The sequence below is a fragment of the Pseudophryne corroboree genome, chromosome 1 (assembly GCF_028390025.1).
Source record: "Pseudophryne corroboree isolate aPseCor3 chromosome 1, aPseCor3.hap2, whole genome shotgun sequence".
NCBI lineage: Eukaryota > Metazoa > Chordata > Amphibia > Anura > Myobatrachidae > Pseudophryne > Pseudophryne corroboree.
Window position 1 is genome coordinate 264573434 of NC_086444.1, and position 72089 is coordinate 264645522.

The 72089-nt window shown below is 44.9% G+C and overlaps 1 protein-coding gene across 1 annotated transcript; it reads left to right on the forward strand.

The window, feature by feature from the left end:
* Positions 1–10202: 10202 nt before the first annotated feature.
* CTXN3 (cortexin 3) lies at positions 10203–56509 on the forward strand. Its single transcript, XM_063964249.1, has 2 exons — positions 10203–10700; positions 54290–56509. Exons 1-2 carry the CDS (start codon positions 10670–10672, stop codon positions 54628–54630), a joined length of 372 nt encoding a protein of 123 aa, XP_063820319.1. The 5' UTR covers positions 10203–10669; the 3' UTR covers positions 54631–56509.
* The last annotated feature ends 15580 nt before the right edge of the window (positions 56510–72089 follow it).

The window sequence follows — 72089 nt, forward strand, 5'->3', positions numbered from 1 at the left end:
TAGTAACTTGTGCCGAGCGCAGTGGTAGCGGAGCAGGGTACCTTGCCCGAAGCATGGCGAGTGAAGCGAGCCATGCGAGGGGACACGGTGCACTAATTGGGGTTCCCGGTCACTATACGGAGAAAACGACACCAAAAAAACATTAAAAACTCATGTCGACCTTTTAACCTGTCGACCTAAAGACCCTGTCGACCTAGCATCCCTGTCAACCTACTTACTGTTGACCTGCTTACCATCGACCTTACATACCACACCCATTCTGAACAAGAAGCACTAGTATCCCCCAGCACACTGGATGACATCAGCAACAGGATTTGATAACTACATGGTGGTACAAATTTCAGAGATCTCAGTTGCATACATTTGCAAAGGAATGGGAAGCCCCCAGGCCAACTTTAAGGTGTCTCTGAATACTGGGGGTTCCTAACATTAACTAAGTCTGGGGCGCGACACCCTACAAACCGGCAAGGGCCAGGAACCCAAGACAGCATACCATTGTGAAGTTAAAGTGTAAGTGAATATTAGGAAGTAGAGACTAAACATAAAGAAGATACACATGAAAAGTATAATTAAAAAAATGATATTAGTAGAGAATTATATGAAAGTGATATACCAAGTGATAAATTAGATGTTACAGTGTGCTACCCCATAGCAGGCCAGCACCACCAGTCCAGGGAGCACCGCATGCCTAACGCAATCTCCAGTGGCACCCCAGCTCCGTGCCTGAATCGCATCACCATACTTTAGTATGGTGAGTGTGATTCATGAAGAAACAGAAAGTTCTGCTTTCCACTTCTCCATGGAGTTCAGGTTGCACCAGCCTAAAATTCACTTTCTTCCCCCTTTGGTAAGTGACCAGATGTGTCCCTGGTGCTTCTGCTCTGAGTGCTGCTGGGCCGTCTGGTGGTTCCTGCATCTGTTTCCTGGTTACTGCTACTACTTGTTGCTGAGTCCCGGGATGTCAAGTAACCTGGGATTTCAGCATAGTATATGCAAGGCCGGATTAACTATTAGGCTGATAAGGCTGCATCCTGGAGCACTGGGACCTTGTGGGGCCCAGCGCCAGCACAATAGACTGAGCTGGGATGGAAGCACTTCCTGGTGCCACTGGATTTAGGGCCAAACAAGGTCTCGTGAGAACTTCCCCGGGAACTGTCGGAGCAGCGGTGCTTGCTGGGATTGCCGAGGCCATGATTGATGCTACTGCTGCCATTGCCAGCACTGCTAGGGCAGTAAGTAGCAATATGAATGGAGCTGAGACCCAAGCCTGTTACAGATTTTTAGCTGAATGTGAGCAAAAAAAATTGGTTGTGGGGAAGGAGGAACTGGCCACTTCTGAATTAGCCTAGGGCGGCTGGAACCCTTAATCAGGCCCTGAGTATATGGAGGAGGGGGTGCAGAGTATGCAGTAAATGGTGTGAACAGTATATGGAGGAGGGCGATGCCCTGTTTAGTAAGAGGTGAATCACAGAAATGAATGAGCCACCCATCGTGCTACGGAGGACGCAGGTCCAAATAAGCCCCAGCCAATATCTGCAATTTCGTTATGTACACCGGGAATATGCTTGGCTCGCAACGTAATGTTGTTCACCAAGCATTTAAGCACAATTTGTGCCAAAACCCGAAGAACTGGGAGGGAAGTGGATTTCTGCCGATTATGGCGAAAACCACGGCAAGATTATCACACCAAAAGATAACCTCACGGTTCCACAGCTCAATGCACCACAATTCCAGCGCCACCATGAAGAAAAAGAAAGTGGAAGGCTGCGCTAAATGAATATATTATGACAGTAATGGTATTGGTATATTACTGGTACAATTTATTGTTAAAAGATAATATCACTAAATTCTTGTGATCAATATATCATAAAATGCATGCAACATAAGTAAAACTTAATAAAAACATACAATACGGGTATAATAAAAGGGGTTACCCAATTGGCCAGCAATGAAAAAAATCGATGAATGGAAGAGTCCGTTCCAAATTGATCCCCCAGATCGATCTGAGTCCGGTGTATGTAAATATTTAGGAGGTAAGCAGTGTCCCATATGATAGCAGTTACCGCTAGAGGAATTGGTGCTCCTGGATTTTAGATGGTGAGCTCCTCATGCAATGCGGAATGTAGAGGTTGTTGGTCCAGTCTGCTATTTGAGTCCTCCAATTGTATATGGCGATCCGGAATTTGTATGGGATGGTTCGGTCTTCCAATTAGTAGTATCTGGCTTTGGGTCCCTTGTGCACCTGACGCGTTTCGCTGCGTTCAGCTAGCAGCTTTTTCAAAGGTATCAATAGCTTGAGTGTTAGGGGTTTATATACCCCTTCCAATATGGTGACTAATTAGCACCTAGTCCCAGTGTTGCATAATGATTGAACAATAAACAGATAAATATCAAAATAGCATAAAGAAGACAAACTTACTTCACCTATGATGTGGACCTAGGTACTATAATTCAGTTTTTATTCATAATTTTAGTCATAAGTAAAATTTATTTTATTTTATTTTATTATTGAGGGAAGGAACAGGAAATACACATGTAATTGTTAGCCAATCATTACATTTGTTTATATGTAATGTTGCTGTGGAGACTCGATTTGGATGATATTATTGGGTAGGGACAGGACTAGGAGTGACACATTATCCACCCCTTGAGAGGCCGATCATGTGACAATTCTATGTCACATGATCGGAGTGCTCGTGACAGGAATGAAAGTGACGTGTTATCCAAACCTTGTAAGTCCGATCATGTGACTGTTTTATGTCACGTGATCGGAGCGCTGATGATGACCGCTAGTAGGGGAAAGTATTGCGGGGAGGCCGCCGGATGTCGTCATGTATTATAATCACATGACCGCCTAGTATCGTCATGTGACCGCTAATGTGTCACATGGCCGGGACTGTTACTGCACCTCGTAGCCGGGCGGAAGTGGTCCTGAAGGCTTCCGCCAACCAGCGAGTTTACTGTGTGCAGGACAACCAAGGGCGGTGCCAAACATGGCACTTCCGCCCTTCCTTATACGAGGCATTCGTAGATCATCTCAGATATCCAGTTTCTGCCCCCAATAACCAAATCATATATTGTATATTATAAATAAATTAGATTTGAGAGGAAAAAACCTAATATAGGTATCTTATATAGAATTTCTCCGGGAGAGTTGTTAATAATTATAACCATAAGTGGACAGTTGATTTCAAATATATATATATATATATATATATATACACATGAGGATTAAAGCAGTGGTGATAGCAATAATGAATAATGAATACAAATTATGACCTAGATATTAAAAAATAAGAATAATAAAAAATACGTGTATACATATATAAATGCTGAATATGAAAATAAGCAGCATGAAATCAATGGATTTGTCATTGATATAGCCAATGATTTTGATAACAGTGAGAATAATACATGTCCTATAGTAGCATATGCATAGAATCAAATTAGGAACTTAGGAAATCACGATTGTTTTTTAATGTTTGGCTAATTGATGATTGATTATCAGATCTAGTAAGGAATACGGTAAAAATTATCTCTATACAGTATTTCATTAAATTATAGTGTTGAGTTCTACGGCTTCATTTAAACCACTCGGATAAATTGTGCCCATTCGGAACATCCAGTAGGCTTCTTGTTGGCATAATCTCTTGTACCTATCACCACCTCTGTTGGTCAATGGAATGTGTTCTACCCCAATTAATCTAAGATTTTTTGGATTTCCATTATGGACATTATGAAAGTGTTGAGAAACACTATGGGACTCAAGTCTTTTAATAATGTTTCTACGATGTTCAAGAAATCTGACTTTTAATTTCCTGGTTGTACGTCCTACATATTTGAGGCCACACTCGCATATTAAGACATATATAACATGGGTTCACTACGGCTGGCCGGCGGTCGGGCTCCCGGCGACCAGCATCCCGGCGCCGGGAGCCCGACCGCCGGCTTACCGACAGCGTGGCGAGCGCAAATGAGCCCCTTGCGGGCTCGCTGTGCTCGCCACGCTACGGGCATGGTGGCGCGCTACGCGCGCCACACTATTTTATTCTCCCTCTATGGGGGTCGTGCACCCCCACGAGGGAAAACAAGTGTCGGTATGCCGGTTGTCGGGCTCCCGGCGCCGGTATACTGAGCGCCGGGAGCCCGACCGCCGGCATACAGAAGACCACCCATATAACATACGTGGAGTTACAATTAATGAAGTGTTTAATTTCATATAATTCATCATTATTTTCTGTTTTGATATGTTTAGTTTTATTATCTATATGGTTGCACGTAATGCATCTATTCGCTCCACATTTAAAAAACCCTTTGGTTTCCATTTTAAGCCATGAATTAGTTTGGTATACTTCCTTTGGTTCTAGTTTCAAAAAGCTTGGTGCAAGTGTATTTTTAAGAGATTTATTTTTTCGGAAAACAAAAATAGGATCAGATGGTAATAATGGTGCTAATAAATAGTCCTGTTTCAATATATTATGATTTTTCTTTATGATTTGTTTGATTTGGGGGCAATGATTATTATATGTGGAAATGAAAGCTAACTGTTTTTTATTATTAATACCTGGCTCTTCATTGTTTACCTTCTTATGGGACAATAATGTTTTTCTTTCCATTTTTTTGGTGTCCTCAAATGCTTTTTTCAGAAGGGCTTCTGGGTAGCCCCTCTGTTTGAAGGACTCAAGCATCCCTCGTGCTTATGTCTCAAAGGACTCTAAATCAGAGCAATTCCGTCTTAGACGTATAAGCTGTCCCCGGGGAATGCTTCTCTTCCAGGGGGGGTAGTGTGCACTGGAGTAGTGTAAATATGTACTAGTATCAACTTCTTTAGTGTAGTTCATAGTATATATTCTGTTGTCTCTAACCTGTAAGGTTACATCTAAGAAGTTGATACAGTGAGGGTGATATTGGTGAGTGAAAATCAAATCATAAGTGTTGGAATTAAGAGTGTCAACAAATTTTTGTGCAGAAAGTGCATCCCCATCCCAAATGATGAATAAATCATCAATGTACCTGCCATACAGGACCAGGTTCGCGCCCCAGTCTCCCCCCCAAATAAGATACCATTACTGTCATAATATATTCATTTAGCGCAGCCTTCCACTTTCTTTTGCTTACCTACCTTGTGGGGGTGACTCCCCCTAATTTAAGGCAGCAGCTCGGTGAAACACCTTATACCTAAAGCGCCCGAGTACCCTCTGGCCACCATGAAGAAGCATATTCCCTATCATCCGACTCCGCACCCATTCCTCAGGCCACTGCTCCGCACACCATCCACCGGCAAAGTAGGCCCCAAACCCTGAGGCCCCCGCTGCATCGGTAAACAACTGCAAAACGGTGTTAGAAATGGCTACCTCCTGCCGGGTGTAGTATGGCTGACCGGCGGTCTCCTGACCGCCGGTCAGCTTACCGACGCCGGGATCCCGGGAGCATACCGTCGCCGGGATTCCGGCGGGGAGGGGCGAGTGCAGCAAGCCCCTTGCAGGCTCGGTGGCGACCTGCGGTCGCCACGGGTTCTATTCCCACTCTATGGGTGTCGTGGACACCCACGAGTGGAAATAGTCCCTGTTGGTCGGCATGCCGACCATCGGGATACTGAGCCGGCGGGATGGTGGAGGAGGTCATGTGACTTTCGGTCAGCAGACCGCCGGTCACATGAATACCACCGCTCCTGCCACAGGCACCCCCCCCGTTAAACTGAAATAAAATTTTGTCCCAGATGGACAGGTCCCTACGGATTTCCAGCGACAAACAAAAAATGGTGTAGCCTCCTAACACCCACTGTCGCCCTCTCCAACTTCCGGCAAAATACTCCATGGGTATCACCCTCCAGGCAAAATTAAACAAACCCAAAAGAAATTGGGACTGTTTAAGAGAAAGCTTACCCGCCGCCAAGACAAATAAAATTAGCAATTGGCACCCCAAAAAGAAGCAAAGAGCTCTAGCACACTCTCCAACAACCCCTTGCAGCGATCTGAACCTGGCGGACCTACTAACAAGAAATTATCTAAATAGTGGGTTATTCCGACCTCTCCAGTAACCTCCAGCAAACACCATTGCAGGAAGATACTGAAACGCTTGAAATACGCGCAGGAAATAGAGCAACCCATGTGCAGGCACCTATCCACGTAAAACCCATCGTCCAACTTAAACCCATGTACTTAAAAGCAGACGGATGCAGAGGAAGTAATCGAAAAGCAGATTCAATATCCATCGTGTACATGAGAGCCCCATGACCGAAAGCCCGAACTATATCCAAAGCAGTGTCAAAAGATAAATAAGACACCGGCAATGTTCGTCTGCAATGGCATTGTTCACTGAAGCTCCCCTAGGGCAAGACAGATGCTGAATGAGCCTAAATTTCCCTTTTACTTTTTTAGGGACCATACCCACCAGTGACAGGACCAAATCGGGAATAGGGTAACCCTGAAAGAGCCAACCATTCTGCCCAAGGACACTTCTGACTGAACTTTTTTCTTAAGGATACCTGGAAATTCCAACGCTGATTGCAGATTCTTAACAGGACCTTGCCTATCCAACCCGGAAATCAGCAATGTAAACCCCACGGAAAAATCTGAATGCAAAAACTCTGCATCCACCTGAGATGGGCATGCCTGTAACCAAGGAAGCAGGGAGGTTAATCTAATCGGGGTGGGAGTCCTACCCAACAACGGGGGCCGTGGGACCGCAACCTTGCCTCACCATGGATGTGGCTCCACTTCCCCCACCAACGGGCTTGGGACAGTCCTTAATGGCGTGGCCACTCCCACATCTAATGCAGGAGTGCCTAAAATGACACTTCACCCCCAAAGTGCACTGCCCATTATTATAGGCAAAGCACTCACCGTGACCAGCCTTTGAGGCTCCCGATCGGTTCCCATACTGTCGATTCATAGACTGTTTGGACCAGATCTTAGCACCCCCTTCACTAGACGCACCCGCAGCCTGAGTGATTTCAACATATAACTTGCACGTCCTTCTTACCGAAATCATAAATCTCCTGACCGTGCTGCTTGCGTCTGAAATGCTCATCATATTTTCACCAAGCGAAACCTTTGTATGAGGAAAACAGGTGATGAATCAAGTACTGGTAACGTACCAAATTCATAGCCTTGTCCGGCCACGTCTCCAAATAACAGGCCGATAAAATGCACATGCCCCGCAACTAATTATGATAGGACCTAAAGGAATCGTCTCTACCTGTGCCTTTCTTTCTAGCCACCAGCAATGCTTTTCTATCGTCGCTCGTGAGGGCAAAGATGTTGATATAATACCCCTTCCTTATCCTATCTTTAGCCCGAGGCCGCAGACCAAGCTGCACAGCCGTGTTTGCGTAGGTAACAGTGTCCGATTCGACGGACACCTGACAAAAGTCAGAGACAGGAGACCTGCGAGACCGCCGCCTCCTCTTCTTAACCTTGTGTACCCCACCGTCGGAAGAAGACCTATCCTCCAATGACGTGGAAGCCAAGGAAGAATCTGACCCCCTATGCCTTTGTCTTTTCTTGCGACGCCTACCAGAACCTTTGCCCTGTGAACCACTATCTACTGAGGAAGAGGCCTGGCTCCCAGAGGACACCCCACTACCACTACTAGCAAAAATCAACCCAATTGGGATCAGAGAAAGACTCACCAGGTCAATCATCCACAACACCGCAACCGACCTAGCTACCGTGACTCTGACCAGCCGATGCTCTTTCCATCTCTCCGGTAGCCGTGACAGCTGAGGAAACAAAAGACATATCTTCCCCATCTGCTATGTTTTCCCAGAAGCAAACCTGGCCGACTGTTTTTGCGTGGGCACCCCGGCAATACCAGCTAACGAAGGCGCGATGGTCTGCGAAATATATGCGGCCAAGGATGCTACGTCACCTGACGTTGAGCCAGCGTGACCCCAGTGGTTATCAGGGGTTCAACCGCAGACACTACAGCAGTGCAGATTGACAAAATAGCTGACGCATCAAGCCCATCTACCGCAGAGGGACCCGCAACCCCCCAAACCACATCTGCATGGGTTCTGCCCCACACTGTGTAACCACGACTCCCACCAGTAGGAAGCAAGCCAATGGACCCTAACCTGTCGCTAGAGCCAGAGGTACTATCTATGCCAGCATCGGCATGGGCATGACTGAAACGCTGCTGCCTCCTATCTTTCCTCTGACTCCTCGCATTGCCTCACCATACTTGAGGCAGCTGAGCTACCCTAACCTGACTCCTATGTACACTGAACCCCCTAGTAGAAACCCTGCACCTCACTCCAGCAGGAGGGGCAACACGTTCCCTACTAGTGCCCGCAGAGGACCGCTGGAAACGCTGTGATCAGGGCCAGTCGGCTCAGCCCCATCAGCCCTTCCAGCCATCCTGCTAGGGCACTCACTAACTTCCAATGATGAGGAGACCTGGCTCCTATCCAGGCCTGCGTCCCTCTGGCTAGCAAGGCCTGGGCTGTTACCTGAGTCCTCATCAATTATGCCCTCTGACACGGCGGCTAATGCGGACCTCATTGAGACCCCAGATCGCCGGTGTGACCCAGTGGCGCACTTGGACCGTGCAGGTGATTCTGCCGGCGGACGCTGAGACCTCACCGCTGGCTGCGCCCCTGCCCGTTGGGGAGACGCTGTGCCACTCACAGACAGCGGCGCCACAGCCGTGAGAGAATGTCTAGCTCCCCCCGAGCGGGAACGTCACGCCCCCGGCTCAGACACCAGTTTGCCAGGTACAGCCGCCGCACCGCTATCCGGCCCAGGACCTGCACGCCGTGGTGGTGACGCTGAGGCACTCCTAGCCGAGGGGGCCTAGTGCGACCACGGACTCCGGTGGCCGCACTCTCACCCGGCCCCACTGGAACCCTGCCTCTCGGGTTGGTACTACCCGGGGCAATGTCACTCCTACGCTGGCATCCCCATAGCGCGCAGGCGCCCCTGCAGCATGTCGAGGCCTACTTGCCATGAAACAAGTAAAAAAGAAGAAAGGAAAATAGAGAAATGAATGAGAGGAGAGCAAAGAGAAGGTTTTATGAAGTCAAAGAGAAAGTTATAATGAAACAGGGAAAGAAGGCAGTGTACAGTGCAAAAAATATACAGTCAACAAGACCGTACTTATCTCTCCAATGAATCAAACTAGAAAGAGAAAGAACTTTCCAGATTGTCAGCTAGATGCAGGTTGCCAACACCCCTCAATCTGCAACAACCAATCAAAATTAAAATAACAAACCCAGCGTTTCGCCCCTCAAAATGCCCTACACAGTCTTTACTTTGGTTTTAAATCTTGGCACACCAGCTCAAAAAGAGAATGACTGCACCACCAAAGAGATGTTGAAGCCAGCGTAGGTTCCATGTTGGCTCCTTTTCGGACACTGCAATCCCTAACCAAGATGTATACGTGTTCAAGTGCCACAGTGGTACATGGACATCTTCTACTTAGCCCTGCGATATTCTGCATCCACAGTGTTGTTCACCGCTTGCATCCTGCAACTCTACCACAGTCACCGTCTGGTGGTCTGTATGCTCTGCTCATGCTGAGAGTCTGTTACATTCATAACTGTGAGTATGGCTGCACATTCAAGTTAATGCTAAATAAAGCACTCCACATGTTAAGTACTGACTGGGCTGTTCAGTGACTTCAGGGCATCTGCTGGTGTGTACGTTGACTCAGCTATACCACCTGCGATAGGTCACACATAATCCAACAGTATGATTCTGTGAAGTGCCTATGTCTTGTGCTTTGTAAACAAACTCCTATGTGCTTTACACAGTACAAAATTTGCTACAGAGCATCCATAATTTTGTATGCAATGCATGATAACACAGAGCAGTAAAGCTGAGTACTACGTAAAGGACATTTGGTACCTTGAACAAGAACAGTATTTAATAGCATAGACATCCTATTATAAATATGTGAGGACACTGCATATATTCTGTATCCACTAGGGGTATTGGGCCCAGTACCTTTCACGTGCTGTATCCCTATTAGTCACATCCCTGCACATGAGTACTATCCACTAAGTAATTGTAATCTCAGCGTGTCTTACCATACAATTGCACTGACAGAGGCGACAGGATTGTGAGTGGTATCAGTTTCCTGGTACAATCAATCCTTAAGTTCTTTCAATCTAATTTTATAGTGGGTCAAGCAATCAAAAGAAAGTGACGTGCCGTATATGTATTTCAATTATATGTTCGTGGACAAGTCTGAAGGGCACAAATAGGGATCAACATGAAGTCTGGCTGCTATAAGTGTGCTAATTGGAATGAAAAAAAGCTGATTGCTGACAGTAATCAATAAAGTGGGAGAGGTACGCTTTATAAACGCATGGCTGTGGATGGTGTGGGAATACCCTGCGAAGTCTGTACTGCCTGTGAATTTCAATGTCCTTCTGAAGAGGATTTCAGACAGGCTGCACGACTGCTTCTCATCTGTGGAATACATTGAACCAGGGCTGCTGAGATAGAATTGAAATCAGACTCTGCCTTTCAGAACATGCAGCGACATCAGCTCATGACATCTAACATGAAGGAGCTAGCCTACCTAAAAGTTACTCCCATTTTATTGCTTTTCCCACACGCTGGTTAAAATGTCGGGCTTTAAGCTGACCTCTCTTTGCTTTGTGGGCAGTGAATTTGTAAGAATGAAACTTGAAGATATACGTAAATAACTGACATTGCCGGTAATGGATCAAGTTTTCTACCGACTAGAACAAGGTACTTGAGAGCTTATATATGTTTATTCCTTATTGGTGTATATGTAACGTTTGGCTGTTCTGCATGTCTCATTTGAGCTTTCATTTATACAACTTATATTCTTTATTATACATCTTATTGACCTAGCTATGGGACTGCTAAACAAAAAATCTCAAGGGGGATATATATTCATGTATATGTCATGAAAAGAATAACATACGTAAACAGTAAACCCAAATATTACATGTAGAGAAGCTGATTATTAATTTGTGTCATTGTATGTCTTTCCAACATACAAACTAGGATAAACATCATTTAAATCTTATTATCATTAATATTTTGTACTGAAATGTTGTTTTTCAGTATACAGTCACATACCTCCCAATATGTCCCTCTCCAGGAGGGACACAATGCTCTGCTTCTGGACTTTTCTCTTAATTTAAGATTGCTGGCACCTGTGTTGAACAGGTTAATGGATAAGAAAGGTGTTTCAGCACAGGTGATGGCAATCATAAATTAAGAGAAAAGTCCAGGAACAGAGCATTGTGTCCCTCCTGGAGAGGGTCATGTTGGGAGGTATGCAGTCACTGCTGTTCACCTTTCAATGAATTTAAATACTGTATATTATTTACAGTATCATATAATACTGGAATAAGACTCTTTTTAAAACTTGGAGTAAACAAGTTTCTCTCTTTCTACATGGAAAGTTTATCATTCCGTTAATTGCTGCATATTCAAGTTTGAAATTGATTATATAAATCAGGTATATTAGGAGACAATACCACAGCAAGATACTTGTAGCAAAATACAATACTGACATGGATAACAAGGAGAAAATACAATTACCATTTACCACATCTGATGAAAGTTCAGTTCCTGTGAAATAGCCCATATTACAGAAAATTCCATTATACAATGGTATTTGAGTCGCAGTTTTCATATTTAATATGCCCTGAATGAGCAACATTTGCCGGCCAGCAACACTGACACTTGGAAAGGATGATTTGTGTAAGAAAAAATAAAATGATAAAGAATTAAAATTTGTGTGAAGGAGAATATGCATTTTGGGAGCATTTAGAAAGAATCAATAGCAAAAGGGTTTGGCTTAACGCTGAGTGGCATTAGTTGTGTCACAATGTGATTACTTCCACAACATGCAATAATTGGATTTGTCAGAGCTTTGCAAGACTTTTCTTACCTTAAAAAAACAAAACATGTTTTTATTGATGCAGTGAAATAGACCAGAAAGGCAGTTCCCCTGTTTTCCAGTGGTCTTAGATATCTTGTTCTTATACTGGAAAAACAGTGCCAAGTTTAATTGGCCAGAAATAATTTCTAGTTGAACTATCTCTTTGTTGTATATTATGCCTTGTCCATGATGCGGGGATGGGATACATTCTGACATCTAATAAACCCTGGCATAGATTTATCATTAAGTTCAGTTGGCCAGTGGTGACTTTTCTGCAAGTTGCTTTAGTTACAATTGCAGCACTAGCGCTCTTTGGTAGGTTAACAGCTCTCAGGCCTTTTTTTTTGGAAAGTTTTAAAACTCTCATAACCTTCCATAAAAGCAATAACTGAGAAATGATTAGGTATATGCTGTATGGTAAGCTTGACCTTTGCTACCCAGAAGTATGAAGGCAGCAGGAATGAAAGGCTTTTCACATAATTCTTAACGTTCAACCAGTGGGCAAAGTGATGGAGTTGGGAAGTAAAAGTTGTGTAAATGATATATAAAACCAGGGTAGAGTAAGTAGGGGTGTGCAAGTGGTGTCATCACAGAGAGTACAGGGCTTTGGGGAAGGTACCATTGCTGCCCCATGGTTAGCTTGATGCCGGGAATGGCACTCTGCAGTCAGTATCACTGCAGCAGTGCCCCCAGAGACACCCTGCAGTCAGAGCCTCCGGGCAGTGCTGCACTTCTCGATGCCAGCGCCCCCCCCCTCATCTGCGCAGCATCATTATGTCATGTGCTTACAGGGTGGAGCCAGCACAGGGTGCTCCATAGCCCTGTTACGCAGCTGATACAAACCTTCCCATTACCATAGAATTTTCCTTAGTATCCATCAAAGCTTCCACTGATTAATACTGTTTGCTAGATGGATGTGAAGTTTACAAATTATTTTTTGAACGTCATATCCTATATAAGAGAACATATTTATCTAGATCGGTTTTAATTTTTTTATATAATGATATGATGACAAGAAATGGGATTTAAAAAAAATTTTTTAATTAGAGATGAGCAGGTACGGGTCTCAGAGAACCGAACCGTACCGAACTTCACCATTCGAGTCCGGTTCCGAGCCAGGCACGGGTTTTCCCGCCTGACTCGGAAACCAGAATGAGGCAAAACGTCATCATCCCGCTGTCGGATTCTCGCGGGATTTGGGTTCCATATAAGGAGCCGCACGTCCCCGCCATTTTCACTCCGGCATTGGAGAGTGTACAGAGAGGATGTGTCTCCGTTCTCTTAGTGTCCGTGGCTTGTGCTGAATCTGTCCAGTCACAGTGCTTGTGTCCTCTGCTGCCATATGTCCAGTGCTGTCCAGTGGTGCTGTGTTGTGCTGCATCAGTTCAGTGGTGGTGTGTTGTGCTGCATCAGTCACAGTGGTGGTGTCCTCTGCTGCCATATGTCCAGTGCTGTCCAGTGGTGGTGTGTTGTGCTGCATCAGTTCAGCGGTGGTGTGTTGTGTTGTGCTGCATCAGTCATTCCAGTGACCAGGCAGTCACAGTGGTATACGCTGCTGCTATATGCCCACTGCTACAGTATAATAATAATAATAATAATAACAACAACAACAAGTCCCTCACAGTGTTGTTGTGTTGTGCTGCATCAGACCAGTGGTAGTGTCTTGGCCATCAGTCATTCCAGTGACCAGGCAGTCACAGTGGTATACGCTGCTGCTATATGTCCACTGCTGCCTAATAATAATAATAATAATAATAATAACAACAACAACAAGTCCCTTACAGTGTTGCTGTGTTGTGCTGCATCAGACCAGTGGTAGTGTCCTGGCCATCAGTCATTCCATGTGCTGCATCAGTCACAGTGGGGGTGTCCTCTGCTGCCATATGTCCAGTGCTGTCCAGTGGTGGTGTGTTGTGCTGCATCAGTTCAGCGGTGGTGTGTTGTGCTGCATCAGTCATTCCAGTGATCAGGCAGTCACAGTGGTATACGCTGCTGCTATATGTCCACTGCTACAGTATAATAATAATAATAATAATAATAACAACAACAACAAGTCCCTCACAGTGTTGCTGTGTTGTGCTGCATTAGACCAGTGGTAGTGTCCTGGCCATCAGCCATCAGTCATTCCTGTGCCACATATTGTGTTATATAACTCCAGAAACATAATGGAGAACAAAACTTTAGAGGATAAAATAGGGAAAGATCAAGAACCACTTCCTCCTCATGCTGAAGCTGCTGCCACTATCCATGACATAGACGATTAAATGCCATCGTCATCTGCCAAGGCCGATGCCCAATGTTATAGTAGAGGGCATGTAAAATCCAAAAAGCCAAAGTTCAGGAAAAAGACCCAAAAAAAGAAATTGAAATGGTCTGAGGAGAAACGTAAACTTGCCAATATGCCATTTATGACACGGAGTGGCAAGGAACGGCTGAGGCCCTGGCCTATGTTCATGACTAGTGGTTCAGCTTCACATGACAATGGAAGCCCTCATAATTGAGGCCTTGACACTTTTGTTGGTGTTAGACGTGTGTCCGGTATCCGCTATTAGACAATTGATGGAGGTATTGTGTCCCTGGTACAAAATCCCATCTAGATTCCACTTCACTAGGCAGGCGATAGCAAGATTTTGCCATTTAATTCCAGTGATTTGGACGTATAATTATTAATTACAGTGATCTTGCCAATTAATTACAGTGATTTGGACGTATAATTACAGTGATTTTGCCAATTAATTACAGTGATTTGGACGTATAATTACAGTGATTTTGCCAATTAATTACAGTGCTTTGGACGTATAATTATTAATTACAATGATCTTGGCAATTAATTCCAGTGATTTGGACGGATAATTACTAATTACAGTGATTTTGCCAATTAATTCCAGTGATTTGGATGTATAATTATTAACTACAGTGATCTTGCCAATTAATTCCAGTGATTTGGATGTATAATTACTAATTACAGTGATCTTGCCAATTAATTCCAGTGATTTGAACGTATAATTACAGTGATTTTCCAATTAATTCCAGTGATTTCGACGTATAATTCCAGTGATTTCGACGTATAATTTCAGTTGGAATTGTTTGTGTCGCTTGGCTTAGTCATACAGCTACCTCATTGCACCTCTTCAACATCTTTGCATGAGGTGCTGTTTGGGGCCTAGTTTTTGAAAACTGCCATCCTGTGTGACACTGCCGTATGAGTCCAGGTGTACTGCTGTATTAGTCCTGGGGTACTGCCGTATAAGTCCACCAATTGCAGATTGTTTTTAAAAGTGACTGGAGCGTGCTGGAGATGCTTTCAGTAGACTGAACAATTGCGGCCCACTCTCGACATTCAGCCACTGCGTGACACTACTGGATGGGCCAGGTGGTTGTGTCGCTTAGCTTAGTCATACAGCAACATCAGTGCACCTTTTTTTCTTCTTTGCATCATGTGCTGTTAGGGGCCTTTTCTTGATATCTGCCCCGCTGTCTGCCACTGCAGTGACACCCCTAGATGGGCCAATTGTTTGTGTTGCTTGGCTTAGTCATACAACTACCTCATTGCAATTCTTTTTCTTCTTTGAATGATCTGCTGTTTGGGGCCTTTTTTTAATATCTGCCCTCCTGTCTGCCACTGCACTGCCACGCCTAGATGGGCCAATTGTTTGTGTCGCTTGGCTTAGTCTTACAACTACCTCATTGCAATTCTTTTTTTTCTTTGCATGATGTGCTGTTTGGAGCCTTTTTTATATCTGCCCTTCTGTCTGCCACTGCAGTGCCACTCCTAGATGGGCCAATTGTTTGTGTTGCTTGGCTTAGTCATACAACTACCTCATTGCAATTATTTTTCTTCTTTGCATGATGTGCTGTTTGGGGCCTTTTTTTTTTTTTTTTATATCTGCCCTCCTGTCTGACACTGCAGTGCCACTCCTAGATGGGCCAGGTGTTTGTGTTGTCCACTTGTGTCGCTTAGCTTAGTCATCCAGCAACCTTGGTGCAACCTTTTGGCCTAAAAACAATATTGTGAGGTGTGAGGTGTTCAGAATAGACTGGAAATGAGTGGAAATGATTGTTATTGAGGTTAATAATACCGTAGGAGCAAAATTACCCCCAAATTCTGTGATTTTAGCTGTTTTTATGTTTTTTTCAAAAATCATCCAGATCCAAAACCAAAACCAAAACACGAAAGGCTGGTTTTGGCTAAACCAAGCCAAAACCAAAACCCGAAAGTGGAATTAGAACCAAAACCAAAACACAAAAGGTTATATTTAGCAGTGGCAAAACTAAGGTTTTAGTCACCCGAGGCAAGGCAGTAATACGGCGCACAACCCCAACTCCCCTCCCTCCGCTCCCCCCCCAAAAAACAAACCCTTTCTGCAACACCTGAACCCCCCTCCCCAATGCCAGCAACCCCTGGCTGTGGTCGGCAATGGCAGCAGCCCAGACCAGGGTGCGTATCCCAGCTAGCTACAGCCCTGGGTGTATGGGTGATGTGGGTGGGAGGAGGCTGTAAAATTGGGGGTTATTAGTGTGCCAGTCACAGGATCTATGCTACAGGATATCTATAGTGATGACAGTCACCCTTCCCAGTGTCACCGCCACTCTGGCATCACCCTGCTGCTGCCTCTCTTCTGGCCAGTTCTCACATGTGCTGTTCCCCGCAGCTGCATTCACACCCTTGCACCTGCACACATAGTGCTCCACAGGGTGATGGGTCATTATTGCAGTGGCCCCCCCCCTCCTCTGTGTAAATGTTTCTCCTTCACCATCTCCATTATGCCCACTCCCCCTGCAGCCTGTCTCTGCTCAGTGTCCCCACATCCCAACGCACAATCTCCACTATGTCCGCTCCTCCCCATATACTGTCTCTGATCAGTGTCCCCGCTTCCCCCACACCATTTCCCTTGTGCCCGCTCCTCCCCCCAGCCTCTGCTCAGTGTGCTTGATTCCCCCACACCCTCTCCCTTGTGCCCCTCCCCCACCCTCCCCTACAGGATTTGCTCAGTGACAGTGCTGCGGATGTTAGCTCTCACCTGTGAGCTGTTCTGGCATCATCACACTGCTGCTGCTTCCCCAAGCACCACTCTTCCTCATCTCCCAGGCATTGCTCCAATGCACTACTCCCAGCAGCTGCACTCACAACCCGACTTCAGCACACACATCACTCCCACTGCAATAATTCTCTAGATTTGCCCCCTCATATCTGGCAGCCAGGGAAATTGACCCATTAAACACCCTCCTCAGTTATGGCCTTGGATTTATATATACCAAGTGATTGACAATAAGAGGTAGTTTAAACCTCTAGACTGGTGGCAGGCTTGTGTGTACATCACGTTCTCTGTGGTCCTATCAGTTTAAGGTGTGTGTTTTTAATGTTATAACATTAAGGCTGTGGCTTTCTGGGCCTCTTTGTTGCTAACTTCTGGAAGAGCCAAGTGCTGCACTTGTACGTTTATTGCTCATGCATTTTTTTTTATCTTGTGTTCCTTTACTGTCAATTTTTTTGTTCTGCATTTTGATATCTTTCTCTTCTCCCTCCTTTCTCATTGTATTGTATTTTTCTCCCCTTTCACCTCCTCAATATTCTCTTCACATTATTTTTTCTCTGCCTTCTTGTTTGCACAGACCTATACCCCACCTGCATTGAATGCAGCACTCCCTGCATGTTACCTTAGTTGGGCCCCTCTCTTTCCCTCATTCAGGACTGCCCCTTTATCCCCGTCCAGGCATCCATCAGGGCTTTCCATTCACACCTGCCGCAGTGATTGACGATTTCTTGACTCTGGATCTGGCAGGCAGTCATCTTGCCGTGCTGGGTTATCAGTAGGTGGCTTGGCCGTGCAACATTTAGGTCGTGGCCAGCACCCATCTAGCAGCAGCAGCTGCGTCTGAGCACCTGATCACCTTAATATGATCATATCAAATCCAAGTATGCAGCGAGGTTCTAGGGGGTATGTATGGCGTGCTTACAACTAGAAATTTTGGATGCAACGTTTTGGAGGTGTTTATTGAGGTCACACAAAGTCAGTGAATAGCATCTGAGGTGCCTCCAGCATGTTATGGCCAGGGCCCTGGTGGCATTTCCACACAGTTGACTAATAAAGGACATTTTTGTATTTAATAATATGTCATGTTTGCAGCGCCAGTAGTGCTGTTTTTGACACTGTTTCTACTTGCACTGTGGTGGAGCCCACCATGTCTCCAACTTTTTCTGGCTAGGTGGTAAACAACAACCATCCAAGCCAGTGGGCAACAGCGGTGCTAAGTAAAGAGCCTTCAGCAGTCTGTTTGGGTGTTATGGTTAAATGGTTGGACTGGTACCTAAATAGTTCAGATGCTCTGTTGTTATTTGCTGGTTTTCATTTCAGTTTTTGCTTGCCCAACGTTGGTGCAGTTCACATTGCATCCACTCAGAACCTCTGGTCTGCGATGCAGCTCCAGGTTAAAGTGAATGAGAAGGTAGAGAAGGAGGTGAAGATGGCGCGTATGACTGGTCCTTTCATGGAACCGCCTTTGGAGGGATTAGTCCTTTCTCCCTTGGTGTTGTTCCCAAGTAGACTCCTTTCAAATTTAGATTCATTCTGCCTCTTTCTTACTCACCATGGTGATCTATTAATGATGCTATACCACTGGAATTTTGTTCTGTGGTCAACCAGCCTTTCAATGATGTCTTGAACATCGCTCGAGACCCCTTGCTTTTCTAGGCACGATTGATACGGAATCTGTTTTTGATTTGTTAGATTATTGTGCATTGTTGGATTGTACTGGTACTCCCACCATGCATTTTCCTCTCTTCTTTAGTATATTTTAAATAAATAGTTAATATATTTTTTCTGCCAAATCTATGTCTCCATGCTCTCAGTTATGGTTATGATTATGTTATAGTTATGTATAAGTGATGTTCACACATAATACCCTCAGTTAACAGAAGGTTTAGTGGATTGCTAGAGCTGACAACCTTCATGATCAACAACTATTTGCTTGAGCCCTCAGACATCCATAATTGATATGGCTAGTGACAGATATATGGGCATCACTGCACGAGTCTGGATATGTTCACAATAGTAAGAACATCCACTATACTCTACACCTCTCCAGTCAGGAGTAAATCTGCATATGTGTGATTTTACAAATGTAAAGATTTTATGCTATGCAAAAAGGTGTACAGATGTGTCCTTTTCTGTTGTACGCATAGCGGCATGTGTCCCCTGAGATTTGCGGGTGCGTACGCTTGTACTGTATGTCCAACTTAGCATCAGCCGCTTACTGGCTTTATACTGGACATTATATATATATATATATATATATATATATATATATATATATATATATATAATATATATTTCTCTGACGTCCTAGTGGATGCTGGGACTCCGTAAGGACCATGGGGAATAGCGGCTCCGCAGGAGACAGGGCACAAGAATAAAAGCTTTAGGATCAGGTGGTGTGCACTGGCTCCTCCCCCTATGACCCTCCTCCAAGCCTCAGTTAGATTTTTGTGCCCGAACGAGAAGGGTGCAGGCTAGGTGGCTCTCCTGAGCTGCTTAGAATAAAAGTATATTTTAGGTTTTCTATTTTCAGTGAGTCCTGCTGGCAACAGGCTCACTGCATCGTGGGACTAAGGGGAGAAGAAAGGGACTCACCTGCGTGCAGAGTGGATCGGGTTTCTTAGGCTACTGGACATTAGCTCCAGAGGGACGATCACAGGTTCAGCCTGGATGGGTCCCGGAGCCGCGCCGCCGGCCCCCTTACAGAGCCAGAAGAGCGAAGAGGTCCGGTGAAATCGGCGGCAGAAGACGATCCTGTCTTCAGACTAAGGTAGCGCACAGCACCGCAGCTGTGCGCCATTGCTCTCAGCACACTTCACACTCCGGTCACTGAGGGTGCAGGGCGCTGGGGGGGAGCGCCCTGAGACGCAATATAACAGATAATACCAGCGTGGCCAGGCACTTTCTACGATTTCATGACAGTGATCATAAAAAAATGAGAATTTTTGGTTTAGAGCATGTAGAACTTGGAATCAGGGGTGGTAACATCACTAAGGAGTTGTTAAAAAAGGAATCCAGATATATTTTCTTATTGGATTCCCTGACTCCCTCTGGACTGAATGAGGAGATTCATTACTCGGCATTCATCTGAAGGATGTGCCCTCTGTAACTTCAATACCTGTCAGACTGCCAGGAGAAAGAGGCAATATCTATCTTCTATTTTCTATACGGGATGTAACTTGGTTATCCACCTTATAAGTTAAGATTAGTAGGGAAATGTAGCCTCATTTTTCTTTATTTCTTTCCCCTCATATGAAGGATGACATTGGTTCCTCTTCTACTCCATTCGAATAAGGAGTGGATTTTTTACTCTCATGGGGAGATCATGGGTACATATATAGGAAGTCTATAATCTACCTTGGACTAAGTTATATATGTCCACTAACCTTACATTCCTATGATTGGACACCAAAGTGAGCCAGTCATCATGGAGGTACATTCCTGGTCCAAGGGTTTCCTCTATCCATTGACTGTTAGTGTACCAACAACAGTAAGAAAGATACTCACCAGAGATGATAAGAGTACCTTATTTATCACAACTAAAATTAAATACTTACCTGTGTAAGAGTACTCCATTTATTACATCTAAAAAAGAATACTTACCTGTGTTCGGATAGATCATATGGTTCCTTTCTTGGATAAGAGATGTTTCTCATATGGGAAGTATAGAATGGTAAGGCACATTATATGGGGCATGATAGAAAAAGTATTATTGTTATATCAAATAAATAATAATTCATAATTTTTTATCACTATGGAGCGAATCCACATCTTATTTTGTCTACATTATATCAAACAGTATGTTCATAATCTTTTATTCAATCTCAATAAGGGGTATAGAATACGCAATATCGGGGGAATATTTTGGAAGCTTTTTCGTTTAATTAATATATGTATGGATCCTATATCAATGTTATGTACGGATTATAAATGAATACAGGATATCTCTGTGGCACAAGATAATCTGCCACTAGAAGTATATATCACCAGTCACTTTCACTATGTCACTATTAGAAGTATATATTTCTGATCACCTTCACTATGTCCACATGACAGATTAATAAAGATCGTATCTAACATACTCTGCAGCCTGGGGATATATATTTCTCCTCACACTTTATATTAAGTAACATTACACTAATACCACACATTAAAATCACATGCACTTATTACATGATGTAATTTTTAATGGGTAGTTTTTTTGCTTTTTTCACTTTGATGTTTTAATTTAGCATGGAGTGTGTCACCAAAAAAATTTTTTTGCACATGTATCCACGTGCACGTTATCATTATCCACATTAATTATATATATTCACATATTTCATTTTATTTTTTCACTTAGGTCAAGTCTTGTATTTGTAGTGCAATACATTCCATCCTATTGGGGCTATGTTTTGCACTCAATTATTATTATTTATTTATCTATTTGAAGACACATATTTTTGATAATATGGTATATACACTTATATATCGATAATGGAAATCTTTCCCCGCATTTTTTATTGTCAGTACAGAAGTAATACATTGTTACCTTTTATCATTATACACATATGTATATTTAAACCGTTTGAGACAGTGTGTCATAATGTGGGCAATAATGGATGGATGGTTTAACTGCAGACTAATAGATAAGATTAATCATATATATCTTGCTTTATCATGGCAGAGTATCTAACATTAACACATAGACACATGTGCTAACCATATACCCATTAACTCCCAAGTATTGGGAATGTTACTCTCAGCATGTAATCAATGCCGCGGCTGTGGAATTCAGCTGAAGGCATTTACGAGTGTTCGACTTAGCGGCTCAGGAACGGATGAACCGCTAACGGCTCTCTTGTCTTGGTCTGGTTTGAAATGACTGAGATGAGCGGGCATTGGCTGGCTACGCTTCTCACGCCCTATCACTGTTCCCCTTCTCCTATAAAACTTTCTAGTCCGGCGGGCGCCGTTTACTATAGTGCCCTGAGGAAGCTCGTTAGGAGTGAAATGCGCATAGGCTTTAGCTATGTGCTCCCGTTTCAGTATTCATGTTTAATGTTGTGCTAATGATATATAGTATACCTATGAGACCTATAGTGTGGCAATAGAAGCCAAACCTGCATATAGTAGAGAGGAGTCTGCTAACATATTTATATACCTGAAGCTCCTTTTATATGCTGTGGGATAGCTGACACTATTAATAGATAATAGAGATCTTAGGGGTTAGAGATCAGTTTGAAAATATATTCATACACTGTTAATTTGTGTGCTGTGGGAGAGCTGACATTAATAATAAATAAGTGTGACCACAGGTGTCAATGCCAGGCACTGGATTGTCCCTGTATTTAGTGGATATTTAACGTCATTGTATGTACACTGCAGTCTGCTGACAAATTGGGGCATGATCCTCTGGGACATGTATAATCTATAACATATCTGATTATGACCTCTAATACTTAAATGTCATTAACATGCCCAGCATGGACATAATTTAATTCTTGCAGAGCACCAGTAATGACTGCTGCTTAAATACATACGTTATACCATCTCACATGAACAGTGTGGAACACTATGGTATTAACATCACATGGGATATAGTGTAATCCATTTACCTTGTACATGTATCTGAGCATCAGTAACAATAGTAACTGAGGTCAGAGAGTACTTTAATTGCAATAGTTAGCTGTGAATAAAGGTCAGTGGAATTATCCCTATTAGTCCCCTATAACACAATAATATATCAGCATTTCCTGCACCATATGACATCTCAGAGTTTCAGGCAAAGGTTACATATTCAGCAACCTTGTTTCACTCCTTAATTCATAATATCAGAAACAAGTAACCATACTCACAGCCTAAGGGGCAGGAGTGGAGATCTTGTGTTGCATATTCTTACTTAAGTATAATCTGGTTACAATTTATGTAACAGTTTGCAACTTTCTAGCGAGACAGCATATCTCCCTCTATCACAGCATAGCAGGCTCATATGAATACAAAAACTGCAGGTCTCATATAAGTATAGCACTGTTACAGTGCTGCGCAAATATATGTGTGCAAGTGCACAACTGTAATAAACACAATAAAATATATGAAGGGAGACACACATTAGCTTTGTTTTTAAATCTTTATTCACATTAGTTTACTTTCTGTCACCCTCTATTTATTCTTTATTCTATGAATTTTAATATTTCGCTCTATTTTCAATAAAGGACAATTGAGTCCCGTATAAATACACAATTAAATAAACCTCTATAGTAATTAAGATCACTGAGCATTCAAGTCCTTACTTGATACTATTATTGGGGATATATGTGTGTCATAATAATAATTGTATTAATGATTCAGTAGTTGGATGCGTGCACCTTAAATGTATCTGGTTTCTTTTTCTTTTCCCCCTCCTATGGGGATTTGACTCCATATCCTTGTTTAAACCAGTTGGTAGCACCTTTTATGAGCCTTTGAACCTTGCATGCATGCATATGAATCCCTACAGTAGGGTTTAATGAGAAATAATTATAGGCACTCCAACAGATTCACAACATAATACATAAATCTCGGTGCGGGTTACTCTCCAGACCTGGTTAAAGGCTTTGCCTGACCAGTACTGGAACTTTTAGATAATACCTTAGGTTGGCTAAAGAATACATCACATATAGCTCTTGGGCTATATGGATGTATTTTAACCCCTGCCATTTTTTACAGAAAAAGCGGGAGATAAGGACGTCGTGAAGGGGCGGAGCCTATCTCCTCAGCACACAAGCGCCATTTTCCCTCACAGCTCCGCTGGAAGGACGGCTCCCTGACTCTCCCCTGCAGACTTGCTACTGAATCAGGGTAAAAAAGAGAAGGGGGGGGGCACTATTGGCAGCTAAAAACTATATAAACAGCAGCTATAAGGGAATAACACTTATATAAGGTTATCCCTGTATATATATATATAGCGCTTGGTGTGTGCTGGCAGACTCTCCCTCTGTCTCTCCAAAGGGCTTGTGGGGTCCTGTCCTCTATCGGAGCATTCCCGGTGTGTGTGCTGTGTGTCGGTACATGTGTGTCGACATGTATGAGGAGGAAGATGATGTGGAGGCGGAGCAATTGCCTGGGTTAGTGATGTCACCTCCTAGGGAGTCGACACCTGACTGGATGATCGTATTTAAAGAATTAAGTGATAATGTCAGCACTTTGCAAAGAACGGTTGATGACATGAGACAGCCGGCAAATCAATTAGTGCCTGTCCAGGCGTCTCAGACACCGTCAGGGGCCCTAAAACGCCCGTTACCTCAGTGGGTCGACACAGACCCAGACACGGATACTGAGTCTAGTGTCGACGGTGAGGAGACAAACGTAATGTCCAGTAGGGCCACACGTTACATGATCACGGCAATGAAGGAAGCATTGAACATTTCTGACACTACAAGTACCACAAAGAAGGGTATTATGTGGGGTGTGAAAAAACTACCAATAGTTTTCCCTGAGTCAGATGAGTTAAATGAGGTGTGTGATAAAGCGTGGGTTTCCCCCGACAAAAAACTGCTAATTTCTAAAAAATTATTGGCACTATATCCTTTCCCGTTAGAGGTTAGGACACGTTGGGAAACACCCCCTTGGGTAGATAAGGCGCTCACACGTTTATCTAAACAAGTAGCGTTACCGTCTCCTGATACGGCCACCCTCAAAGAACCAGCAGATAGAAGGCTGGAAAATATTCTTAAAAGTATATACACACATACTGGTGTTATACTGCGACCAGCAATCGCTTCAGCCTGGATGTGCAGTGCTGGCGTCGCGTGGTCGGATTACCTGACTGAAAATATTGATACCCTGGATAGGGACAATATACTGTTAACTATAGAGCATTTGAAGGATGCATTACTATATATGCGTGATGCACAGAGGGATATTTGCACCCTGGCATCAAGAGTAAGTGCTATGTCCATTTCTGCCAGAAGAGCGTTATGGACGCGACAGTGGTCAGGCGATGCGGATTCCAAACGACATATGGAAGTATTGCCGTATAAAGGGGAGGAGTTATTTGGGGCTGGTCTATCGGACCTGGTGGCCACGGCAACGGCTGGAAAATCCACCTTTTTACCCCAGGTCACTTCACATCAGCAGAAAAAGACACCGTCTTTTCAAACTCAGTCCTTTCGTTCCCATAAGTACAAGCGAGCTAAAGGCCATTCCTTCCTGCCCCGGGGCAGAGGAAGGGGAAAAAGACTGCACCATGCAGCCGCTTCCCAGGAGCAGAAGCCCTCCCCTGCTTCTGCCAAGTCTTCAGCATGACGCTGGGGCTTTACAAGTAGACTCAGACATGGTGGGGGCCCGTCTCAAGAATTTCAACGCGCAGTGGGCTCACTCGCAAGTGGACCCCTGGATTCTACAGGTGGTATCGCAGGGGTACAAACTGGAATTCGAGGCGTTTCCCCCTCGCCGGTTCCTGAAGTCTGCTCTACCAAAGTCTCCCTCCGACAGGGAGGCAGTTTTGGAAGCCATTCACAAGCTGTATTCCCAGCAGGTGATAATCAAGGTACCCCTCCTACAACAGGGATAGGGGTATTATTCCACGCTGTTTGTGGTACCGAAGCCGGACGGCTCGGTGAGACCAATTTTAAATCTGAAATCCCTGAACACTTACATAAAGAGGTTCAAATTCAAGATGGAATCACTCAGAGCGGTGATAGCAAACCTGGAAGAAGGGGACTATATGGTGTCTCTGGACATCAAGGATGCTTATCTCCACGTCCCAATCTACCCATCTCACCAAGGGTACCTCAGGTTTGTAGTACAAAACTGTCATTATCAGTTTCAGACGCTGCCGTTTGGGTTGTCCACGGCACCTCGGGTCTTTACCAAGGTAATGGCCGAAATGATGATTCTTCTTCGAAGAAAAGGCATCTTAATTATCCCTTACTGGGACGATCTCCTGATAAGGGCAAGGTCCAGGGAACAGTTAGAAGTCGGAGTAGCACTATCTCAGGTAGTGTTACGTCAGCACGGGTGGATCCTAAATATTCCAAAATCGCAGCTGATTCCAACGACACGTCTACTGTTCCTAGGAATGATTCTGGACACAGTCCAGAAAAAGGTGTTTCTCCCGGAGGAGAAGGCCAGGGAGTTATCCGAGCTAGTCAAGAACCTCCTAAAACCAGGCCAGGTGTCAGTGCACGAGGGTCCTGGGAAAAATGGTGGCTTCTTACGAAGCAATTCCATTCGGAAGATTCCATGCAAGAACGTTTCAGTGGGATCTACTGGACAAATGGTCCGGATCGCATCTTCAGATGCATCAGCGGATAACCCTGTCGACAAGGACAAGGGTGTCTCTTCTGTGGTGGCTGCAGAGTGCTCATCTACTAGAGGGCCGCAGATTTGGCATTCAGGATTGGGTCCTGGTGACCACGGACGCCAGCCTGAGAGGCTGGGGGGCAGTCACACAGGGAAAAAATTTCCAGGGCTTGTGGTCAAGCATGGAAACATCTCTTCATATAAACATTCTGGAACTAAGGGCCATTTACAATGCCCTAAGTCAAGCGAAACCCCTGCTTCAGGGTCAGGCGGTATTGATCCAATCGGACAACATCACGTCAGTCGCCCACGTAAACAGACAGGGCGACACGAGAAGCAGGAGGGCAATGGCAGAAGCTGCAAGGATTCTTCGCTGGGCGGAAAATCATGTGATAGCTTTGTCAGCAGTGTTCATTCCGGGAGTGGACAACTGGGAAGCAGACTTCCTCAGCAGACAGTGGACGCTCTGGTGACACCGTGGGTGTACCAGTCAGTGTATGTGTTCCCTCCTCTGCCTCTCATACCAAAAGTACTGAGAATCATAAGAAGGAAAGGAGTAAGAACGATACTCGTGGTTCCGGATTGGCCAAGAAGGACTTGGTACCCGGAACTTCAAGTGATGCTCACGGAAGACCCGTGGCCTCTACCTCTAAGAAAGGACCTGCTCCAGCAGGGGCCTTGTCTGTTCCAAGACTTACCGTGGCTGCGTTTGACGGCATGGCGGTTGAACGCCGGATCCTGAAGGAAAAAGGCATTCCAGATGAAGTCATCCCTACCCTGGTCAAAGCCAGGAAGGATGTAACCGCAAAACATTATCACCGCATTTGGCGAAAATATGTTGCGTGGTGTGAGGCCAAGAAGGCCCCTACAGAGGAATTTCAACTGGGTCGTTTCCTCCATTTCCTGCAAACAGGACTGTCTATGGGCCTAAAATTAGGGTCCATTAAGGTTCAAATTTCGGCCCTGTCGATTTTCTTCCAGAAAGAACTGGCTTCAGTACCTGAAGTTCAGACATTTGTAAAAGGGGTACTGCATATACAACCTCCTTTTGTGCCTCCAGTGGCACCTTGGGATCTCAATGTTGTTTTGAGGTTCCTTAAGTCACATTGGTTTGAACCACTCACCACTGTGGACTTAAAATATCTCACATGGAAGGTGACGATGCTGTTAGCCCTGGCTTAAGCCAGGCGTGTGTCAGAATTGGCGGCTTTATCATCTAAAAGCCCTTACTTAATTTTTCATTCTGACAGGGCAGAATTGAGGACTCGTCCTCAATTTCTCCCTAAGGTGGTTTCTGCTTTTCACATGAACCAACCTATTGTGGTGCCTGCGGCTACTAGGGACTTGGAGGACTCCAAGTTACTTGACGTTGTCAGGGCCCTGAAAATATATGTTTCCAGGACGGCTGGAGTCAGAAAGTCTGACTCGCTGTTTATCCTGTATGCACCCAACAAGCTGGGTGCTCCTGCTTCTAAGCAGACTATTGCTCGTTGGATTTGTAGTACAATTCAGCTTGCACATTCTGTGGCAGGCCTGCCACAGCCAAAATCTGTAAAAGCCCATTCCACAAGGAAAGTGGGCTCATCTTGAGCGGCTGCCCGAGGGGTCTCGGCTTTACAACTTTGCCGAGCAGCTACTTGGTCAGGGGCAAACACGTTTGCTAAATTCTACAAATTTGATACCCTGGCTGAGGAGGACCTGGAGTTCTCTCATTCGGTGCTGCAGAGTCATCCGCACTCTCCCGCCCGTTTGGGAGCTTTGGTATAATCCCCATGGTCCTTACGGAGTCCCAGCATCCACTAGGACGTCAGAGAAAATAAGATTTTACTTACCGATAAATCTATTTCTCGTAGTCCGTAGTGGATGCTGGGCGCCCATCCCAAGTGCGGATTGTCTGCAATACTTGTACATAGTTATTGTTAACTAAATCGGGTTATTGTTGTTGTGAGCCATCTTTTCAGAGGCTCCTTCGTTGTTATCATACTGTTAACTGGGTTCAGATCACAAGTTGTACGGTGTGATTGGTGTGGCTGGTATGAGTCTTACCCGGGATTCAATATCCTTCCTTATTATGTACGCTCGTCCGGGCACAGTATCCTAACTGAGGCTTGGAGGAGGGTCATAGGGGGAGGAGCCAGTGCACACCACCTGATCCTAAAGCTTTTATTCTTGTGCCCTGTCTCCTGCGGAGCCGCTATTCCCCATGGTCCTTACGGAGTCCCAGCATCCACTACGGACTACGAGAAATAGATTTATCGGTAAGTAAAATCTTATATATATATATATATATATATATATATATATATATATATATATATATATATATATATATATATATATATATATATATATATTGCAATAATCCGGCACTCGTATGATCTCCAGTGTATTTGCCCGGTGCCCTCCGAATTAAGCTGCAATTAGCATACAGCTCCATACAAAAGTCATTCGCGGCGGCACTCAGGACTGCGTATCCAAATAAAATCACAGACGCATAAGGTAGCTTATCAACGTTTTAGTGCTTACGCACTTTTATCAAGATGTGTCACAATAATAATACAACAAACACTTACCCTCTAAATAGACCCAGTGAGTGAACGTCTCTGGCGCCACTTCCCGCCACGCCATCCGAATCCTTGACGTCGCTAGAAAATGACGTCAGACACACTCGACATGTTACCTAGTAACCAACAAACAATACACATAGATCCCATTATTCCTCCTCTATAGCAGCAACAGCGAATTACAACTGCATATCTGTGACATTTAATGCATCATAGATGTAATCATAAATGTAATGTTCAATCATGAAACATGTCAAACATCGTATAAACACAATTTAGAATAAATATTGCTATAATCAATAGCAGGCTATTAGCAAAAACATTCTTTTAAAACACTCCGGTCAGAATACAAAGAGGGCACAGTAAAGCATTGTCAAACAAATGACCTCTAGTGGAAAACACTCTGACTGACATAACATTAAATAACTAGCAGCAAAGTTCAAGATAGCAATTTAAGACTAATTATAAATAGCAGCTTAAGCCCAGTGTTTCATTTAGTCCTCTAGGGGACAACGTGCCCAACCTATCTATCCATTGGACCTCACGCTGTAACAACATCTTTTTCCTATCACCCCCTCTGGTGGGCATAGGGATGTGGTCAATAATACGGTATCTAATGGACGTAGGTAACATGTCGAGTGTGTCTGACGTCATTTTCTAGCGACGTCAAGGATTTGGATGGCGTGGCGGGAAGTGGCACCAGAGACGTTCACTCACTGGGTCTATTTAGAGGGTAAGTGTTTGTTGTATTATTATTGTGACACATCTTGATAAAAGTGCGTAAGCACTGAAATGTTGATAAGCTACCTTATACGTCTGTGATTTTATTTGGATACGCAGTCCTGAGTGCCGCCGCGAATGACTTTTGTATGGAGCTGTATGCTAATTGCAGCTTAATTCGGAGGGCACCGGGCAAATACACTGTGGAGATCATCCGAGTGCCGGATTATTGCATTCTATATGGGAAGACACCTTGCATTGACACGTTGCAGTGAGTATGTGAAGTGTTTTCTGCTATCAAGGCACCGGCTCCGTTTATTAATACCTCATATCAAGACACAGTGGAACTTTGTTTGTTTGGCACGAGTTGTTTAGCACGTTGCTGGGATTCCCTTTAAGCACGCAGCACTTTTTTGGTTTATATAAGAACTACCATCATTGAATCAAAATGTCTACATCTATTCCGGTCAATGCGGAGGTTTTACATCAACGGGTGGTTTTAACCCCTGGTAAATCATTTAGCTACTCTGACTCTGATGCTGAAAGCATTCTCTTTAAAGATGATACCACCAATCAAGTTCGTGTGGATAATTTACCTGATATTTATAAAGATCTTTTAAGATTGAAAAAGAGGGAGATCGATTTCCTCTTGCACGGGCATACCTTATCCAATTATTATAGAGACAAAAGGATTCCTAGGGGATTCCGCATTAAAAACATTCCCACTATTGGGAGATATAATGCGGAGTTTTGCAATAATACATACAGCACAAAACAGATACATATATATAATAAACTAAGACCCTACAACCCTACAATGTGCTGAAAAAGGAGCTACACCTTAGGGAAATACCCCCTGTTAGATGGGGAACAGTGTCAGAACATAAATACAAACGGTTCTCAAAGGAGCTAAATCATTCTCAAAGGAGCTAAATCACCTACACATCTCAGTTTTCAAAGGTTTAAAGACCATGAATAGAATAAAGCGTTTATTCACTTATATGAACAATGAATACATATAAAAGACTGATCACAAATCTGTATCATCAGTAATATAAAATAAAACAGCATAAAATCTTTGACAATGCATCAACAGTTATACTGATTGTATTTGATTGTATAGAACGATCTTCTGATTCAAGTTTTTTTCAGAAGCAAATTAGATCTGTTGATGAAAACCCAATGCATTTTGCCCATAGGACTTCATCAGGGGTCTAATATCAAAATGCAGAAAGATGGATGCCCATCTATATGGATGTCAGTCGTAAGGTATGGACAGAGCAGTGATACTACTGACGTCCAATTTGGGAACCATTTGTATATATATATATATATATATATATATATATATATATATATATATATATATATATATATATATATATATATATATATATATATATATATATATATATATAATATATATATATATCGATGTGTGTGAGCGGCACTCTCAGGACTTCTTATAAATAACAGGACATCACCCTGTCAATGACTGCAACGTTTCTGTTTTTATTATAAAACCGTCATCAGGCGTACATAAAGTAATTTAAAACAGTGTTTACCTATATACATTCTAAACACCATGTGCAAACATGTTCAGGTGCAGCCGGCAGCGTGCACTTCCGCCGACGTCAACCAGAACGGAACAATAAAGTGAAACACCTCGTTAACCCTTGAACAACCATAGGAGGTTCTGGTACAAATAGATACATAATAATAAAAAACCGAAGCTAATGCCAAGATGTAATAATGTTACTAATATATCAATAGCTACAAATCTGTAACAATGTTAACATATAAAAGCGCTAAGCAGTAGTCACAGTATGTCTCACATAAAGGAAATATCACAATTACTAATCTAAGGACTGTAAACACAATAATAAAGAAAACTTGAAAAAGATATAGTTTCATTCAAACCATGGGGTGCTATCATATTTAGGAAATAAATCCATTTGGTCTCACAACGCAATAATAATTTATTGCGATCTCCTAATCTACGACTTTCAGGTATATGATCTATCATTTTGTACCTCAAACTGGAAAGACTATGGCCTATGGCTTTAAAATGTTTAGCTACAGGCTGCTCTGAAGACCTACCTTCAATAGCTAGCTTAATGGCACTCCGGTGTTGTGCCATGCGCTCCCTAAATGTGCAGGATGTTTTTCCCACATAAAGAAGCCCGCAAGGATGTGAATGTTTCTGTCAGTTCTTCAGGCTTCACTACCTCATTATACAGAAAGCCGACTGATTGCAATAATTATCTCCTAGCTTCCAGTCATCACCCTGAACCCCTTAAAAGGGGTCTTCCTTTTTCCCAATTGCTCCGAGTTCATCGCATTTGTAGCGATCAACAAGATGAACTCTTGGGCCGGTCCTGGTTCCAAAAATACGTCGAGCCTGATGCTGGTTTAAAAAATATGGGGACCCCTACATCTATTGTCCCCCGTATATTTGGAACCAGGACCAGCCCAAGAGCCCAGTGCTGGTTGTATAAATAACGGGGACCCCTACACAATTTCACCCCCCGGTATTTTAACAACCAGGACGGATCAAAGAGCCCGAGGCTGGTTATGCTTAGGAGGGGGTACCCCATGCAGTTTTTTTATTTTATTTTTTAACTATTTCTATACTGTACACAATGAAGCACTGCACGGATCTCACTGATCCGGCCGTGCTTCATTGTGTTAAGTCCGGCAGTATTTTACTATTTTCTCCCGTAAAATACTGCCGGCAATACAAATTACACCGACATCGTTGAATTTGAATTGAAAAAACACGGTAGTTTAGTAAATTACTGTGTTTTTTATTAAAAAGTTGCTAACTCACACTGCCAATGTCAGCCGAGATTGACCTCGGCTGAAATCGGCAGAAATACAAATGTTAGTAAATATACCCCTTAGATGGAGAAAAAGGGCCTAATTCAGAGTTGATCGCAGTAGCAATTTTGTTAGCAGTTGGGCAAAACCATGTGCACTGCAGTCGAAGCCGATATAACATGTGCAGAGAGAGTTAGATTTGGGAGGGGTGTGTTCAAACTGAAATCTAAATTGCAGTGTAAAAAAATATGCCAGTATTTACCCTGCACAGAAACAATATAACCCACCCAAATCTAACTCTCTCTGCAAATGTTATATCTGCCACACCTGCAGTGCACATTGGGGGTCATTCAGACCTGATCGATCGCTGCAGTTTATCGCAGCGATCGGGTTGGAATTGCGCATGTGATGCTGGACAGCCAAAGGCCGTTGATTCCCTGCGATCAATCAGGCAGAGGCGGTCACTGGGCGGGAGGGGGCGGCAAGGCGTGGCCGGACCGTACGGGGGGTAGGCCGCAGCGGCTGCGAGACGTCACACGCATCCGCTGCGGGCTGGGGAGTGACGAGTAGCTCCCGGCCAGCATGCTAAAGCTGCACTGGCCGGGAGCTACTCGTAAAGTGCAAAAGCATCGCCGCTGTGCGATGCTTTTGCACTTCTGCTGGCGTGGGCCGGCACTGACATGCGTTGCTGGATAGCCATGTGCTGGGCGTCCCCCTGCATGTCTATTGTCATGATCGTAGCCCTGCAAAATGTTGCAGGGCTACGATCAACACGGAATGACCCCCATGGTTTTGCCCAACTGCTAACAAATTTGCTGCGACGATCAACTCTGAATTACCCCCAAAGTGCACAGAGATAAAGTACCAGTCAAACAGCTCCTAACTGTCATTATTCAAACCCAGCCTGTGACATGGTATTTAGGAGCTGATTGGCTGGTACAGTACTTTATCTCTGTCCACTTTATCTCTGTTCAAGGCTTAGTAAATAGACCCCAATATCACCATCTCAACACCATGTTCCATTTTATCTAACTAGTCAACAGGAAATGGCTCAGTCAGGGCCAGTGCTAAAGTGTTCGGCGCCCCACTGCAAACTATAAATTTGCGCCCTCCCTCACATACAGTACTTAATATAGGGACAGTGCTCACCAGAGGTGTGCGTTGCAAAAAAGGGGTGTGGTCTCACAAGGAAAGGGCATGGCCACACAAGCATACCTTAATTCAACTTACACCACACAGTAGAACAAACTTTTTTACATTACAGTGCACATAATGCCCCTAACTAATATTACACCACATAGTAGTTTCCCTTTTTCAGTTTACGACATACACAGTAGTGCCCATTTTTCACGTTACGCTACACAGTAGTGCCCCTTATACACAGTGCCTAAAGTAGTGCCCCTTATAAATATAATGTCCTCAGTATCAGTGCCCCTTATACATTATGCCAACAGTAGTAGTGCCGCTTGCACACAATGCCCATAGTAGTGCCCTTTATACACATAATGTACACAGTAGTTGTGCCCCTTACACATAATGCCCATAGTAGTAGTGCCGCTTATACACATAACTCACAGTAGTAGTGCAGCTTACACATATAATGCCAACAGTAGTAGTGCCGCTTATACACATAATGCCCACAGTAGTAGTTCTCCTTACCAAGTTCATCTTAATAGCACTGTAGGCCCTGGGTAAAACAATGTGCTGGGGCTCTTACACATTCATTCATGTGAACCAATTAAACCAAATCATAACATGCCCCTTCTGTGGTACCGCACTGTCTCTCCACATGCTTCCATACAGTGACCGGCTGTCAGCACTCGGATTGGTGGATCCACCAATCAGCATGCAGCTGCTGACAGCCATTCACTGTCTGGCTGCAGGCTACGAGGCAGGTAGAGAATGCTGCCACTACATGTCACTCAACACTATGCCCAGGCTACTGTGTATGTGTGTGCGTGTTTGTATGTATGTGTCAGTGCTAACATCAGGCTGCTGTGTCAGTCTTTGTGTGTGTGTGTGTGTGTGTGTGTGTGTGTGTGTGTGTGTGTGTGTGTGTGTGTTAGTAATTAATTCAGTCTACGTCAGTTAACACTATACGTGTGTGTGTGACTGTGTGTTAGTCTGGCAATTGTAATGCCCCATCACACCTCACATGTCACTGCCCCATCACAACTTACTGCTCCCCTCACACCTCACTGTTACCCCTCACTGCTCTACCTCACAGGTCACTGCCCTTTACACGCCACTGCTCCTTTCACATGCATTGATTGCCCCATCAAACCTCACTGCTCCCTCTCACTTCAATGTACTCATCATACCTCACTGCTCCCCCTCACACTTTACTGGCCCATCACACTTCTCTGCCAGTGTCACACCTCACTGTCCATATCACGCTTCCCTGCTGTCATCCTACATCACTCCCCCCACCCCACACACACACACTGTCACACACTCACTCTGTTTCCCTCCAGATCTGTAGCAGCTCCTCCTCTCCCTGTGACATACAGCAGCCCAGCTCACTCAGTCCTACAGTATGTAGCTCCACCCCAGCTACATGGGATCAGTCCCTGATCACTGATATTTACACAGGGAGCATCGATAGGGCGCTTCAAGCTGCTGGTGCCACTGCCTGTCATGCAGTTTGATAGGCTCAGTGGCAGCCGGCAGCAATAATGGACATCAGCAGGTAGCAGAGTGGGGAGAGCACCTCTCCAGCCTGGCACATTCCATGCTGAGCGTGTTGCACCAGCCCTGAGCTCAGTTTATGGGAGGGTGGTGCTCATAGCAGAGCACAGGGCAGTTGTTAACAAAATGTACACAATGGCAGTGTTAAAAAGTAGTTATAATCAAATGCCGTAGTTAAAAAATATATATTAGTTTTAAAACACGGTGGAAGCATAACCTGTGTCCGACACCACAATGCTCCTGCATCAGTTTGGTATGGTCTCTATCAAGTGGGAATCTTCTTGGCTGCAGACCAAATTAAAATATCTATTAAATAATGCAGTTAGATGGCAACAGTTTCATAAACTATAGCAGCTACACTAATGATATAAGTGCAATCGGTTAGAGATGTCAGTACACTATCAGCCAATCAGAAGCTGTTAGCTTGTCTTAATGATCACCATTATTATTGGACGGATCAGCAATATAATTGTAGCGTGTATGCCCAGCATTACTTAGTGTCTCCTGGAAGTTGTGGGAGACTCACATCACACGGAAGAGTGGCCAGATCTACGCAACCCATCCATAGAGAGAAAACACTGACATGACGGCTCAGTTTTGAGGTGATGGGGTTAAAATCATGTCATTTAGCTCCACCCTCTTCTCGCTGACCCATGAATCGTTGCATTTTGCCATTACAGAGGCGGGGCCTAGTGACATGTTAGCCAGAACCTGCCCCTAGAAGTTGACTGCAGCATCTCTTCTCTAGGCTTCTCCCAGAGAGGAGTGCTAAAAAGTAGGCAAGTATGGTTAGTAGAAAAATGCAAGTGCACACTTCAAACACTAAGAATACTGATCATCAGAATAATAATAATAAACTCTACAATTTCACATGGATTAATAATAAGGTTTCTTAGCACGTTTGGCCAAAAATGCAAACCAACCTACCACAGCAAGGTGAATCTTTATCAGGTGGGTCCCTACATCCCTGATACTGATACATTATCTAAATGTATCCAGGACTTACCTTTCATAGTGGCCATTCTATGTGTAGACTGGTAGGCAATGACCATTCACTAATTAAAATCGCATATGGGCATTTGAGTGGGGTGCTAATCCAGACAGAAGGAGCCTCTCCTTCAACTGTATAATATGTACACAAGTACAGAGGAAAACAATGTGTGTGAGAGTTGTTGGTGTTGGTGGTGGTGGGGGGAGCAGACTGCACATCCTAATGTCAAACATAATAAAGAGGTGCTATCATGATGAGGATAGTAGAGCCATGCAGAAAAAATAAGATTTTAAACCTACCGGTAAATCGTTTTCTCCTAGTCCGTAGAGGATGCTGGGGACTCCGTAAGGACCATGGGGTATAGACAGGCTCCACAGGAGACATGGGCACTATAAAGAATTTTAGAATGGGTGTGCACTGGCTCCTCCCTCTATGCCCCACCTCCAGACCTCAGTTAGAGAAACTGTGCCCAGAGGAGATGGACAATACGAGGAAAGGATTTTGTTAATCTAAGGGCAAGATTCATACCAGCCCACACCATCCACACCGTATAACCTGGAATATACGCAACCAGTAAACAGTATGAACAAAACAGTATCAGCTAAAGACTGATCTCAACTGTAATATAACCCTTATGTAAGCAACAACTATATACAAGCCTTGCAGATTTTGTCCGCACTGGGACGGGCGCCCAGCATCCTCTACGGACTAGGAGAAAAAGATTTACCGGTAGGTTTAAAATCTTATTTTCTCTTACGTGCTAGAGGATGCTGGGGACTCCGTAAGGACCAAGGGGTTTATACCAAAGCTCCAGACTGGGTGGGAGAATGCGGACGACTCTGCAGCACCGACTGAGCAAATGCAAGGTCCTCATCAGCCAGGGTATCAAACTTATAGAACTTTGCAAAAGTGTTTGAACCCGACCAGGTAGCTGCTCGGCAAAGCTGTAAAGCCGAGACGCCTCGGGCAGCCGCCCAAGAAGAGTCCACCTTCCTATTGGAATGGGCCTTTACCGAATTTGGTAACGGCAATCCTGCCGTACAATGAGCCTGCTGAATCGTGTTACAGATCCAGCGAGCAATAGTCTACTTCGAAGCAGGAGCGCCAACTTTGTTGGCTGCATACAGGACAAACAGTGCTTCTGTTTTCTTAACCCGAGCCATCCTGGCTACATAGATTTTTAAGGCCCTGACTACATCCAGGGACGTGGAATCCTCCAAGTCATCCGTAGCCACAGGCACCACAATAGGTTGGTTCATATGAAATGAAGAAACCACCTTAGGCAAAAATTGAGGGCGAGTCCTCAACTCTGCCCTATCCACATGGAAAATCAAATAGGGGCTCTTGTAAGACAAGGCCGCCAATTCAGACACCCACCTTGCAGATGCCAAGGCCAACAACATGACCACCTTCCAAGTGAGAAATTTTAATTCAACCGTTTGAAGAGGTTCAAACCAGTGAGACTTCAGGAACCGTAACACCACGTTAAGGTCCCATGGTGCCACTGGGGCACAAAAGGAGGCTGGATGTGCAGCACTCCCTTTACAAAAGTCTGGACTTCCAGTAGAGAAGCCAATTCCTTCTGAAAGAAAATAGACAGGGCCGGAATCTGTACCTTAATGGAGCCTAATTTTAGGCCCATATCCACTCCTGTCTGTAGAAAGTGGAGAAAACGGCCCAGATGGAAATCTTCCGTAGGAGCCTTCATGGCTTCACACCAAGATACATACTTCCTCCAGATACGGTGATAATGTTTCGCCATCACCTCCTTCTTAGCCTTTATCAGAGTAGGGATGACTTCCTCCGGAATACCTTTCCCAGCTAGGATTCAGCGTTCAACCGCCATGCCGTCAAACGTAACCGCGGTAAGTCTTGGAACACGCAGGGCCCCTGTTGCAACAGGTCCTCCCTGAGAGGAAGAGGCCACGGATCTTCTGTGAGCATCTCCTGAAGATCTGAATACCAGGCCCTTCGAGGCCAATCTGGAACAATGAGTATGGTTTTCACTCTTTGTTGTCTTATGATTCTCAATATTTTTGAGATGAGAGGAAGAGGGGGGAATACATAGACCGACTGAAACACCCATGGTGTCACCAGGGCGTCCACCGCTACTGCCTGAGGGTCCCTTGATCTGGCACAATACCTCCGATGCTTCTTGTTGAGGCGGGATGCCATCATGTCCATGTGAGGAATTCCCCAAAGACTTGTTATCTCTGTAAAAACTTCTTGATGAAGTCCCCACTCTCCTGGATGGAGATCGTGTCTGCTGAGGAAGTCTGCTTCCCAGTTGTCCACTCCCGGAATGAAGACCGCTGACAGAGCGCTTACGTGATTTTCCGCCCAGCGAAGAATCCTGGTGGATTCCGCCATCGCCACTCTGCTCCTTGTCCCGCCTTGGCGGTTTACATGAGCCACGGCTGTGACATTGTCTGATTGAATCAGAACCGGTAGGTCGCGAAGAAGATTCTCCGCTTGTCTTAGGCCATTGTATATGGCCCTCAACTCTAGTACATTGATGTGTAGACAAGCCTCCTGGCTTGACCATAGCCCCTGAAAATTTCTTCCTTGTGTGACTGCACCCCATCCTCGGAGGCTCGCGTCCGTGGTCACCAGAACCCAGTCTTGAATGCCGAACCTGTGACCCTCTAGAAGGTGAGCACTTTGCAGCCACCACAGGAGAGACACCCTGGCCCTGGGGGACAGGCTTATCTTCTGATGTATTTGTAGATGGGACCCCGACCACTTGTCCAGGAGGTCCCACTGAAAAGTTCATGCATGAAACCTGCCGAAGGGGATGGCCTCGTAGGCTGCCACCATTTTCCCCAGAACACGAGTGCATTGATGAACAGACACTCTTTTTGGTTTTAGCAGGTCTCTGACCATATTCTGGAGGTCCCGGGCTTTTTCTATCGCGAGAAAAACCCTCTTCTGATCCGTGTCTAGAATCATGCCTAGGAATGATAGTCGAGTCGTTGGAATCAATTGTGACTTTGGCAGATTGAGAATCCAACCGTGTTGTTGTAGCACTCTCAGGGAGAGCGACATGCTCCTCTGCAATTGATCTCTCAATCTCGCTTTTATCAGGAGATCGTCCAAGTACGGGATAATTGTGACTCCCTGCCTGCGCAGGAGCACCATCATCTCCGCCATCACCTTGGTGAAAATCCTCGGAGCCGTGGAAAGCCCAAACGGCAACGTCTGAAACTGGTAATGACAGTCCTGTACAGCGAATCTCAGGTACGCCTGATGAGGAGGATATATGGGGACATGAAGGTATGCATCCTTTATGTCAAGTGACACTATAAAATCCCCCCCTTCCAGACTGGAGATCACAGCCCGCAGCGATTCCATCTTGAATTTGAACTTTTTCCAGTACAGGTTTAGGGATTTTAGATTTAAAATGGGTCTGACCGAGCCATCCGGCTTCGGGACCACGAACAGGGTTGAATAGTACCCTTTCCCCTGTTGGACTAGGGGAACCTTGATAATCACTTGCTGTTGACACAGCTTTTGAATTGCAGCTAACACTACTGCCCTCTCTGGGGGAGAAGCTGGCAAGGCCGACTTGAAAAATCGGCGAGGGGGCACCTCTTTTCGAATTCCAGTTTGTAGCCTTGGGATACAATTTCCATCGCCCAAGGATCCACGTCTGACAGAACCCAGACCTGGCTGAAGAGTCGAAGACGTGCCCCCATCGGCGCGGACTCCCTCAGTTGAGCCCCAGCGTCATGCGGTGGATTTAGTAGAAGCCGGGGAGGACTTCTGCTCCTGGGAACTAGCTGGAGCAGGTGCTCTCTACCCTTACCTCTGGCGAGGAAGGATGAGCCCGACCTCTTCTGGACTTATGTGACCGAAAGGACTGCATCTGATATTGTGGAGTTTTCTTTTGATGTGGGGGAACAAAAGGCAAAAAGGTAGATTTACCCGCGGTAGCTGTGGCAACCAGGTCCGCGAGACCTTCCCCAAATAAAACTTCACCTTTGTATGGCAAAACCTCCATATGCTTCTTTGAGTCGTCATCACCCGTCCATTGGCGGGTCCACAGGGCTCGCCTAGCAGAAATCGCCATGGCGTTGGCTCTCGAACCTAGCAGCCCAACGTCTCTTTGAGCGTCCCTCATATATAAGACTGCATCTTTAATGGGACCTAAGGTCAATAAAATGGTATCCCTGTCTAGGGTATCAAGGTCAGCTGACAAGGTATCTGTCCAAGCTGCAACTGCACTACACACCCATGCCGATGCTATTGCCGGTCTGAGTAAAGCACCCGTATGCGCATAAATAGATTTTAAAGTTTTTTCCTGTCTGCGATCAGCAGGATCCTTGAGGGCTGCCGTGTCCGGAGACGGTAGCGCCACTTTCTTGGACAGGCGCGTTAAAGCCTTGTCCACCCTGGGTGAGGATTCCCAACGAACCCTGTCCTGTGCAGGGAAAGGATACGTCATAAGAATCCTCTTGGGAATCTGCAGTTTTTTATCTGGAGTTTCCCAAGCTTTTTCAAATAACTCGTTAAGCTCATGAGATGGGGGAAAGGTTACCTCAGGTTTCTTTTCCTTATACATGCGCACCCTCGGTTCAGGGACCGAGGGGTCATCTGTGATATGCAAAACATCTTTTATTGCAATAATCATATAATGAATACTTTTGGCCACCCTTGGGTGTAACCTCGCATCATCGTAGTCGACACTGGAGTCAGAATCCGTGTCGGTATCAGTTTCTGCTATTTGGGATAGGGGACGTTTTTGAGACCCAGAAGGGCCCTGTGACCCAGTCGAAGCCGTGGATTGACTCTCTGCTTTTTCCCTGGACTCTGCTTTGTCCAGTCTCTTATGTAAAAAGGTCACATTTGCATTTAAAACATTCCACATGTCCATCCAATCATGAGTCGGCGTTGTCGACGGAGACACCACAATCATCTGCTCCACCTCCTCCTTAGCTGAGCCTTCTGCATCAGACATGCCGACACACTCGTATCGACACCCCCCACACACAGGGATATAGTTATAAGGAGACAGTTCCCCAAGAAGGCCCTTTGAAGAGACAGAGAGAGAGTATGCCAGCACACACCCAGCGCCAACTGACACTGGAACCAATTTCCCAGATAATATAGCGCTTTTATATATATTATTTACTGTGTAATACACTCACTGCGCCTTACAAGTGCCCCCCCCCCCCCCTCTTTTCAGCCCTGTGTCACCGTGTTCAGCAGGGGAGAGACCGGGAAGCCAGCTTCTCTGCAGATCTCTGTGGAGAAAATGATGCTGGTTAGTGCTGAGGGACCAAGCTCCGCCCCCTCCAGCGGCGGGCTTCGGTCCCGCTCAAAGTATAAAACTGGCGGGGGATTTATATAATTACTGCCTCCGCAGCCCATAGACTTATAAATGCCAGATTTAGAGGTTTTTATTGCTGCCCAGGGCGCCCCCCTGCGCCCTGCACCCATCAGTGCCTGCTAGTGTGTGTTGTGTGTGGGAGCAATGGCGCGCAGCGTTACCGCTGCGCGCTTACCTCAGGGAAGATTTGAAGTTTTCTGCCGCTTAAGAAGTCTTCTTTCTTCATATACTCACCCGGCTTCTATCTTCCGGCTCTGTGAGGAGGACGGCGGCGCGGCTCTGGGACGAACGGCGAGGGGAGACCTGCGTTCCGACTCCCTCTGGAGCTAATGGTGTCCAGTAGCCTAAGAAGCAGAGCCTATCACTTAAGTAGGTCTGCTTCTCTCTCCTCAGTCCCACGATGCAGGGAGCCTGTTGCCAGCAGTGCTACCTGAAAATATAAAACCTAACAAAATTCTTTTTCAGAGAAACTCAGAAGAGCTCCCCTGTAATGCACCCAATCTCCTCTGGGCACATGATCTAACTGAGGTCTGGAGGAGGGGCATAGAGGGAGGAGCCAGTGCACACCCATTCTAAAATTCTTTATAGTGCCCATGTCTCCTGCGGAGCCCGTCTATACCCCATGCTCCTTACAGAGTCCCCAGCATCCTCTAGGACGTAAGAGAAAAAGAATGCAGGTACACACTTCAAACAGTGGGGTATGTTTACTAAGGTCCCGATTTTGACCGATTTGGTGTTTTTTCTTCAAAGTGTCATCTCGGGAATTTACTAAGCACAAATCTCGGCAGTGATGAGGGCTTTCGTATTTTTATTACGGCTGTGTAGTAAAAATACGAATGAATACACCATCGGTCAAACGCGGTTGTTTAGGTATAGAACTCGGTCATTTACTAAGCATTCGTATTTGAAATCTCTTCCGTGAAAATGCATGTGCGGCCGATAAAAAATACTAATCGTACAAAAAGCCTAAAAAAAAGTAGACCTGCTTTTGAGAAGCGTGTTTACATGTGTTGCCAATTCTACATTACTCACACCTGACTTTTTGGGCCTTTAAAAGGGGCCCAAACACATTTTTCTCCTCTCTCACTCTGAAATGGCTGCTACCGTGTGTAGTACTGCTTTCTTGTTTGCTGGGGGATACCTGACAGTGATCCATGAGGCTACAATAAACCAAGTCCAGGAAAATGAACATGGTCAGCAGGTTGTACAGGTTCCGCGTAGGCTGGGCATGGCTGTTTTTTTTTAGTGGTCGTTTAAACTTTAACAAATTGTCTGATGACCAGGTTATACAGATGGTCCGACTAAATGTAAATAACCTTTTCCGTCTGTATGACCTTGTCAAACTGAACCTAGACCCTGAGCCAGCACGCTCTCGCTCTGGCTCAGGCCTGCACAAACTCCTGGCTGTGTTTCACTTTATGGCTACTGGCAGCTTCCAGTCTGTGACTGGCGATGTCATTATTATCTCACAAGCCACCTTTTATAAATATTTAATTCTGGTGATTTAAAATATACATACACGTCTATGTGTAAGTGGTGTTTCTGTAATGTAATATAACACAGTATTGTATTGATTACAGGTCATGACACTCACCTTAAATTTAGGATTGTCCACTCAGGTTTTGGATGTCTTGGATGGCCACATAGATGCCTCTCTCTGCTTCCCTACCCAGAAGTCGCAGTGGCAAATCCTCCACAAACTCCAAAAAACTCACCAACTCCGAACACACCTTCCTCTCACCTCTCCACTAGCTAAACCCACGAGGTGCGGAGGGTTGGGGGCATTTTTATAGTAATGAGCACAGTCACTCCTCCATCACGAATCAAACCAATCACGGACGAGTGACAAAAACGAAACTTAGAAAAAAAACGCGCCCGGAAACGGAAAAACACTGCCATAACCGAAATGTGACGCAGTCGTAAGAAAACCTCATAACACGGCCGCAAAACCACTAAATCGGCCGCATTCTACCTTACAAAACCACGAATGATATCGACATCGGAAAACACGAAAAATACAAATACGACAGCTTAGTAAATGAGGCGTAACAAATTCAAAAAGTTGCAAATTTGCACATTCGATGTCATTCGTGATAAATCTCACTCCAAATCGGTACAAATACGAATTTTAGTAAATATACCCCAGTGTGTCTTTTTAGTCTTTTTTTCTGCGTGACACTACTAGTCTCAGCATGGTAGCACCTCTTATGTTTGAAATAAAGTGTGGTTAGTAGTCAGACAACCTGATGAATGTGTGGGGAGAAAGGATTTGTGGCAACAATCTCTAAAGAATAAATATCAAGCATAGCTGATGAAAAATCTGTCAGTGTATGGAGCCAATGTCATGAATGTTTATTTGATCTAACCTTATGAAAAGATGATAGATGACCAGCCAAATAAAAAGTTATTAGTAGGGATTCTGAAACATTCACTCTACCTATTGCATACCTCCCAACATTTCTTCTTCCTAAAGCGGGACACACGCGCGGCGAAGTCGCGCGCGCTCCTGAAAAAGGGGCGTGGCCTAAGGAAAGGGGGCATGGCTTCGCGGGGGACCCGCGATCGCGAGCCACGCCCCGTTTTCGTCACTGAGGGGGCATGCCCAGCGCTCTGTGAGCCGCTGGCATGCCCCCTCTGCCTCTGAATTCAGTGAATAGACGCTGTGCGCATGCGCACAGCGTCTATTCACCGCTGCTCTGCTAAGCAGGGCAGCGACAGACAGAGCCTCCCAACTGCCCCCCCCACCGCGGGACACTGTGGCCCGCGGGTGGGACAGCGGGACAGTCCCCAAAAAACGTGACTGTCCCGCGAAAATCGGGACAGTTGGGAGGTATGTATTGTTTGATATTAGCATTCTTGACATGTTATTCAACAAGCCTCCCCCTCTCATCTCCTGCTGTGGTCTATGGACATCTGCTGTCCATCACAGCAGTGGGAGCCATTGGTGGTGGTGATGTGGTTTGCCTACAGTGCACACCTCAGTCTCCACCATGCATGACAGATCTGGGAATGATCATCACCAGTTATTTATATAGAAATGTGGCTAGATGCTTTGTTAATTTAACAAGTACATGGCTAAATAAAACATATTTTTCTCCACTTAAGCTATATTATCACTAATCTTATTAAGCTGTTGATTCCCCTTCCTGGAGCATGCAGCAATTTTCCTGGGGATATGGTAAGGGAAACAAATAGGAAAGTAAAAACGTAACAGTTGGTTGTTAATGCAGCTTGCACCTATAGGTCAAAATCGGACATAGCAGGGATCTCACCGTGTGTACACACCCTAAGACTGCTAAGGAGAAATGTGCATTCCAGAGGCCCGATACGATTAATGGAGCGATTCCCAAACTGTGTGCCGTGGCACCCTGGGGTGCCTCAGGACACTTGCAGGGGTGCCTTGGATTGGTGGTCTAGGACCAATTCAAATTATTTATGGTCAATGTAATAGGCAAAACCAGAGCTGGTAGCTGCCAATCATAAAATATGTGGACAAAAAGAAGCAAATCTTGTCTCTCACCACACAATTGAACCTAAGGGTGACATATAAACACAATTTACTTAATTTAATATTTATTTCTCAATAAGAAACTTTTGGCCTATGGGTATCGTAAACAAAATTCTGATACTCTAGGGCGCGGTGATTCAAAAAAGTTTAGGAACCACTGGATTAATATCTAAAAAAACAAAAAACCCATGGTAAACATACAGTAAAGCCAATGGTGCAAGTAGAACACATTTCTTAGTGATACTGTGTGCGCGCGCGTGGCAAAAAAATGGGTGTGGTCATATGCCACACAGGGCGTGGCCAATGAAAATGAGGGCATGATACACATATGGGGGCCAGATACACATATGACCCCAATAGTGCAGTGCTAGATACATATATGCCCCGAATAGTGCCAGATACACATATGCATCCAGTTGTGCAGTGCTAGACACACATATGCCCCCACAGGGAAAGATATGCCCCCACAATGCCAGATACACATATGCCTCCACAGTGCCAGATACACATATGCCCCCCCAGTGCCAGATACACATATGCACTCAATAGTGGAGTGCTGGATACACATATTCCCCCAATAGTGCCAGATACACATATGCATCCAGTTGTGCAGTGCCAGATACACATATGCCACCACAGTGCCAGATATGGCACCACAGTGGCAGATACACATATGCCCCCACAGTGCCAGATACACATATGGCCCCACTGTGCCAGATACACATATGCCCCCCACTGTGCCAGATACACGTATGACCCCACAGTGCCAGAAACAAATATACCTCCACAGTGCAAGATACACATATGCCCCCACAGTGTCAGATACACATACGCTTCCACAGTGCCAGATATGATCCCACAGTGCCAGATACATATATGCTTCCCAGGGCCAGATAGACATATGCCCCAACAGTGGCAGGTACACACATGCCCTTCCCCCCAGTGCTGCTCACCGCTACTTCTGCTGTTGCTGCATGTCTGAGGGGAGGAGAGTGCAGCACGTGCCTCTCCTGCCCCTCAATCCGATCTCTGGCTGCGGCGATGTGTATCTCAAATGAGGAGCCGGTTCATGAGCCAATCAAAGCTCGCGGTCTGTCAGCCTTTCAGGAGCCGCTGCTGCTGGTCCATGAGATTTGATTGGCTAACAAAACGGTGCCTCATTCGAGATACACGCTGCCGCCGCCAGAGACCAGGCTGAGGGGCAGGAGATTCGCGCGCTAGCTCTCCTCATCTCAGACACAGCAGCAGCTGTAAGCAAGGTTGTTGGACCGGCGGTACTGCATACTGGCTGTCAATTTCTTACCGGTATGCAGTACCACCCCGTACCACCATACTTGCAGCACTGAGTAAAGCAGACCCTCCAACATGACTCCTTCCGTCTGATTGCTAATGCTTTAAATAAACATTGTTGCCATCAGTAATTCAGCTCAGGAAACTGCAATAGTAAATTAATTTGAAAGTTTTGGAGGAGATCATTGTCTGCCGGCTGGAAGAGGTCATGCTGAGTGGAGAGTCTGGCAGAACATGTTTTTTATATTGTTTTATTTTTCTTAATGAAATTGTTGCATGAGCTACAGTACTTTTTTTTTTTTTTGTCCAGCCTTATTCAAGGATAGACCTTTAAAGTAATTACGTCTTAACAAAAATGCTGTTTGTTTAAACTAGGTTTCTCTTACGTCCTAGAAGATGCTGGGGACTCCGTAAGGACCATGGGGATAGACGGGCTCCGCAGGAGACATGGGCACTTTAAGAAAGACTTTAGATCTGGTGTGCACTGGCTCCTCCCTCTATGCCCCTCCTCCAGACCTCAGTTTAATACTGTGCCCAGTGGAGACTGGGTGCTTTTCAGAGAGCTCTCCTGAGCTTTCTGACAGAAAGTATATTTGTTAGGTTTTTTATTTTCAGGGAGCCTGCTGGCAACAGACTCCCTGCATCGAGGGACTGAGGGGAGAGAAGCAGACCTACTTCTGTGAGTTTCAAGGCTCTGCTTCTTAGGCTACTGGACACCATTAGCTCCAGAGGGCGTCAGAACACAGGTCTCACCCTGGAGTTCGTCCCGGAGCCGCGCCGCCGTCCTCCTCACAGAGCCGGAAGATAGAAGCCGGGTGAGTATGAGAAGAAAAGCAGATTTCAGAGGCGGCAGAAGACTTCATGATCTTCACTGAGGTAACACACAGCAGTGCAGCTGTGCGCCATTGCTCCCACACACCTCACACACGGCAGTCACTGTAAGGGTGCAGGGCGCAGGGGGGGCACCCTGGGCAGCAATATAAACCTCATTTCTGGCAAAAGAGATATATATACAGCTAGGCACTGTATATATAAGGAGCCCCCGCCAGTTTTTATTATATTTAAGCGGGACAGAAGCCCGCCACCGAGGGGGCAGGGCTTCTCCCTCAGCACTCACCAGCAACCTTTTCTCCACAGCACAGCTGAGAGGAAGCTCCCCAGACTCTCCCCTGCTTATCCACGGTGAAAGGGGGTTTCAGAGAAGAGGGGGAGGCACATAATTGGCAGCAAATAATAGTATTACAGCGCTACTGGGTAAACACATTGTGTGTTTTTCCTGGGGTATTAGCGCTGGGTGTGTGCTGGCATACTCTCTCTCTGTCTCTCCAAAGGGCCTTGTGGGGGAACTGTCTTCAGATAAGAGGATTCCCTGAGTGTGTGGTGTGTCGGTACGTGTTTGTCGACATGTCTGAGGTAAAAGGCTCTTCTAAGGAGGAGATGGAGCAAATGTGTGTGTGTGGTGTCTCCGTCGACAACGCCGACACCTGACTGGATATGTGGAATTAAGTGCTGAGGTAAATTTATTGCACAAAAGATTAGAGAACAGACAGGGAATCTACCCATGTCTGTCCCTATGTCGCAGGGACCTTCAGAGTCTCAAAACGCCCACTATCCAAAATAATAGACACTGATACCGACACGGAGTCTGACTCCAGTGTCGACTACGATGATGCAAAGTTACAGCCAAAACTGGCAGAAAAGTATTCAATATATGATTATTGTAATAAAAGATGTTTTGCATATCACTGATGACCCATCTGTCCCTGACACGAGGGTACACATGTTTAAGGGGAAGAAAGCTGAGATAACATTTCCCCCCTCTCATGAACCAAATGAATTGTGTGAAAAAGAGCGGGAATCTCCAGACAAGAAACTGCAGTTTCCCAAAAGAATTCTCATGGCGTATCCTTTCCCTACTAGGGCCAGGATACGATGGGAATCCTCCCCTAGGGTGGACAAGGCGTTGACACGTTTACCCAAAAGGTAGCGCTGGCATACCAAGATACAGCTACCCTCAGGGATCCTGCAGATAGCATGCAGAAAAGTACTTTTAAGTCCATTTACACACATTCTGGTACACTACTTAGACCGGCGATTGTGTCGGCAGGGGTTTATAGCGCTGTAGCAGCGTGGACAGATACCTTATCAGCGGAGATTGAAACCCTAGATAAGGATACCATGTTATTGACCCTAGGATATATAAAAGATGCTGTCCTATATATAAGACATGCTCAAAGAGACATTGGTCTACTGTGTTCTAGAGTCAAAGCTATGTCGATTTCTGCTAGACGTGTCCTGTGGAACATGCAATGGACAGGTGATGCCGACTAAAAGAGGCATATGGAGGTTTTACCTTACAAGGGGGAGGAATTGTGTGGAGAAGGGCTCTCGGACCTGGTCTCCACAGCTATAGCTGGTAAATCTGATCTTTTGCCTTATATTCCCTCACAGCCTAAGAAAGCACGACATTATCAAATGCAGTCCTTTCGGTCGCAGAAAAACAAGAAAGTACGAGGAGCGTCCTTTCTTACCAGAGGTAAGGGCACAGCTAGTTCCCAGGAACAGAAGTCCTCCCCGGCCTCTACTAAATCCACTGCATGACGCTGGGGCTCCGCTAAGGGAGTCCGCCCCAGTGGGAGCACGTCTTCGACTCTTCAGCAACATCTGAGTTCACTCACAGGTGGATCCCTGGGCAATAGAAATTGTCTCTCAGGGTTACAAGCTGGAATTCGAAGAGGTGCCTCCTCGCCGGTTTTCCTTATCGGCCCTACCGGCTTCTCCCCCAGAAAGGGAGATAATATTAAATACAAATCACACAGTGTATCTCCAACAGGTGGTGCTCAAGGTTCCCCTCCTTCAACAAGGAAGGGGATATTACTCAACCTTGGCTGTAGTCCCGAAACCGGACGGTTCGGTCAGACCTATTTTAAAATTAAAATCTCTGAACCTATACTTGAAAAGGTTCAAATTCAAGGTGGAATCGCTCAGAGCGATCATCGCCAGCCTGGAAGGGGGGGATTTTATGGTGTATCTAGACATAAAGGCTGCATACCTTCATGCTCCCATTTATCCACCCCATCAGGCGTACCTGAGAATTACGGTACATTATTGTCATTACCAATTTCAGGGTAATTGGCGGAAATGATGGTGCTCCTACGCAAGCAAGGAGTCACAATTATCCCATACTTGGACGATCTCCTAATAAGGGTGAGATCAAAAAAGCAGTTGTTGAACAGCGTGTCACTTTCGCTGAAGGTGTCACAGCAACTGGGCTGGATTCTCAATATCCCGAAGTCACAGTTGGTTCCTATGACTCGTCTGCCCTTCTTGGGTATGATTCTGAATACGGACCAGAAATGGGTTTATCTTCCGATAGAGAAGGCCCAGGTACTAATGACTCTGGTGAAAAACCTATTAAAGCCAAAACAGGTGTCAGTACATCACTGCACTCGGGTCCTGGGAAAGATGGTGGCATCTTACGGGGCCATTCCCTTCGGCAGGTTCCATGCGAGGACTTTCCAATGGGATCTACGGAACAAGTGGTCCGGATCACATCTACAGATGCATCAGTTAATCACCCTGTCCCCTAGGGCCAGGGTGTCTCTCCTATTGTGGCTGCAGAGTGCTCACCTTCTGCAGGGTCACAGGTTCTCCATCCAGGACTGGATTCTGGTAGCCACGGACGCGAGCCTCCGAGGTGGGGGAGCAGTCACACAGGGAAGAAACTTACAAGGTCTTTGGGTCAAGTAAAAAAACTTGTATTCAAATCAACATCCTGGAGCTGAGGGCCATATACAATGCCCTTCGGCAAGCGGAAACATTGCTTCGCGACCTACCGGTTCTGACCCAGTCAGACAACATCACCGCAGTGGCTCATGTAAACCGCCAAGGCGGCACAAAGAGCAGAGTGGAAATGGCAGAAGCCACCAGGATTCTCCGCTGGGCGGAAAATCATGTAAGCGCATTTTCAGCAGTTCATTCCGGGAGTGGACAACTGAGAAGCAGACTTCCTCAGCAAACACGACCTGCATCCAAGAGAGGACTTCTTTAGGAAGCCTTCGCACAGATTGAAAGTCAGTGGGAACTGCCACAGATAGACATGATGGCGTCCCGCCTCAACAAGAAGCTACAGAGGTATTGCACCAGGTCAAGAGACCATCAGGCAGTAGCTGTAAATACCCTAGTGACACCGTGGGTGTTCCAGTCGGTCTATGTATTTCCCCCTCTTCCTCTCATACCCAAGGTGTTGAGAATGGTAGGAGGGAGAGGAATGAGAACAATCCTCATTGTTCCAGATGGGCCACAAAGGACCTGGTATCCGGATCTGCAGGAAATGCTCACAGAAGATCCGTGGCCTCTTCCTCTAAGACAGGACCGGTTGCAACAGGGGCCATGTCTATTCCAAAACTTACCGCGGCTGCGTTGGACGGCATGGCGGTTGAACCCCGGATCCTAGCGGATAAGGGTATTCCGGATGAGGTCATTCCTACGCTAATAAAGGCTAGGAAGGACATGACATCTAAACATTATCACCGTATATGGCGAAAATATGTTTCTTGGTGTGAGGCCAGGAATGCTACTACGGAAGAATTCCATCTGGGCCGTTTCCTTCACTCCTGCAAACTGGAGTGAATTTCGGCCTAAAATTAGGATCTATTAAGGTTCCGATTTCGGCCTTATCCATTTTCTTTCAAAAGGAATTGGCCCCTCTCCCTGAAGTACAAACTTTTGTGAAGGGAGTACTGCATATTCAGCCTCCTTTTGTACCTCCGGTGACGCCTTGGGACCTTAACGTGGTGTTAAGTTTCATTAAGTCACACTGGTTTGAACCACTTAAAACGGTGGAGTTGAAAAATCTCACTTGGAAGGTTGTCATGTTATTAGCCTTGGCTTCGGCTAGGCGAATTAGCGGCTTTATCACATAAAAGCCCCTATCTGGTTTTCCATATGGATAGAGCGGAATTGCGGAACCGTCCTCAATTCCTGCCAAAAGTGGTTTTATCCTTTCATATGAACTATTGTGGTGCCTGTGGCTACGCGTGATTTGGAGGATCCCGAGTCCCTTGATGTGGTCAGGGCTTTGAAAATTTACGTGGCCAGATCGGCTACAGTCAGAAAAACAGAAGCACTGTTTGTCATGTATGCAACCAACAAGATTGGTGCCCCTGCTTCAAAGTAGACTATTGCTCGCTGGATCTGTGACACAACTCAGCAGGCGCATTCTACGGCGGGATTGCCGTTACCTAAATCGGTCAAGGCCCATTCCACTACAAAGGTGGGCTCTTCTTGGGCGGCTGCCCGAGGTGTCTCGGCATTACAGCTGTGCCGAGCTGCTACTTGGTCGGGTTCAAACTCCTTTGCAAAGTTCTATAAGTTTGATACCCTGGCTGAGGAGGACCTCCTGTTTGCTCAATCGGTGCTGCAGAGTCATCCGCACTGTCCCGCCCGTTTGGGAGCTTTGGTATAATCCCCATGGTCCTTACGGAGTCCCCAGCATCCTCTAGGACGTAAGAGAAAATAAGATTTTATAATTATTTAAGCAATAACTATATACAAGTCTTGCAGAAGTAGTCCGCACTTGGGACGGGTGCCCAGCATCCTCTACGGAATACGAGAAAAAGATTTACCAGTAGGTTTAAAATCTTATTTTTTGGTTCCAGATTTAAACGTGTTCACCTAATGTGGGGAATACTATTAGTCACAAACAGCTCCCAGGGGTACGAATTGCCTTTGCGATGGCATGTAAACGCCGGAAACGGCACCTGAACTCGCTTACCTCGCAGCCTATTCCAATACCTCAATTGCACATTTTTACTTGCAGCCCTAGGGGGTTGTGAACAACCATCTGCGAATCTGGCATTACCGTAAGTACATATCCGCACTTTCTCATGCCTGGAGTTGTTCACAGTTAATTGGATTCCCCCTATGTGTTTATTTGGCCAATACAATTTTTAATGAAAAATAATCACTGGAATTGTCAAACGTTGAAGTCCCATAAAATGTCCATGTTCATTTAAATGAAGGACTGTTGTCCAGGGCTTTAGTGTTAATTTCTCATAAGTTATCATATTAAGGCCCAGATTTATTAAGCCTTGGAGACTGATAAATTGCAAGGTGATAAAGTATCAGCTAATCAGCTCCTAACCGTCATGTTACAAGTTGTGTTTGAAAAATGACAGTTATGAGCTGATTGGTTGGTACTTTATCACCATGCTATATATCAGTGGTTCTCAACCTCGGTCCTCAAGTACCCCCAACAGTTCATGTTTTCCAGGTCAACTAGCTGGTGCACAGGTGTATTCATTACTCACTGACAAATTTGAAATGACCCACAGGTGGAGCAAATTATTTCACTTGCAATCCTGTGAGGAAAACATGAACTGTTGGGGGTAATTGAGGACCGCGGTTGAGAACCACTGCTATATATCACTCTCCAAAGCTTGATAAATCTGTGCCTAATATTGTCGAATCGGTAGTCAGAATAAAATCTTACTTTAACTAATTTTTACATACTTTACATGCCTTGTATGATGAGATGTGTGTGCTGAGGTGGGTGGGGTTTATTTACATTATTTGCATCATGATGTTATGTTCCCGCCTACTTCATAAACTGGAAAGTGTTCTTTAGGGAAATTTAGCTGGGCTTAGTTTGCTCCTCAGGTGGTCGGTAGGTCTTGTTATTTTTTCTGGTTACCCTTTTAATAATACAAAATTTCCCAAAAATTCCAATAAAAAAGGCAAGCTGAAAACTGTGTGTCTGTGTATTCTAAAATCTGGATGAATTATTAAAAATGTAGAAACAATATATACATAAATAGTATTGCGAAGAAAAAGTATATATGATACGTTATGTAATCCTTTTACTGATATCTCAAAGACAAATTTGCTTCAATAACAACTAAAGTATACTGAGAATTTAATTACTTTGTATAAAATAAAAATAATACTATGAGGTCTATTTATCACCATCCGCAACTAATGATGCGGATGACAGGTGATAAACTCGACCAAACTCGCACTGCGATAATTGATTACATTGCATGGATGGATATCGCATGCAGGGACAGAGCTTGCCGTCAAGCTCTTTCCCTGCGATACCTCTTGGCAGCATCATAGGGGCATTTTTCGTAAAAAATAACCCGATTTCCTGGGGCGCATGTGCTGCCGCCCATCGCTACCACCCCTGCCGGGTCCCCCCCCCCCATCGTGACTACCTCCGCGCCAGATAGAGAGCCCCCACCCCCGGATTCATACTTACCAGTCCAGGAGCCGGTGTCCGCTGCTCCAGTGAGTGCTGCCGGGCGCCGGGTATTTCTTCTGCACTGCGACCCTCAGTGCTGTAAAGTGTGCTGCCGCTTTGCAGCATCTCTTTACTGCACCAGCGTCACAGCACAGTATGTGGGGGACCCGGCGCCCCGCAGCACTCACCGAGGCAGCGGACATCGGCTTCCTGGACAGGTGAGTATATTTTTGGGTTTTTTTATTTACTTTTTCTTTTCTTACAAGTGATCAGCTTGTGTGTCCATCAGACACACATAGCTGATCATACTGCCGGGTCCCCGCTCAGCTTCCTCTGCCAGGGGACAGAGAAGGCTGGGCAAAAGGGTGCACATCGCAGTGCTGTCCTGTGATCTCGCCAGCCTGGGATTATCACAGGGCACACTGCGGTATTTTTTACATTTTTTTTTTTTATTCTTAATTTGCCCACATCTCATTTCCTATTCTAAGTATGGGGAAGGCGATGTGGATTACTAAAAAAAAAAAAAAAAAAAGACAATTAAAGGGTTTGGAGCAGTTTTTCTAGGTGATACTAAAATAATGTGAAAATGGTGTGAAAACAACCATTTCACATTATTTTAGTAAAAATAAATGTTAATAAATAGTCCCCTTAATCTTTTAGAATTCAAATAGACATGAAAAATATGAATTATAATTTATTTTTTTGGAAGTCTTCCTCATAATCTCTGATCATATCCCTAATAATTTTGCTAGGTGTAAAAAAAATGTTTTTGCGTGGACATACTGTATCCTGATCAGTTAGTTGCAAGAGAACATCCGATTGTTTTTCTGCCCTTTGCAAAATGCTTCCCATAGCAGGTATGATGTCTCAGATAAAGGTTAAGAGCTCCTTAGAGCGTGACTCTAGAATGCAAATGTTGATACTGTATTTTAAAGACCCCATTTGGATTCATTTTATGTTTTCACTTTTAGGATCCCAGTTCAAGTCAAAATATTTCCATCATGAATTTGGTGAAGTGATGAGGAGAAAAAAGGCTTTGTGGAATTGTCTGTTTCCATTTTCCTGGACAATGGATGGAGAGACTATACCTTCTACAATGTTACCCACACTTAATGCATCTTACGGCTTATCAATGACAATGGAGCAGAAGACAACATTTGCCTTTGTGATTTTATTGTTCATTATTCTGGGTGTTCTTATTGTTAGATGTTTCAGGATTCTCCTTGACCCTTATCGGAGTATGCCGACCTCCACCTGGGCAGATGGAGTTGATGGACTTGAAAAAGGGCAGTTTGACTATGCTCTGGCATAATGACCAAACCAACCACTGCTTTTCTAGACCTGGTAAATAATCCTAAAAGAGCGATTAACTGGAATAATAGAGTATAGGGCTATAATCCAAATGATTTAGACAAGAGCAATTTTTGTTCTAGTGGAAATACAAACCCACACTGTTGCAGGGATTTACTGTTTTAGCAGTTATTAGACCACTGGTGAGAATACACAAACACTAATATAAATAAAGTTTACTGTAGCTTAAAGCATACTTTAATAGTCCCTTCAGCTATTTCCCAATGGCCATGTGTTTACGAATTTATAAGCTATGTGTGATTTAAAATGAGCCTATAGACACATATACAAAAAAAAAAAAAAAAAAAGATTTTTGTAATGAGCTTTCTTTGTTTTTAATCTAAGGTCTGTGTGTTAAGGTGGGTACACACTAGGCGACATGCTCTATGGGTGACGTTGCCTAGTGTCTCCCCTCCCGGGCCGGGGTGGTCGGCGGCCGGGCATACACACTGAGCGATATGTCTTTCATATCGCTCAGTGACGTCACGCAGCGGCCAGGCCGTGCAGGCAGCTCTTAGACGATAGTCCAAATTGAGCTGCCTGTACGGTTGACAGCGAAGTTCGTTAACCACCCGCAGGGCCGTACATCGCTGGTCGGTGGCGGCATACATACTTCCCGAGAAAGTGAGCGACGTCGCTCAGGAAGTGTGAAAATTAGCAATGTTGCTCATTTTCTCGGCAAGTGTGTATTGTGTGTATGCACCTTTACTGTTATAAATTATATAATTTGCAAACTAGAGTCACTTGCATTATGCTATAGGGAAGAAGGAAAAGAGAAAACAGATTGACACAACTAAGACACACAGAGCTTTTTGATTTATGCTAAACAAGTCAGTGACCAATTATTAATGCAGATACTCAGATGGCCAAATACACAAAACATCACCATTTCTAGGCAAATGAGAAGAGGGATAAGAATATTTAGATAACCCTTGTGTTTTAGTGAAATCATGACTTTATATGTAGGAATAACAATATACTGGCAATTACTAGGCAATGCACGTATACAAGGCATAGGGAGGAATTCAATTAGCAGCAGTAATATACCAAGGCTGATTGATCCCTGGGGACTATCCAATTAGCCCTGATGCAAGCACATATTTGGCATTTTTTTCCGTGACCCGCTGAGATCCCAAAACAAAATCCCCTATAAGTGCCATTTTTTGTGGCCGCGAATGCGAAATCATACAGGTCGGGAACTTATCCCGCATCCTATGTGTTTTGCCCACAAATTGGATTTTATCTTGAAAAATAAAACCCAGCTTTAATTGAATTGTCCAAAAAAAATTAATCATTTGGCAAAAGAATTGCGGTAAAGCCCTTTTTTGGTGAAAACATTTTTCGGGCACAATTGAATTCTCAGACTATGATTTATTTTTTTATTTTTTTGAGAGTATCTTAATTTATAGTATCGCTAATATTCACCTTAGGTTTCAATAGGAGTGCTGACCAGAGAACAGGACATCTGGGTGATCTTTACAGATGCCCCCGTATGTCTCATATCTTTACTAGAAGATTGAAAAGTGTAAAAATGACTCCAGATTCAAGTGAGACTTTTTTTACTTTTTTTTACTTTTTAATAAAATGGAGTTTGATATCAACATGCATTATGGTGAAGGTTGCTGGCTAATAAATAAATGTACATAAAAAACAATGGGTGAGATGTTTCAAGCAATGTAAGGAGTGGAAAAGTGAACCATGAAGAAGTTGCTAATGTTAACCAATCAGCTTCTACTTGTCATTTTATAGAATCTAGCTGACAAATGTCACCTTGCAGTTGGTTGCTATAGGTCACTTATCCACTTGTCCACTGCTCCACTATTTTCACTGCTTCATGCAAATTACATTCAGATCCACAGACACATGCACAGCAGACTTGGTAGGAAAATCTGCTGCCACTGGCAATGTGCAGCAGTTCCATTTTGCACTATATACTGCATGTAGTGTCCTCTGGCCAGGCTGTAGGGTGCCCCCCCTCCCCCCCACTGCATTTGCCTATGACATTGTTATTGTTCACGTTAGCTATCTGTTTTGTTAACACCATATTAGGATACATGAAACAACAGAAAAGCCTCAATAAAAATATCTATTACATCAATAAATAAGGTTTTATGTAGCTTGAGCCCAGTTAAAATAAATTGAGCTGTTGGCAAACACTTAGAAAATAAGCATTATTATATACGCTCAGGCCCAGGGGAGGACAATTCTTCGGGCTCCCCAAAATGTATGCAGTCTTGTGAAAAACTAGTTGAGTGTTTACATAAAATTCAGAGGGGTACGCGAATAGATGAATTAAACCAAAGCCTCTTTACACCCTCACTTTTATGTGGTATTATAGTCATGTATATTAGTTAACTGATAACCCCTGCTGTTTAACAGAGATTTAATTTGAAGCAATATTTATTGATATTTATTTAATAGCAGTTATTTATATAGTGAAAATATGTTCTGTGCTTTATTTGGTTGTTTACATCAGTTCCTGCACATATCACATGTGTATACTAGTGATGAGCGGGTTCGGTTTCTCGGAAACCGAACCCCCCCGAACTTCAGCCTTTTTACACGGGTCCGAGCCATGCTCGGATTCTCCCGTGTGGCTCGGGTAAACCGAGCGCGCCCGAACGTCATCATCCCGCTGTCGGATTCTCGCGAGACTCAGATTCTATATAAGCAGCCGCGCGTCGCTGCCATTTTCACACGTGCATTGAGATTGATAGGGAAAGGACGTGGCTGGCGTCCTCTCCGTTATAGTAGAAAAGACACAGAGTGACTTCGTTATAATTGTGGGGAGGATTGGGGACGGGGAGCAGCTGTTAGGGAGTACAGTGCAGGGTTTTGATTATAATAGTAGTGACCACCAGTTTAATCCGTTGGTTCTCTGCCTGAAAAAAACGCTCCACCATATCTGTGCTCAGTGTGCTGCACTGCTGCATGATATATCTGTGCTGAGTGCACTGCTCACACTGCCTAATTGTGGGGACTGGGGAGCAGTTATAGCAGGAGTACAGTGCACAGTTTTGCTGACAGTGACCACCAGTCCAGTATACGTTTGTCTGCCTGAAAAACACTCCTGTGGTGGCTTTTTTTCCCTTCATACTAGTTTAGCAGTCTGCTGACAGTGTCCACCAGGTCCGTTATTAATATTATACAGTATATATAGCAGTACGGTAGGCCACAGCTGTACCTACCTCTGTGTCGTCAGTGCACTCGTCGTCAATAAGTAATATAATAATACTATACTATCCATCCATCCATCTACATTGTATACCTGTGGTGGCTTTTTTTTTCTTCATACTAGTTTAGCAGTCTGCTGACAGTGTCCACCAGATCCGTTATTATTATACAGTATATTATATATATAGCAGTATGGTAGGCCACGGCTGTACCTACCTCTGTGTCGTCAGTGCACTCGTCTTCCATAAGTAATATAATAATACTATACTATCCATCCATCTACATTGTATACCTGTGGTGGCTTTTTTTTTCTTCATACTAGTTTAGCAGTCTGCTGACAGTGTCCACCAGGTCCGTTATTATTATACATTATATATATATATAGCAGTACGGTAGGCCACGGCTGTACCTACCTCTGTGTCGTTAGTGTACTCGTCGTCCATAAGTAATATAATAATACTATACTATCCATCCATCTACATTGTACACCTGTGGTGGCTTTTTTTTTCTTCATACTAGTTTAGCAGTCTGCTGACAGTGTCCACCAGGTCCGTTATTATTATACAGTATATTATATATAGCAGTACGGTAGGCCATGGCTGTACCTACCTCTGTGTCGTCAGTGCACTCGTCGTCCATAAGTAATATAATAATACTATACTATCCATCCATCTACATTGTATACCTGTGGTGGCTTTTTTTTTCTTCATACTAGTTTAGCAGTCTGCTGACAGTGTCCACCAGGTCCGTTATTATTATACAGTATATTATATATATATATAGCAGTACGGTAGGCCACGGCTGTACCTACCTCTGTGTCGTCAGTGCACTCGTCGTCCATAAGTAATATAATAATACTATACTATCCATCCATCTACATTGTATACCTGTGGTGGCTTTTTTTTTCTTCATACTAGATTAGCAGTCTGCTGACAGTGTCCACCAGGTCCGTTATTATTATACAGTATATTATATATAGCAGTACGGTAGGCCACGGCTGTACCTACCTCTGTGTCGTCGACTCGTCAGTGCACTCGTCGTCCATAAGTAATATAATACTATACTATCCATCCATCTACATTGTATACCTGTGGTGGCTTTTTTTTTCTTCATACTAGTTTAGCAGTCTGCTGACATTGTCCACCAGGTCCGTTATTATTATACAGTGTATATATATATATATATATATATATATATTTATAGCAGTACGGTAGGCCACGGCTGTACCTACCTCTGTGTCGTCAGTGCACTTGTCGTCCATAAGTAATATAATAATACTATACTATCCATCCATCTACATTGTATACCTGTGGTGGCTTTTTTTTCCTTCATACTAGTTTAGCAGTCTGCTGACAGTGTCCACCAGGTCCGTTATTATTATACAGTATATATATATAGCAGTACGGTAGGCCATGGCTGTACCTACCTCTGTGTCGTCAGTGCACTTGTCGTCCATACGTAATATAATAATACTATACTATCCATCCATCTATATTGTATACCTGTGGTGGCTTTTTTTTTCTTCATACTAGTTTAGCAGTCTGCTGACAGTGTCCACCAGGTCCGTTATTATTATACAGTATATATATATATATAGCAGTACGGTAGGCCACGGCTGTACCTACCTCTGTGTCGTCAGTGCACTCGTCGTCCATAAGTAATATAATAATACTATACTATCCATCCATCTACATTGTATACCTGTGGTGGCTTTTTTTTTCTTCATACTAGTTTAGCAGTCTGCTGACAGTGTCCACCAGGTCCGTTATTATTATACAGTATATTATATATAGCAGTACGGTAGGCCACGGCTGTACCTACCTCTGTGTCGTCGACTCGTCAGTGCACTCGTCGTCCATAAGTAATATAATACTATACTATCCATCCATCTACATTGTATACCTGTGGTGGCTTTTTTTTTCTTCATACTAGTTTAGCAGTCTGCTGACAGTGTCCACCAGGTCCGTTATTATTATACAGTATATTATATATAGCAGTCGGGTAGGCCACGGCTGTACCTACCTCTGTGTCGTCGACTCGTCAGTGCACTCGTCGTCCATAAGTAATATAATACTATACTATCCATCCATCTACATTGTATACCTGTGGTGGCTTTTTTTTTCTTCATACTAGTTTAGCAGTCTGCTGACAGTGTCCACCAGGTCCGTTATTATTATACAGTATATATATATATATATATAGCAGTACGGTAGGCCACGGCTGTACCTACCTCTGTGTCGTCAGTGCACTCGTCGTCCATAAGTAATATAATAATACTATACTATCCATCCATCTACATTGTATACCTGTGGTGGCTTTTTTTTTCTTCATACTAGTTTAGCAGTCTGCTGACAGTGTCCACCAGGTCCGTTATTATTATACAGTATATTATATATATATATATATAGCAGTACGGTAGGCCACGGCTGTACCTACATCTGTGTCGTCAGTGCACTCGTCGTCCATAAGTAATATAATAATACTATACTATCCATCCATCTACATTGTATACCTGTGGTGGCTTTTTTTTCTTCATACTAGTTTAGCAGTCTGCTGACAGTGTCCACCAGGTCCGTTATTATAATACAGTATATTATATATATAGCAGTACGGTAGGCCACGGCTGTACCTACCTCTGTGTCGTCAGTGCACTCGTCGTCCATAAGTAATATAATAATACTATACTATCCATCCATCTACATTGTATACCTGTGGTGGCTTTTTTTTTCTTCATACTAGATTAGCAGTCTGCTGACAGTGTCCACCAGGTCCGTTATTATTATACAGTATATTATATATAGCAGTACGGTAGGCCACGGCTGTACCTACCTCTGTGTCGTCGACTCGTCAGTGCACTCGTCGTCCATAAGTAATATAATACTATACTATCCATCCATCTACATTGTATACCTGTGGTGGCTTTTTTTTTCTTCATACTAGTTTAGCAGTCTGCTGACAGTGTCCACCAGGTCCGTTATTATTATACAGTATATTATATATAGCAGTACGGTAGGCCACGGCTGTACCTACCTCTGTGTCGTCGACTCGTCAGTGCACTCGTCGTCCATAAGTAATATAATACTATACTATCCATCCATCTACATTGTATACCTGTGGTGGCTTTTTTTTTCTTCATACTAGTTTAGCAGTCTGCTGACAGTGTCCACCAGGTCCGTTATTATTATACAGTATATATATATATATATATATAGCAGTACGGTAGGCCACGGCTGTACCTACCTCTGTGTCGTCAGTGCACTCGTCGTCCATAAGTAATATAATAATACTATACTATCCATCCATCTACATTGTATACCTGTGGTGGCTTTTTTTTTCTTCATACTAGTTTAGCAGTCTGCTGACAGTGTCCACCAGGTCCGTTATTATTATACAGTATATTATATATATATATAGCAGTACGGTAGGCCACGGCTGTACCTACCTCTGTGTCGTCAGTGCACTCGTCGTCCATAAGTAATATAATAATACTATACTATCCATCCATCTACATTGTATACCTGTGGTGGCTTTTTTTTCTTCATACTAGTTTAGCAGTCTGCTGACAGTGTCCACCAGGTCCGTTATTATAATACAGTATATTATATATATAGCAGTACGGTAGGCCACGGCTGTACCTACCTCTGTGTCGTCAGTGCACTCGTCGTCCATAAGTAATATAATAATACTATACTATCCATCCATCTACATTGTATACCTGTGGTGGCTTTTTTTTCTTCATACTAGATTAGCAGTCTGCTGACAGTGTCCACCAGGTCCGTTATTATTATACAGTATATTATATATAGCAGTACGGTAGGCCACGGCTGTACCTACCTCTGTGTCGTCGACTCGTCAGTGCACTCGTCGTCCATAAGTAATATAATAATAATAATAATAATTTTTATTTATATAGCGCTCTTTCTCCAACAGGACTATACTATCCATCCATCTACATTGTATACCTGTGGTGGCTTTTTTTTTCTTCATACTAGTTTAGCAGTCTGCTGACATTGTCCACCAGGTCCGTTATTATTATACAGTATATATATATATATATATATATATATATATATTTATAGCAGTACGGTAGGCCACGGCTGTACCTACCTCTGTGTCGTCAGTGCACTTGTCGTCCATAAGTAATATAATAATACTATACTATCCATCCATCTACATTGTATACCTGTGGTGGCTTTTTTTTTCTTCATACTAGTTTAGCAGTCTGCTGACAGTGTCCACCAGGTCCGTTATTATTATACAGTATATATATATAGCAGTACGGTAGGCCATGGCTGTACCTACCTCTGTGTCGTCAGTGCACTTGTCGTCCATACGTAATATAATAATACTATACTATCCATCCATCTATATTGTATACCTGTGGTGGCTTTTTTTTTCTTCATACTAGTTTAGCAGTCTGCTGACAGTGTCCACCAGGTCCGTTATTATTATACAGTATATATATATATATATATATAGCAGTACGGTAGGCCACGGCTGTACCTACCTCTGTGTCGTCAGTGCACTCGTCGTCCATAAGTAATATAATAATACTATACTATCCATCCATCTACATTGTATACCTGTGGTGGCTTTTTTTTTTCTTCATATTAGTTTAGCAGTCTGCTGACAGTGTCCACCAGGTCCGTTATTATACAGTATATTATATATAGCAGTACGGTAGGCCACGGCTGTACCTACCTCTGTGTCGTCGACTCGTCAGTGCACTCGTCGTCCATAAGTAATATAATACTATACTATCCATCCATCTACATTGTATACCTGTGGTGGCTTTTTTTTTCTTCATACTAGTTTAGCAGTCTGCTGACATTGTCCACCAGGTCCGTTATTATTATACAGTGTATATATATATATATATATATATATATAGCAGTACGGTAGGCCACGGCTGTACCTACCTCTGTGTCGTCAGTGCACTTGTCGTCCATAAGTAATATAATAATACTATACTATCCATCCATCTACATTGTATACCTGTGGTGGCTTTTTTTTTCTTCATACTAGTTTAGAAGTCTGCTGACAGTGTCCACCAGGTCCGTTATTATTATACAGTGTATATATATAGCAGTACGGTAGGCAATGGCTGTACCTACCTCTGTGTCATCAGTGCACTCGTTGTCCATACGTAATATAATAATACTATACTATCCATCCATCTACATTGTATACCTGTGGTGGCTTTTTTTTTCTTCATACTAGTTTAGCAGTCTGCTGACAGTGTCCACCAGGTCCGTTATTATTATACAGTATATATATATATATAGCAGTACGGTAGGCCACGGCTGTACCTACCTCTGTGTCGTCAGTGCACTCGTCGTCCATAAGTAATATAATAATACTATACTATCCATCCATCTACATTGTATACCTGTGGTGGCTTTTTTTTTCTTCATACTAGTTTAGCAGTCTGCTGACAGTGTCCACCAGGTCCGTTATTATTATACAGTATATATATATATATAGCAGTACGGTAGGCCACGGCTGTACCTACCTCTGTGTCGTCAGTGCACTCGTCGTCCATAAGTAATATAATAATACTATACTATCCATCCATCTACATTGTATACCTGTGGTGGCTTTTTTTTTTCTTCATACTAGTTTAGCAGTCTGCTGACAGTGTCCACGAGGTCCGTTATTATTATACAGTATATATATATATAGCAGTACGGTAGGCCACGGCTGTACCTACCTCTGTGTCGTCAGTGCACTCGTCGTCCATAAGTAATATAATAATACAATACTATCCATCCATCTACATTGTATACCTGTGGTGGCTTTTTTTTTCTTCATACTAGTTTAGCAGTCTGCTGACAGTGTCCACCAGGTCCGTTATTATTATACAGTATATATATATATATATATATATATATAGCAGTACGGTAGGCCACGGCTGTACCTACCTCTGTGTCGTCACTCGTCCTCCATAAGTAATATAATACTATACTATCCATCCATCTACATTGTATACCTGTGGTGGCTTTTAGTTGTGCGCATTAAAATATGGAGAACAAAAATGTGGAGGTTAAAAAAATAGGGAAAGATCAAGATCCACTTCCACCTCGTCCTGAAGCTGCTGCCACTAGTCATGGCCGAGACGATGAAATGCCATCAACGTCGTCTGCCAAGGCCGATGCCCAATGTCATGGTACAGAGCATATAAAATCCAAAAAACAAAAGTTCAGTAAAATGACCCAAAAATCAAAATTAAAAGCGTCTGAGGAGAAGCGTAAACTTGCCAATATGCCATTTACGATACAGAGTGGCAAGGAACGGCTGAGGCCCTGGCCTATGTTCATGGCTAGTGGTTCAGCTTCACATAAGGATGGAAGCACTCATCCTCTCGCTAGAAAAATGAAAAGACTTAATTCAATATATATAATATATAAGATTCAATTCCTCCGTGGAGACATTCACCAGCAGCAATTGCCTCCAGAAAGTGCACGGGGACCTGAGATGGTGGATTCCAGTGGGGACGAATTAATAATCTGTGAGGAGGGGGCTGTACACAGTGAAAGGGGTGATGAATCGGACGATGATGATGAGGTGGACATCTTGCCTCTGTAGAGCCAGTTTGTGCAAGGAGAGATTGATTGCTTCTTTTTTGGTGGGGGCCCAAACCAACCAGTCATTTCAGTCACAGTCGTGTGGCAGACTCTGTCGCTGAAATTATGGGTTCGTTAAAGTGTGCATGTCTTGTTTTTACAACATAAGGGTGGGTGGGAGGGCCCAAGGACAATTCCATCTTGCACCTCTTTTTTCTTTCATTTTTCTTTGCGTCATGTGCTGTTTGGGGAGTATTTTTTGGAAGGGCCATCCTGCGTGACACTGCAGTGCCACTCCTAGATGGGCCAGGTGTTTGTGTCGGCCACTTGGGTCGCTTATCTTAGTCACACAGCTACCTCATTGTGCCTCTTTTTTTCTTTGCGTCATGTGCTGTTTGGGGAGTATTTTTTGGAAGGGCCATCCTGCGTGACACTGCAGTGCCACTCCTAGATGGGCCAGTTGTTTGTGTCGGCCACTTGGGTCGCTTATCTTAGTCACACAGCTACCTCATTGCGCCTCTTTTTTTCTTTGCGTCATGTGCTGTTTGGGGAGTATTTTTTGGAAGGGCCATCCTGCGTGACACTGCAGTGCCACTCCTAGATGGGCCAGGTGTTTGTGTCGGCCACTTGGGTCGCTTATCTTAGTCATCCAGGGACCTTGGTGCAAATTTTAGGACTAAAAATAATATTGTGAGGTGTGAGGTGTTGAGAATAGACTGGCAATGAGTGTAAATTATGGTTATTGAGGTTAATAATACTGTGGGATCAAAATGACCCCCAAATTCTATGATTTAACCTTTTTTTTAGGGTTTTTTGAAAAAAACACCCGAATCCAAAACACACCCGAATCCGACAAAAAAATTCGGTGAGGTTTTGCCAAAACGCGTTCGAACCCAAAACACGGCCGCGGAACCGAACCCAAAACCAAAACACAAAACCCGAAAAATTTCCGGTGCACATCACTAGTGTATACACACACACATATACTTGTATGGCACCCCAAATAAATTTATAGATGTTACAATTGAGATGGATAATACAGGCCCAATGTTACCTGGTTTGGCTGGATTAATGAAATCTGTTCTTCGCCTATCTTCAGCAGCACACTTGTTCTCCCTCTTCTCCGCACCACAACAGAGAGGCAAGAATTACCACCCCAGGCTGTGGCGGAATGAGTAGCGGTGAAAGCGGTGCATTGCACCGAGGCCGCCGCTGTGAAGGGGCCCACAGCCACCGGCATTACAAAGAATCACACTGACTCGTAATGCTGCCGCTTCCAGCGCTGCGTATGCCGCCAGTGCCCCAGTTCCTAATAATAATGCAGCACATAATCGCGGTCCCGGCCAGAGAGGGAGGAGGGGCCACTCTTCCCTCTCCTTCCCGCTCAAGCTTGTCCGCCCGCCCCACGGACTTATTGGTGCCACGATATAGGTTGTAACGGGTGAGTTGGATGATCTCCCATCTCCTCCCCTCTCTTGACGAGCACCTCCCCCTCATCCCAGATATTGTAGTGCTGCCAATTGTTTGTTGAGTGGGGGGGAGGAGGGGCTTCTCTCTTTGCTCCTCCCCCATACTCATTTATGCTGGTTGTGTGGGATTGCCTGACTGGAGGGGGAGGAGAACACGCTCTCTCAGCTCCTCACTTCTCTTTCACCCTCCCCTGCTGTCCGTGGCTCCAAAAATCAATTGGAGGGAAGCAGAGACATTGGACATCTCCACGCCCAGCAGCAGCCCTGGATTGCACAAGTCACAGACGTCAGGTAGGGAAAAAAGCAATGTCAGAGTACGAGAAGGTGGCAAGTGCTGCTCAGCCTCTCTCTCTTTCTCAGCCTCCCCCTTTTTCTTCCTCTTCACCCCTCCCTCTTCCCTCTCTCTCTGCCTCTCTCTCTCTCCATAATTCCCCTCTCTTTCTTTTTCTCATTCTCCCCCTCACTTCTTTCCTCCATCTCCCCCGTCTCTCTCCATGGTTATGGCTAAAACCAAGTTGGAGCCATGTCACCAGGGGGGTGGAGCCATGCCCGACCACAGTACCCAAAATGTACCCTCGCGGGCTTACTTTGCTCGCCACACTTCAGTCTCGGTGGCTCACTCTGCTTCGCTTGCCACCAGGTTACTAAAGGGAGTAGTTGGTAGCGCGGATAGTAGAAGAACTATCCCGCTGGCCTAGCTCCTCCCCCTGGTGTCGTGCCCCTCCCCCGACAACAGAGGTCCTTTCTCTAACTTGATTCTAGCATCTACCCTTTCTCCATCTCCCCCTTGTTATTAGTTTGTCTCTCTCTTCACCTATCCCCTCTCTCTCTCTTTCTCAGTCTCCACCTCTCTCCATCTCCCCTTTCTCTGTCTCTCTCCATCTCTGGCCTTCTCTATGTCTCCCCCTCCCTCTCTCCATCTCTGCTCTCCTTCTTCACCCCTCTCTCTTCATCTCCTCCACTCTTTCCCTCTCCCTCTGTCTCCCATCTCTCCCTTTCTGTTCTCTTGTACCTCTCTTCCTTCCTCTTCACTCCTCTTTCTCTCTCTCCATGCCCCCCCCCCTCTCTCTCTCTCTCTCTCTCTGTCTGCCTCTGTAATTCTCCGTCTCTCTCTTTCTCAGTCTCCCCCCTCTCTGTCTCCCTCTCTCCTTCTCCACCCCTCTCTCTCCATCTCCACCCCTCTCTCTCCATCCATCTCACATCTATCTCTGTTCCCCTGCACCTATCTTCTTTCCTCTTCACCCATTCTCCCCCCCCCCTCTCTCTCTCTCTCCCTCCGTCTCTACCTCACTCTCCTTTTCCTTAACATAATTCCTCTTCTATCCTTTTAGTAAATTTTTCCACTAGTATTGTCTTTCCTGAGATCTCATGTTAAAGCTGCTTGGTTTTTTTATTCTGCCTTTTTTCATCCTCCAATGCCTTTCTCTGGCATCCACTGCTTCTCCCTCCCACCCTCTTCTCCTCACCTTTTGTTTTAACCTTTCACCAACTCTCCATTTCCCCGTCACCCTCTGCCTCATCCCTGTCATCCTCTGCCTCATATTCATTCACCCTGTACCTCGCCCTGACACCCTGGGGTAAAGGAGGGGGGCCCAAAGCATATTTTCACACCTGGGCCCACCACTCACAAGTTCCGCCACTGACCCCAGGCACAGTAAAAGCACATCTTAGTAAATCCAAAGAATTACTTGTATATATACCCAGAAAGGATGCTTATGCTGGGCAGGGACGCATCTAGACTTTTCTTTAGGGGGAAGGGGGGGGTTTACTGTTTAATCTTGACCCCTCCCTCTACAGTCTCAACTCCTCCTATCTGCAGTCCTAACTCCTCTCTCAATTCTGACTGAACTTTTTGAGTGAGACTGAGAAAGAGCTTTGTGATTGTTCTATCTACATGTGACTGTGCTATGGGGTAATTGTATTTATTAGCCCTAGTAGCCACACACCAGCAAGTGAGGGGCAAATGCTCTGTGACCCTTGCTTTCCTGGCTCCCCTGTGTTGCTGTGGTATAAGCTGCAGCACATCGTTCTGCCTAAGGCTCTCCCAGGAGAGCTCTCTTCTGCTCAAAAGTGGGCGTGGCTATGACTGTGTTAGGGGCGGCGGTCGCCCCCTTCGCCTCCCCCCTAGATCCGGCCCTGATGCTGGGTCACATTCTGTTAAGTAACAGGTGCAGGGTCTCTCAAAAATAAGAATTTACTTACCGATAATTCTATTTCTCGTAGTCCGTAGTGGATGCTGGGACTTCCGTAAGGACCATGGGGAATAGCGGCTCCGCAGGAGACTGGGCACAAAGTAAAAGCTTTAGGACTAGCTGGTGTGCACTGGCTCCTCCCCCTATGACCCTCCTCCAAGCCACAGTTAGGATACTGTGCCCGGACGAGCGTACACAATAAGGAAGGATTTTGAATCCCGGGTAAGACTCATACCAGCCACACCAATCACACCGTACAACCTGTGATCTGAACCCAGTTAACAGTATGATAAAACTTAGGAGCCTCTAAAAAGATGGCTCACAACAATAAACAACCCGATTTTTTGTAACAATAACTATATACAAGTATTGCAGACAATCCGCACTTGGGATGGGCGCCCAGCATCCACTACGGACTACGAGAAATAGAATTATCGGTAAGCAAATTCTTATTTTCTCTGACGTCCTAGTGGATGCTGGGACTTCCGTAAGGACCATGGGGATTATACCAAAGCTCCCAAACGGGCGGGAGAGTGCGGATGACTCTGCAGCACCGAATGAGAGAACTCCAGGTCCTCCTCAGCCAGGGTATCGAATTTGTAAAATTTTGCAAACGTGTTTGCCCCTGACCAAGTAGCTGCTCGGCAAAGTTGTAAAGCCGAGACCCCTCGGGCAGCCGCCCAAGATGAGCCCACTTTCCTTGTGGAATGGGCTTTAACAGATTTTGGCTGTGGCAGTCCTGTCACAGAATGTGCAAGCTGAATTGTACTACAAATCCAACGAGCAATCGTCTGCTTAGAAGCAGGAGCACCCAGCTTGTTGGGTGCATACAGGATAAACAGCGAGTCAGATTTTCTGACTCCAGCCGTCCTGGAAACATATATTTTCAGGGCCCTGACTACGTCCAGTAACTTGGAGTCCTCCAAGTCCCTAGTAGCCGCAGGTACCACAATAGGTTGGTTCATGTGAAACGCTGAAACCACCTTAGGGAGAAATTGAGGACGAGTCCTCAATTCTGCCCTGTCTGAATGAAAAATTAGGTAAGGGCTTTTATATGATAAAGCCGCCAATTCTGAGACACGCCTGGCTGAAGCCAGGGCTAACAGCATTACCACTTTCCATGTGAGATATTTCAAGTCCACAGTGGTGAGTGGTTCAAACCAATGTGATTTTAGGAACCCTAAAACTACATTGAGATCCCAAGGTGCCACTGGTGGCACAAAAGGAGGCTGTATATGCAGTACCCCCTTGACAAACGTCTGAACTTCAGGCACTGAAGCCAGTTCTTTCTGGAAGAAGATCGACAGGGCCGAAATTTGAACCTTAATGGATCCTAATTTTAGGCCCATAGACAGTCCTGCTTGCAGGAAATGTAAGAAACGACCCAGTTGAAATTCCTCTGTGGGGGCCTTCTTGGCCTCACACAATGCAACATATTTTCGCCAAATGCGGTGATAATGTTTCGCGGTTACATCCTTCCTGGCTTTGATCAGGGTAGGGATGACTTCATCCGGAATGCCTTTTTCCTTCAGGATCCGGCGTTCAACCGCCATGCCGTCAAACGCAGCCGCGGTAAGTCTTGGAACAGACAAGGTCCCTGCTGGAGCAGGTCCTTTCTTAGAGGTAGAGGCCACGGATCCTCCGTGAGCATCTCTTGCAGTTCCGGGTACCAAGTTCTTCTTGGCCAATCCGGAGCCACGAGTATAGTTCTTACTCCTCTCTTTCTTATGATTCTCAGTACTTTTGGTATGAGAGGCAGAGGAGGGAACACATACACCGACTGGTACACCCACGGTGTTACCAGAGCATCCACCGCTATTGCCTGAGGGTCCCTTGACCTTGCGCAATATCTGTCCAGTTTTTTGTTGAGACGGGACGCCATCATGTCCACCTTTGGTTTTTCCCAACGGTTTACAATCAGTTGGAAGACTTCTGGGTGAAGTCCCCACTCCCCCGGGTGGAGGTCGTGTCTGCTGAGGAAGTCTGCTTCCCAGTTGTCCACTCCCGGAATGAACACTGCTGACAGTGCTACCACATGATTTTCCGCCCAGCGGAGAATCCTTGCAGCTTCTGCCATTGCCCTCCTGCTTCTTGTGCCGCCCTGTCTGTTGACGTGGGCGACTGCCGTGATGTTGTCCGATTGGATCAATACCGACTGACCCTGAAGCAGAGGCCTTGCTTGACTTAGGGCATTGTAAATGGCCCTTAGTTCCAGGATATTTATGTGAAGAGACGTTTCCATGCTTGACCACAAGCCCTGGAAATTTCTTCCCTGTGTGACTGCTCCCCAGCCTCTCAGGCTGGCATCCGTGGTCACCAGCATCCAATCCTGAATGCCGAATCTGCGGCCCTCTAGAAGATGAGCCCTCTGTAACCACCACAGGAGAGACACCCTTGTCCTTGGAGATAGGGTAATCCGCTGATGCATCTGAAGATGCGATCCGGACCATTTGTCCAGCAGATCCCACTGAAACGTTCTTGCATGGAATCTTCCGAATGGAATCGCTTCGTAAGAAGCCACCATTTTTCCCAGGACTCTCGTGCATTGATGCACTGACACCTGGCCTGGTTTTAGGAGGTTCCTGACTAGCTCGGATAACTCCCTGGCCTTCTCCTCCGGGAGAAACACCTTTTTCTGGACTGTGTCCAGAATCATCCCCAGGAACAGTAGACATGTTGTTGGAATCAGCTGTGATTTTGGGATATTTAGAATCCACCCGTGCTGACGTAACACTACCTGAGACAGTGCTACTCCGAACTCTAACTGTTCCCTGGACCTTGCCCTTATCAGGAGATCGTCTAAGTAAGGGATAATTAAGACGCCTTTTCTTCGAAGAAGAATCATCATTTCGGCCATTACCTTGGTAAAGACCCGGGGTGCCGTGGACAATCCAAACGGCAGCGTCTGAAACTGATAATGACAGTCTTGTACCACAAACCTGAGGTACCCTTGGTGAGAAGGGAAGATTGGGACATGGAGATAAGCATCTTTGATGTCCAGAGATACCATATAGTCCCCTTCTTCCAGATTCGCTATCACTGCTCTGAGTGATTCCATCTTGAACTTGAACCTTTTTATGTAAGTGTTCAAGGATTTTAGATTTAAAATTGGTCTCACCGAGCTGTCCGGCTTCGGTACCACAAACAGCGTGGAATAATACCCCTTTCCCTGTTGTAGGAGGGGTACCTTGATTATCACCTGCTGGGAATACAGCTTGTGAATAGCTTCCAATACTGCCTCCCTGTCGGAGGGAGACGTTGGTAGAGCAGACTTCAGGAATCTTCGAGGGGGAGACGTCTCGAATTCCAATTTGTACCCCTGTGATACTACCTGCAGGATCCAGGGGTCCACTTGCGAGTGAGCCCACTGCGCGTTGAAATTTTTGAGACGGGCCCCCACCGTGCCTGAGTCCGCTTGTAAAGCCCCAGCGTCATGCTGAAGACTTGGCAGAAGCGGGGGAGGGCTTCTGCTCCTGGGAAGAGGCTGCCTGGTGCAGTCTTTTTCCTCTTCCTCTGCCCCGGGGCAGAAATGAGTGGCCTTTTGCCCGCTTGTTCTTATGGGAACGAAAGGACTGAGTTTGAAAAGACGGTGTCTTTTTTTGCTGAGAGGTGACCTGGGGTAAAAAGGTGGACTTTCCAGCCGTTGCCGTGGCCACCAGGTCTGATAGACCGACCCCAAATAACTCCTCCCCTTTATACGGCAATACTTCCATATGTCGTTTGGAATCTGCATCACCTGACCACTGTCGCGTCCATAACGCCCTTCTGGCAGAAATGGACATCGCACTCACTCTTGATGCCAGGGTGCAAATATCCCTCTGTGCATCACGCATATATAGTAATGCATCCTTTAAATGCTCTATAGTTAATAATATACTGTCCCTATCCAGGGTATCAATATTTTCAGTCAGGGAATCCGACCAAGCCACTCCAGCGCTGCACATCCAGGCTGAGGCGATTGCTGGTCGCAGTATAACACCAGTATGTGTGTATATACCTTTTAGGATATTTTCCAGCCTTCTA

What these genes read in the sequence shown, in the direction of transcription:
- CTXN3 (XM_063964249.1), top strand. Translation starts at nt 10,670, where the DNA reads ATGGATCAAGTTTTCTACCGACTAGAACAAG. An exon ending in TTTCTACCGACTAGAACAAG is followed by an intron (nt 10,701 to 54,289) that starts GTACTTGAGAGC and finishes TTTCACTTTTAG; the next exon opens with GATCCCAGTTCAAGTCAAAA.